The sequence below is a fragment of the Bos indicus genome, chromosome 10 (assembly GCF_029378745.1).
Source record: "Bos indicus isolate NIAB-ARS_2022 breed Sahiwal x Tharparkar chromosome 10, NIAB-ARS_B.indTharparkar_mat_pri_1.0, whole genome shotgun sequence".
Classification (NCBI taxonomy): domain Eukaryota; kingdom Metazoa; phylum Chordata; class Mammalia; order Artiodactyla; family Bovidae; genus Bos; species Bos indicus.
In genome coordinates, this window is record NC_091769.1 from 27,157,065 (window position 1) to 27,229,153 (window position 72,089).

A 72,089-nucleotide genomic window follows, 5' to 3' on the forward strand; every position below is an offset into this window, starting at 1 on the left:
CCTCTAAATGATGGGGAAAGTAGAGTTATTGTTGGAAACTGGTGACCAGCTTGGAGTCAGAGCAATACAAGGACATCAGGTCAGAGGAGGACAATAAGAGAAAACAGAGAGCAAGGCAGAGAGTTAGCAGGCGAAAATGGGAATTCCACAAAAGTTTGTGTTGGTGGATGAGGTGCAAAGTGTGTAATTCCAAGCAAGCTGCTAAGTCTCAAGCACAGTACAACCACCAAAATGCAAAGATCTTGATATTTGGAGTTATGTTGTATCTCAATCAGGAAATTTTTCCTATGACTCAAGAAGGCAGGAATCCCAAGAAGATACAGGACACTAGCCTCTGAGAGTGGACCGCAGTGCTGCAGAAGCACATGGCTGAATGGGGATAAGACTGTAGAGTTGAGAAAGGTGATTTGTTTGTTTTAAATCTAGAGGAGGGAAACGTTCAGTGTTTTCCCAGGTTATTGAAAGGGTTGAAACATTGTTTATAACTGAAGTGGTGAATATGTCAGATATTTGTAGGAAGACAACAACGTGGGTCTAGATGTGAGAAATTATAATAACAATAAACTCTGCTTCGTTATGTACTGCAGGCAGAGAGGATGGAGAATGAGAACAGTACGGAGGTGACAGAATTCATCCTTGGTGGTCTGACTCAATCTCAAAATATTCAGCTCCTGGTGTTTGCCCTAGTCTTAATTTTCTACCTTATCATCCTCCCTGGAAATTTCCTCATCATCCTCACCATCAGGTCAGACCCCAGTCTCACGGCCCCCCTCTACTTCTTCCTGGGCAACCTGGCCTTCCTGGATGCATCCTACTCCTTCATTGTGGCTCCCAGGATGCTGGTGGACTTCCTCTCTGAGAAGAAGGTGATCTCCTATACAGGCTGCATCACTCAGCTCTTCTTCTTGCACTTTCTTGGAGGAGGGGAGGGATTACTTCTTGTCGTGATGGCCTTTGACCGCTACATTGCCATCTGTCGTCCTTTACGCTATTCGACTGTCATGAACCCTAGAGCCTGCTATGCCTTGCTGTTGGCTCTGTGGCTCGGCGGCTTTGTTCATTCCATTATCCAAGTGGCCCTCATCCTCCGCTTGCCCTTCTGTGGTCCAAACCGACTGGACAACTTCTTCTGTGATGTGCCGCAGGTCATCAAGCTGGCCTGCACTGACACCTTTGTGGTGGAGCTGCTGATGGTCTTCAACAGTGGTCTGATGACCCTCCTGTGCTTCCTGGGCCTTCTGGCCTCCTATGCAGTCATCCTCTGCCGTGTACATGGTTCCTCCTCTGAGGGGAAGAGCAAGGCTGTGTCCACATGCACCACCCACATCATCGTTATATTTCTCATGTTCGGGCCTGGCATCTTTATCTACACCCGCCCCTTCAGAGCCTTATCAGCAGACAAGGTGGTTTCTCTCTTCCACACAGTGATCTTTCCCCTGTTAAACCCTGTGATTTATACTCTTCGCAACCAGGAAGTAAAAGCGTCTGTGAAAAGGCTGTTTAGTCAGCACTTAGCCTGATAAAAAGTGGAAAAAATGAATATGAAAATAATGACTGGAGAATTTCATGTGAAATGAAGGTATTCATTTTCAAAACACTGCTTTTATTGATCATCTCCCATTTGTCTAGACTGTACTAGGCCCTGGGAGAAAGAGCTACTACTGAGGCAGGTAAAGTCACTGTCCTCTGAAGTTACAGTCTGGTAGGAATAGACAGCCAATAACATAGAAAATAAACAGTATAGTTTCAAGAAGATATATATCCCTGAGGGTACTAAAAACAAAAGCAAAATATTCAATAGCAAGTGTGAGATGGGGGTAGTGAATTTACTTTTAGTCTTGAAGTAGGTCCTTTAAAGAAGGTGATGTTTTGGTTGATATCTGGATAAACTGAATATGCTAACTGTGCAAACACGGGCAGGGAGAGCCTTCCAGGCAGATGAAACAGGTATGGCAAAAATCTGAAGATAGTAATGAACTTGGTATATTTGATGATCACAGCAAAGGTCAAATTGACTGGGATATAATAAGCGACTGTATAAACGGTTAGCATTCATGTTGGAGATACTGACAATGTCCAGCACATAGATAGGGTCTATGAAGTGAATATAAAGAGCTTCATTTTATAATAATTATAATAAGAATCCATTATAAACAACAGAGTAATTTCTCTCATATGGTTCAAAAGTGATTCAGGGCTGTAAACTCATGATTCTGAAGATATCAAAGAGTTGAAAATATTATTAAAAGGGAAATGTTATGCTTACATCTTCAAAAGGAATTAAACTAAATTTTTCTTCAATAATCACATAGAGGAAGGCAAATAAGCAAGTCATTTTCATATGAAAAAAGTCATGGAAACATTTCACTTTTTTGCCATGACTTCATAATTAGTCCTATCAGATATTTATGACTCCTAACTGTTATTGATTTCATCCATAATTGACTTCACACTGAGTGTGACCCTGATGGTTCTTTGGTGTATCAATCAGGAGTCTTTTGCATTCTAATTACTTAAAAATGATTTAATATAGAGAATTACATGCTTACAAAACAGTTTCAAAGCTTGGAAGAACAGATTATAGGCTGGATATCCAGAGATGACTCCCAGAACAGCACAGGAGACCTGGACTACAAAGAGAGCTGTTCTTGCTACAACCTTTGTCATCTGTTGTCTGAAAATACCACCATGTTAGCCTAGGACCGGGGTCAAGATGATGATCCACAGCCACTGTGAACTTATCAGATCTCCCCTAGAAAACAGAAGCCTCTCTTGGTACTGCCTCTCTGACAATGGCTTAACCAACTGAATGGGTAGCATCCAAAACAAACCTGGAACCAAAATGCATGGGATTAATTTTTATATTTTATTTAAAATAATCAAAATTAAAATGTTTATGATTTAATATAAATATAAATATGATTTAAAATAAATACAAATCACACACGTAGTAAAATATGCACATTATGGAAAAGGGCATTTTCTTTTCTGAAATATCTCCTTCTCAATCCTAGTCTCTATCAGGGCTTCCCTGATAGCTCAGTTGGTAAAGAATCCACCTGCAATGCAGGAGACCCCAGTTCCATTCCTGGGTTGGGAAGATCCCCTGGAGAAGGGATAGGCTACCACTCCAGTATTCTTGGGCTTCTCTTGTGGCTCAGCTGGTAAAGAATCTGCCTGCAATGCGGGAGACCTGGGTTCAATTCCTGGGTTGGGAAGATCCCCTGGAGTAGGGCATGGCAAAGCCCTCCTACAGTATTCTTCCCTGGGGAATCCCCATGGACAGAGGAGCTTGGCGGGCTACAGTCCATGGAGTCACAAAGAATCACACAACACTGAGCGATTAAACACTCGGTGTTAAACACAGCACATTAACACATTAACACAGCGATTAAATACTCAGATTAAACACAGCACAGCTACCTTTATATCTACTCACATACCTGTATCTCTCTTGAGACTGGCTGACTGATGCTTTTCCTACAAAAGTTGATTCCTTCATCTGTGCATCAGATTCCATTCCCTCTTTCCTACAAAGGACCATTACTCCTTTCTCTCTTATGAACCATTAACTTTTTCCTCCCTATTGCATCCCCTTGGCATATGTTTCTTTAATCTTAAATAAAATCTTTTTGTCAGCTTTCTCCTTCCACATCTTATCTCATTTTTTCTTCCCCTTTAGAGCCAAGCTCGAGAGTGGTTTAGAAATATTTATAGACTTTTAAAGAGCAGCTTTATATTTATAGTAAAGTTGAGCAGAAAATACAGAGTTTCTATATATCACCTGCTCCACATCATATATACATACTTTTCCCCATTAATATCTTGCATTACTGTGGTACATCTGCAACAACTGATGAACCAATACTGATACATTATTTAAAAATAAAATCCATTGTTTATATTAGAGTTTGCATTTTCTCTGCAGTTCTATGAATTCTGACAAATACATTTCATCTATTCATCATTTACAGGATCATACAGAGTAGTTTTGCTGCCTTAAAAATCCCGTGTTCCACCTATTCGTCCCTGCCTCTCTTCCTTCTCCCGTCAAGCCCCTGACAACCACCAACCTTTTTACAATCTCCATAGTTTTGCTGAGTACAGAATGCCACTCAGTTGGAACCATAGACTATGTAGTTTTAATCTTCTCAGGCTGGCTTGTTCATATTCTCTGCTTTCAATGTTTTTCCTTTTCAACTCACCCAGTCATGCCAATAAAATAACTTTTGCCATGATCACCAGTGATAGCAATGATTGTTAGTCAGGTCTCATTGTGTTTGACTTCCGAATATCACCTAACACAGTGGATCACTGCCTTCCCAGGCCACCCATTTTTCTTGCCTCCCCCAAACATCACCAGCTGTTCCTTCATTCTTCTTTGAGAGCTTCTTAGGTACCCAGCTTTCCTGGCTTTAAATCCCATCTATCTATCGATAATCTTTGTACTTATCTTTCTCATGAATGCTAGGCTCCTCTCCCCAGAAGCCTATGCCCCTGCCACAGCTCTGCTTTCAAATCCTGTTTCACCTCATGCATGACATCCCAGACTGACTCCTGCTGTTCACCGCACTCCTCTCTCCACCCCACAACCCAATGGAATTCACTGTAATTCCATTTTTCCAGTCTCTGGCCCCAAATCTAAGACTTGTAATATTTTAGAAATATTTTCTCTCATATTCCACATCCAATCCATTAACAAACTTGGATTAGCGCTGTCATCATGAAACTGCCAGATGACATCATGTCTCCCTCAAATCTACCACCTACACTCGAACCACCATCATCTCTTGCCTATATGATAGCTGTAGCCTCTTTGTTGGTCTTCTGTTTTTGTCCCAGTTTATTTTATTGTCAGCAGAGTGTCCAGAATGATCTGGTTAAAATATAGTCACATCATCTCTGTCTTCTCAAAACCCTCGATGACTTCGCTGTTAAAGAGCTAAGTCTTTTCTTGTGATCTATAAATGTCCATAGGACCCTATCCATAAACCCCAACTCCTACTCCTTTTTACTCTCTGACCCCTTATTCTAATGCATCCCATCTGAATCCTTCTGTTCAGTTGTCCTGGCCTCCTGATCCTGAGCTATGTCAGCCCACCCTTCCCAATCCCATCCCAGTAACTTCGACTTGATGTTTCCTCTGTCTGGAAGGTAATTTTCCAAGATACTGCCAAGCCTTACTATATAATTTCCTCATATTTGACTTGTCCTCAAAAGGCCACCTTTTGTGTGACACCTTCCCTGAGCACCCACTCCCAGAACAGTCCCTGCCCATCTTTCCTGCATTGCTTTTGTTCATAGCACGTATTACCTTTTAACAGGACATATGTTGCACTTCCTTATTTTATTGTCTGTCTTTTTCCATTATGGTATGTAACATCCATCAAAGCAAAAATTGGTTTGTTTTGACTACTGACTAGCACAAAGAAGGTGCTTGTAAATATCAAATTAATAAATTAAAGACTAATATGAAAATTCATGTAACTCCATTATGCAGAAACATCTAATATTAAAATTTTGTCAGTTTTACATGTATAAACACATTATTATTTTTATAAAAATTGGGTCATATTACACATATAGTTTATAATTTGTCCTTTTCTCTTAATATTATAGGCATGTTTTAAATAAGTAAATATAGATCACAATACTCAAATGACTGAATTATTCAATTACCATTTGTTATTACTTATTTAAATAATCTTCCACATTTTTATATTTAGAATTTTTATTTTTATATTTATAATTTACTAGGTCACAAGGTATAAATTTGGATATATAGTTAAATTCTTTTGATTTAATTTTCTACCAACAAAATATGGAATTATTTCTTTGCTGTTTTTAAGAGTAGGACTCAGTTTCTTTTACAGATTTACTATTTGGAAAAAACAAAAGTATCATATTTATTATAGCTTTCAATGTGTACTATTGCCATCAATGTCTATTAATTAAATGCATTTTTTCCTTAAAATGTTTTCTAAAAATTGAGGTAAAATATAAAGTCCCTTTTTTCAAGAAAGGTTATAATACTGTAAAGATTATAATGTTATAAATTCTTATATATCTTCAGGTCTCTATTTTTTTATACTCTCAGATCCTTTACATCAATTTGTTGTACTCCATGCTTTTTCTATGTTATTTAAATACCATCATTTTATAGTACTTTGCATATTAGAAATACTATTTATACTTCCTCACTACTTTCACATGATTTACCTCTAGAAAAATTCTGAAAAATATTTTAAGTCAAAGAAACTTAGAGTTTATTGAAATTTATGTACTAAAGAGTATTGAGTTTCTCCTTCCAATAACACAAGCTCTTGCAATAGAGATGAATTTCTGATTAATATTATTCCTATTTACCTTATATATCCTATTGCTCATCTAAATAGACTTTTTTAATGACATACTTTAACAAGTAATTGTTTTATAAGAAAGATATTGGTTTTATTTTGTAACTAGTCACTGTACAGAATTATTTGGTTTTGCTTTTCAAAATTCTACTTTACAAATGATTTAAAATAAAATTGGGTTTTGTTCCTTTTGGTATGCAGTTCTATGAGTTTTAACAGGTATAGATTCATGTAATCACCAAAACAACCAAGATACAGAAAACTTTCATTATGCCCCCAAACTCCAGTGCTCTTTCGGCATGCATGGTAAGACTCTTCAGTCATGTCTGACTCTTTGCGACCCCATGAACTATAGCCTGCCAGGCTTCTCTGTCGATCAGATTCTCCAGGCAAGAATACTGGAGTGGGTTGCCATATCCTTTCTCCAGGGGATCTTCCAGATCCAGGGTTCGGACCCTTATCTCTTACATCTCCTGCACCGGCAGATGGGTTCTTCACCACTAGTGCCATCTGGGAAGCCCTAAACTAACTTTTATTTCTATTATTTTTTTTCTGTTAATCCTCTTATCTTTTCCAGGATAACACCAGTAATAATTATATACACTTTTCTTTTGTTTCAAACCAGGGCAAACATTTGGGATTTACTGAATCTTTGCAACTGTTATGTTGGTTGGCCTTTTTTTTTTTTTTTAAAGTCATTTTCTTTATTTCTTTTTACAAAACAGAAATAGAAAAAAATCTTAAAAATAAAGTTTCTTCTTCTTCTTTTTTTTTTGTATTTCAAAGAATGCAAAGAATGTGGTCAGCTAGGGAAGATTCTCTTGAGCTCTATTGCTTGTCTTATGAGGAATGTAGGCTAGCTATGGTAATTGTGAACAGTTCAAATCACTGAAGAAATTTGGAAAGAAGATTGTGTTTGGAGAGCAAACCACAGATGAATGATTGACCTTCAAGTAAATATAGCCAGACCCTCAGTTATAGTTTAGGGTTGAGATTCCACATCTAGTATCATCCTGAATTCCGTGTCATAAACATTTCAAAAAATTATGTTAATAATTATAATCACCTCTGCTATTCTTACCACATTTTATTCATCATTTTCTCTGTGCCAGGCATTCTGCTGAATGCTTTATGTTTATTTGTTTGTTTGTTTATTTGTTTGTTATGTTTAATTTAACTTTTGCACCATTCTTCTAGGCTATTGCAAGGTACCTGCCTTCACTTCTTCCAGTTACTTTGAGCTTTCCAACTTCTCCTTCCCCAGATTTTATCCACCTGAGTAGCAGCTATCATTATAATATTAGCCTGCACTAATTTTCAATGTCCCATCAGAAACTTTAATGCAGGATTCTTTCTTTATATGATTCTTCAAGTAAGCAAGAGTGTGCAGGTGACAGAGTGCCTTAGTTCAAAAGAGAGATTTTCCAACATTGGGATATTGAACACTGGGGCATAAAGATGAGAATATTTCTGTAATTAAAGGAGCAATGATTTGCTCCTTAAATGATTGCTCAAAGGTCTTCTAAAGACCAGTCCCAGTTGTGCTTTTTCTCTAATGAAAACTGCTTCATCATGAATGTAGGCCCACACTAAATAGCAAAGATACACTTCACAGCTTTTCTTGCAACACTGGGAAAAATCAGCTCAACATATTAATAACTCCCACTGCAAGCAAATTGCAGTGCCTAATCTGTGATCTTCCTAGATGGCTCTGACTTTTAGTGGCTTTTGTAGCAAGACTGGGGAAAATATATATACACACTTCTAGGCTTCTCATGCTTACTAAGGACTATGGTGATCAGTAGGTTTGTGAGTCTTGAAGGATATGATATTTTTGGTTTCTGATGCACAGCTGGTAGATTAAAAGACACACACACACACAAACACATATATATGAAGACATAAAGATGGGTGATTCAATCAATCAGGTATTAGAGAGGCCTCTAGAGTTCCTTCTGAACATGAAAGGAGGAAAAAAACTGACAACTGTTTATTTACTTACAATGTGTATGTGTGTGTGTATTAGTCGCTTCAGTCATGTCCCACTCTTTGCAACCCCATAGACTATAGCCCATCAGGCTCCTCTGTCCGTGGCATTTCCCAGGCAATGAATATATAGCATATTCATTATATATGATATAAATATAAATTAAGTGTAATAATTTTTGTGTTCTTATGACTAATTACATCATTAAATCAGGGAAATAGAAGAAATATTCAAATATCTGAGGGTGAGAAATTTAGTCTTTAATATATCAAGATACCTAGATAATTTTTATAAGAAGTAATTTAACCTCAAAAAGATGAAATGATTTTGGAAGCCAATATCTTTTCTAAATCACTGAATTGATACCAGGATAATATTTTTACTGAAATTATTATTATTACTATTCATGAAATAAAACAAGCTGATTATTTCTGAGCAGTATTAAATTTTGAAGACTAGACAATTATTGAATGTTGCCCAGGACATATGCTTAATGCTTTATAAAGACTATCTAATTGAATTTTCATAGGTAAAGAGGTAAAATCTTAGGCTACCAAGGTATGAGCAAAGTCACACAGCAGGTTAAGAACACTTTAACCCTCTTAACGACTTTCCCATAGTTCAGTTTTCAGATTTGTGCAATATTGTTCTCTGACAAATCTAAAATATTTGTCAACACTGACAGGATAATTTGAATATTTGCAAGTAAATGAGGATGAAGCCAGAGTTTCTTCCAATATGGGAAAACAGAAGGTCACAGGAGATATTTGTAGAATTTGCAATCTGCTGTAAATCAAAAACTCAATTTTGAAAAATGAGTCTAAGTCTTTAAATAATTTTTTTTTCTTTCAGTTGCCTCTGGTGTCACTTTGACATACCATTATCAATGTGGGTTTTTTCCTTTGCTTGCGTTGTTTGGCTTTGAGGATCTTACACGCTGGTACTACAAAAACCTTGATACTCATCTTGTATCCATATATTTCCTGGATTTGGCCTAGAATTTTTCTTCTTCTTTTTCTAGTCTAAAAAATTAGCTTTGTTTGAGTAACATGTGGAGAAATAGAGGAAGGATTTTCTCTTCATTTAAAAAAAATGTTTCTATGAGATCATAAGATAAAAAACTTGAGAATAACTCATATGTTATAGGTATATGTTTTGATCATCTGTAATTTTACATAATTAAGAAATTAATCATTTATATATTCATAGTTAAAATAGTACTTATCAATCCTAGCAAAACAATTTGAAAATGTATGAATGAAATTAGAAAGAAAGTGGAATTTTTTGTAGTTGAGAAAACAGAAGTTTTCTTAAAGGAAAAATCATTTATCATCCTCATAGAATAAGAACTAGGCTTCCTGAAATCACTACATTAAACTGTTATTTAAATCCAGTGTTTTAACAATAGTGGATCAAACATAAATTTCATTTTTTGGTTTAACAGAAAACTTTGAGAGTTTCATCCCCATTAAAATTTTTATTTACCTTACTTGTTAAGTAGAACACAATCACTTACTGTAATCTTCCTCTGTAACTATGGATTATGTAACTCCTTAGCCAGTATTCAGAAAAGAATATTTTTGTATAAGTATGTGATGAGTATAATCCAGCATGTACTTGATGGTGATCAAATCATGAAGTTTTCCATTTGTAGTGACATCTGACACAGATTGTTAAGAGGTTCCAAAAAGAAAAATATTTACTGAGATAGTTGGTAGTTAGATTTTAGGTAATCAATATTCTAGTTAATTATTAACTGATATTGTAATTCCTTCATGTGTAATTGTAGAAATATTGCATTTTCTAACTCTGTCATTGTGTACCATTTTGTCATCATAGACCAGAGCTTGCAGATCAATGGAGGGAGTCAACCATTCCAGAGTGTCTGAATTTGTGTTTCTTGGACTTACTGATTCTCCTCAGCTCCAGATTTTCCTTTTTGTGATGTTTTCTGTTTTCTACTTAATGACCATGTTGGGCAATTGTCTGATTTTGCTCACGGTACTGTCCACCCCACACCTTCACTCCCCCATGTACTTCCTGCTCAGCAACCTGTCTCTCATCGACATGTGTCTGTCTTCCTTTGCCACTCCAAAGATGATCATGGACTTCTTTGCTCAGCACAAGACCATCTCCTTCGAGGGATGCATTTCTCAGATCTTCTTTTTGCACCTCTTCACTGGGACTGAAATTGTGCTGCTCATCTCCATGTCTTTTGACAGGTACATTGCCATATGCAAACCTCTCCATTATTCATCAATTATGAGCCAAAGAGTATGTGTTGGGCTTGTGGCAACTTCTTGGACAGTGGGCTTCTTGCATACAATGAGCCAGTTAGCTTTTACCCTCTATTTACCCTTTTGTGGTCCCAATGTTGTGGACAGTTTCTTCTGTGACCTTCCTTTGGTCATCCAGCTGGCATGTATAGACATATATGTTCTTGGAATCTTCATGATTTCAACCAGTGGTGTGATTGCTCTTGTAAGTTTTCTGTTTTTGCTGACTTCCTACATCACTGTTCTGGTCACTATCAAGGACCACTCCTCCACTGGATCAACTAAGGCTTTTTCTACCTGCACTGCACATTTCATAGTTGTGTTGATGTTCTTTGGGCCCTGCATATTTATCTATGTGTGGCCTTTCACAGACTTCCTGGTGGACAAAGTTATCTCTGTTTTCTACACCATCTTTACCCCTTTTCTGAATCCACTTATCTATACTCTGAGAAACCAGGAAGTGAAAACAGCTGTGAAGAAGAAACTAAGTAACCAATATTTAAATCTTGGGAAAACTACTCCAATATATTCAGTACAATGAGCAGAGATCTCCTATCTGAGATTTAGTATCATCAGTTTTGGTCTCAGAACAATAGAAAATTAAAGTTAGAATCTTTCAAGTCATTTAGTCTAAATTCATGAAAATCAGAAGTTAAAATTGAGAGATGTGAAGGATCATGCCTAAATGTTAGTGCAACGTTTGCAAGTCCTTTGCAATTATGGATCCATTTGAACATCTGTTGAAATGTATAGGTTGGCTTTATGGAAAAATGCACATATTATCAAAATCGTGAACATAAATTCAGGAATTCATAGACTTCTGAATTTTATAAACATAGATCAAGGTTCTTAGAGAAGCCTGAGATAAAATATTGCTATTTTGTCTTTTAACCCAGAACATTCTCACTCAGTTTCAAAGTGTTGTGGTATTCTGATGTCTTCCACTTGCAGAACTTAAATTAAGAATGGTGGGCATAACAGGTCTTTTCATGGCATTGGAATATTTTTTGTGGAAAATTTATATTATGAAGCTGTTTTGAATATTGTTGAATAATCTTGACTCAGTGGATCCAACTTTTTGAGTTCTGAGTCAACTTTGAACAAAAGAGAACAGTTCAGAGGATACAAGATTTAATAATACCTTTTCCTAATAAGTATATAGATCACTATCACACTTGATATAGCAAATAATTAATCAAACATCAGTTGTAAAGTTTAAACCATGGAAAGTAAACTACTTAAATATGACTGGCTTTCAAAACCTGGCTTGCTAAGCATAGATCTGATGAATTTATTAATACCCCAGACTAAATGTTTGAAAAATTATAGACTATTAAATTCATGATAAATTTTTCATTTCCAAGTAAATTATCCCCAGTTATTATTAGTCTCAGCGTGAGTATACAATATAAGATAGCCTGTGGGAAGAAAAGATGGTAATTATTTAAGAAATATATTGCACAGTTCTTCTTAATTTGTTATATTAAATATTATGTTGAATATGGTTTTTTTAATTACAAGACAGTCTTTGAAAATCAGCTGGTCCATCAATTTCCCTCACAGCTGAAGAACCTAAAGTCTAGAGAATCCATAAAGCTACAGGCTGAATCACCATTAAGGGGCAAAGCTCATTGCTCTAAACAATACATGAGACTTAGAATTAGATCCTGGATCTGTCATTTCCTAGTTGCGCTATCCTGGGAGAGTCACTTTACCTCTTTATTCCTTTTTTAATCTCTAACATGAGGATAATAAATGTAATTGCCCGTTGTAACTATTTTGTGGAAAATGGACAGAATGGTTTCTAAAAAATGTCATTTCCTTTTTTCTTCTCACCAAGGTAGATTTCTATCTAAACTGTACTTCAATTTTAATAAGTATGTATTTGAAGAACAATTGTATAGGTCTAACCACTATTTGTCAAACACAAAACCTGATATTCAGTTTTCGGATGTCTGTAATATTGTGGCTTAAGATGTACAGCAGAAAAATAATAAAACACTTCCCAGTTTTCCACTGCTCAAAGGAGGTGGCATGGAAAAACTAGATAAAATTGCCTAATACTTTGAGATTTCCCTGAATAACAATATACCGTTAGGTTGCATCTCCTTGAGTTGACTGAGGTATATGAAAAGAGTTCAGGAAACAATCTGTCATCATGGATTATGACAGTTTGTAAGTTCCAGGAGAAAAACACAAGCCCCTGCCTTGCAAAGAAAGAAGTGGCTTAATAGTTTCTTTCATTTATCTCAGACTTCAATGTTTTGACATGCTTCAACACAAACCAAGCCAAATATTTAATATCTGAAGTTAATTAGTGTGCAGTTTAGGGACAAATGTAGCATTTGGACTAGGTATGAAATCACATTTTTAATTTGAAATACTGTTAATTTTAACCAAATCATAAATTCTTCCTTCTTGCTTCAAAGTCAGTTAGACAAATGAAAAAAGGTTAAGATAGAAATATACTTTTGCCTCATATACATTCTTTAGCAAAAACTATCATCTTTATTTTTAAATATAAACCTCAGGTCTAAAACTTTCATTTCAATTCAATAATCATTTGTTGAGTATCTACTCTGCTTAAGGCCCTTGTTGGGTGCTGGAGATTCATTAAAGTACAAGATCTGTTTCTCTGTCTTTGAGGGACGTATCCTTAGCCATAGATAGGTTCCATCTGTTGTAGGTTGAATTAAGGTCCACCAGTTTATTTCTTGTGCAACTCTGAGCATGTATTTTTGATGTTTCTAAAACTCAATTTCTTCATCATAAAATTTGGACATTTTATGGTATATTTAACAACTTGGGATGTTGTGAAAATCAAAACACATATACATATAACCAGCAGTGCTTAGCACTCAAAAGGGTTTATGAATACTAACTGATTATACTGTTATTGTTGCTGTTGTTTTAAACATGATTAAAATTTCAGGGCTACTGAAATATAAATAGTTGTGCCTACTTGAACTTAAAGCCATGGTTTTAATACTGTAATAGGATGTGTCAATTAACTTAATATTAACTAATGTTAAAATATTGGATTTGTGCCAATTATTAATCTTTGATGTATTTCTGTAAATAAAGTTGTCCCTTTACATCTATGTTTTTCAAAAGAGGTATTATATTTTGGGGCTTTCTTATTTAAGTTGAAATATAGTCCAAGATTGCATGCAAGGGAAAAAATAATAAATACACAATGTTCAATAGGCCAGTGTGCTGTTGTTTTTAAATAGAGTGGATCTGACTTTTTAAATAGAGTGTTTTTAATGTTTTTAAAAATAATATATATGATTAAAAAGCAATACAATGTTATTCATATGTTTATCTCTTGGACTTTTATCCAAAAAATAGTAATGAAATGTTTTATAGTCATATATACCTGGATATATTAAAATATTAACTGGGGAATGAATGGTGACAATCATCTATTCATTTTATATATAGCATGTTATTAAATGTTTCAACAATAGAAAGAGTTTGTCCAGATTTATGAGAGTATAAGGGAATTGTTCATGTAGCAATATGATAGATTTACAAAGACAGAACTGTTTGTGTGAAGATATGGTACTGTTAAGGAAATTGTTAAAATTCAGTTCAGTTCAGTTGCTCAGTCATTTCTGACTCTTTGTAACCCCATGGACTGCAGCACACCAGGTCTCCTTGTCTATCACTAACTCCCAGAGCTTGCTCAAACTCATGTCCATCGAGTTAGTGATGCCATTCAACCATCTCATCCTCTGTTGTCCCCTTCTCCTCCTGCTTTCAATGCTCAGCATCAGGGTCTTTTCCAGTGAATCAGTTCTTTGCATCAGGTGCCAAAGTACTGGAGTTTCAGCTTCAACATCAGTCCTTTCAGTGAATATTCAGGACTGATTTCCTTTAGGATTCACTGGTTTGATCTCCTTGCAGTCCAAGGGAATCTCAAGAGTCTTCTCCAACACCACAGTTCAAAAGCATCAATTCTTGGCCCTCAGCTTTCTTTATAGTCAAACTCTCACATCCATACATGCCTACTGGAAAAAAAAATTGCAAAAATTGGAACCATAAAATTATGGGATAAAGTTAGCCATTTCATATGATTAAGATATCCCTGAAGCTATAGAGTGAATATCTAGCTCTACTTAGGCATTTCTGGGGGTACATCCCATTCCTGTGGAATTGGTTAAACCCCAAACTGTGTCCTCAAAGCATATTTTGATAACTACATTTCAGTATAATTGCACACACACACACACACACACACACGGGTTCTAGGGAACCCCTAGAGTGGGTATTGTGAGTATCATCATTAAAGCCAGATTTTCTAGCCTAAATTCAGCTCTACACCACTTACTAGTCTTCAGGTTTGGGATAATTTAATTAACCTCTCTAACTTAGTTTTCTTGTTGTTCTTTAAGCAGAGTTAGCAGGTTACAAATGTTTGGATTCCCACCATGTTTTGTCTTCCCTCAAAGGTTTATAAAGAAATCAGAATAATTAATCCAATTTGTTGTTGTTGTTTTACAGTTGCTAAGTCATGTCTGACTCTTTGTGACCCCACGAAGTGCAGCACTCCAGGCTTCCATGTTCTTCACTATCTCCCGGAGTTTGTTCAAATTCATGTCCATTGAGTCAATGATGCCATCCAACTATCTCATCTTCTATCACCCCTTCTCTCGCCCTCAATCTTTCCCAGCATCAGGGTTGTTTCCAACAAGTCAGTTCTTTGCATCAGGTGATCAAAATATTGGAGTGTCAATTAGATAGTGAGAAATTTCACAAGAAAATAGAGCTTGCTGCATTGTCTCAAAAATGAGATAAAACAAAGCAAAAAACCAAAATTTTAAGCCATATAGCATTGGACCAGAATTCTAAGCTGTAGCAGAGTTTCCAGATCAGCTGAGTACTAGAGAGCTCATCTCTCTGTTTTATCTTGTACCAAGTCATTCCATTCACGTGTATTACCCCCAGCAGTTTGGGATCTTTAATAAAGATTTTAGAGTGTAATACACCTTTTTCATTTTATGCCTATAAACTTTTTCCGGCTCTAACTCCCACTTTGACATAATCCAATTTTGCCACGAAATTTAATGGCTTACTCTCAGCATAGCATTTATTGAATCACTGAGGAACACTGATATTCCAGCAAAATATTCTTTCATGAAGATTTAAACCAAGTTGGAAGTATCAAAAAATCTTTTATATTTCTTCTTTTAAAAATGCCTTTCTCTTTTACAAGTGGTTGACCAGTTTACCCAGCACCACTTGTTAAAGAGATTGTCTTTAATCCATTGTATACTCTTGCCTCCTTTGTCAAAGATAAGGTGTCCATATGTGCGTGGATTTGTCTCTGGGATTTCTATTTTGTTCCATCGATCTATATTTCTGTCTTTGTGCCAGTACCACACTGTCTTGATGACTGTGGCTTTGTAATAGAGCCTGAAGTCAGGTAGGTTGACTCCTCCAGTTCCATTCTTCTTTCTCAAGATAGCTTTGCTATTTGAGGTTTTTTTTTGTATTTCCATACAAATTGTGAAATTATTTGTTCTAGCTCTGTGAAGAATACTGTTGGTAGCTTGATAGGGATTGCATTGAATCTATAAATTGCTTTGGGTAGTATACTCATTTTCACTATATTGATTCTTTCAATCCATGAACATGGTATATTTCTCCATCTATTAGTGTCCTCAAAGGGAACTCTCTTACACTGTTGGTGGGAATGCAAACTAGTACAGCCACTATGGAGAACAGTGTGGAGATTCCTTAAAAAACTGGAAATAGAACTGCCTTATGATCCAGCAATCCCACTGCTGGGCATACACACTGAGGAAACCAGAAGGGAAAGAGACACGTGCACCCCAATGTTCATCACAGCACTGTTTATAATAGTCAGGACATGGAAGCAACCTAGATGCCCATCAGCAGATGAATGGATAAGAAAGCTGTCGTACATATACACAATGGAGTATTACTCAGCCATTAAAAAGAATACATTTGAATCAGTTCTAATGAGATGGATGAAACTGGAACCTATTATACAGAATGAAGTAAGCCAGAAAGAAAAACACCAATACAGTATACTAATACATATATATGGAACTTAGAAAGATGGTAACAATAATCCTGTGTACGAGACAGCAAAAGAGACACTGATGTATAGATCAGTCTTATGGACTCTGTGGGAGAGGGAGAGGGTGGGGAGATTTGGGAGAATGGCATTGAAACATGTATAATATCATGTATGAAACGAGTTGCCAGTCCAGGTTCGATGCATGATACTGGATGCTTGGGGCTGGTGCCCTGGGACAACCCAGAGGGATGGTATGGGGAGGGAGGAGGGAGGAGGGTTCAGGATGGGGAACACAGGTATACCTGTGGCGGATTCATTTCGATATTTGGCAAAACTAATACAATATTGTAAAGTTTAAAAATAAAATAAAAATAAAATAAAATAAAATAAAAATAGAAAAAAAAAAAAAAGCCTTTCTCTGTGTCCTGATTCTCATTCTTTGACTGCATTTCAGTGGAGGTCTGCTTTTAGCCATTTGCATTTCATTGTACATTGAAGAGCTGTGTTAGTTCTTCCAAGTGTACCTTTGATTGTTGGAAAATAGGATTGGCTCTTGTGGAAGTAGTTCAGCCTTAGTCTCTGGAGAAGAGATGACATTATCATAAGTAAGATTTTCTGCCATTGTCAAACAGGTGATACCCTAATCTTTTCTCTCAGTAAAGATAATCCAAGAAATGTCTTTTGACTCTTGTTTTAATCAGAGTCTAAGTGCTATGCCTTTGGAAACAGAAGCAATAAGACATAATTCCTAACCTTGAAGATGCTGCTGCTGCTGCTGCTAAGTCGCTACAGTCATGTCTGACTCTGTGGGCTGTAGTCCATGGGGTCGCTAGGAGTCGGACACGACTGAGTGACTTCACTTTCACTTTTCACTTTCAGGCATTGGAGAAGGAAATGGCAACCCACTCCAGTGTTCTTGCCTGGAGAATCCCAGGGACGGGGGAGCCTGGTGGGCTTCCGTCTATGGGGTCGCACAGAGTCGAACCCTGAAGAGATTATGCCTAATACAAACACAGGTGATTGCAATGGAATGTCATAATTGCCATGCAGGAGGAGAAGGGGACGACAGAGGATGAGATGGCTGGATGGCATCACTGACTCGATGGACGTGAGTCTGAGTGAACTCCGGGAGTTTGTGATGGACAGGGAAGCCTGGCCTGCTGCGATTCATGGGGTTGCAAAGAGTCGGACACGACTGAGCGACTGAACTGAACTGAACTGAAGTTTGTATACATAATATGGGGACTTTCCAAATGTGCCTGCAGAGTCAGAGAAAGGTTTGCAGAGGTAGTGCTGAATCTGAGATTTCAAGGCCAAGTTGCAGGAAAGTATGTCAGAAGGAAGGAATAGCATAGGCAAAGGCAGAGAAGCATAAATATGCCTCGCGGGGAGACTTCCCTGGTGGTCTAGTAGTTAAAACTCTACATTTTCAATGCAGGGGGTGTGGGTTCAATCCATGGTAAGAGAATTAGGATCCCACATGCCACACAGGATGGCCAAAAAATTTAAAAAAAATTAATTGAAAAAATTGCTAGTGAACTGAGGAGCTAAATGTAGTTTACTATTTCTAGAGAACAAGATGTAACGTTAGTGGTTGTGGAAAGAGATTGTGTTGATAGAAAGTAGCCAGAGCTTCAGTTCAGTTCAGTCACTCAGTCATGTCTGACTCTTTGCGATTCCATGGACTGCAGCACGCCAGGCTTCCCTGTCCATCACCAACTCCTGGAGTTTGCTCAAACTCATGTCCATCGAGTCAGTGATGCCATCCAACCATCCTTGGTGTGAAATAAAATTCACATTCTATAGCAAGGCAAGAAAAATGTAAAAAAACATAAAAAAATTTCTTTGCTCTTTGGTCTCCTTATTCTCCTCTCCTGTGCATTGTGTATCTGCGTCACATGTATAAGTACCGCACGCTAACCGATTGCGCCACTGGAGCTCCTGCGTCACATGTCGACTAAACCTCCCCCATCAGCAGAAATGCCTGCTCAACCATAAACAGCAGCATTCTGCTAGAATCAACAAGACAACTCCATAAAAGATAACATTCCTTCTTGATCTTGTAAGGGGCCATGATGACGGGCTTCCCCATTGGCTCAGTGGTAAAGAATCCACCTACCAATGCAGCAGACGTAGGAGACGCGGGTTCAATCCCTGGGTCAGGAAGATTCCCTGGAGAAGGAAATGGCAACCCACTCCAGTACTCTTGCCTGGGAAATCCTGTGGACAGAGGAGCCTGGTGAACTACAGTCCGTGGGGTCACAAAGAATTGGACACGACTGAGCACACACACACACATGATGACACTTAGATCTGGATTGTGTAAATTGACAATAGTGTATCATTTAATGTACAACCCACTGTCTCAAAAAGCTTATATGATCGTTGTTTGACTTCTAATGGAATAGAGGTCAAGTGGAACAGTTCTCAAAGATTTCTGAGATGCTGTAAGGGTTTATATGGGAGACCCTGGTTTGATTCCAGGGTCGGGAAGATATCCTGGAGAAGGGAATGGCAACCCACTCCAGTATTCTTGCCTGGAGAATTCCATGGACAGAGGAGCCTGGTGAGCTACAGTCCATGGGGTCGCAAAGAGTCGGACATGACTGAGTGACTCACACACACACATAAGCACACACACACATTATGGTTATAATTCTCAGTTTGACTAAAGTAAAATGTTCCATATCTTTCTTAGATCAATTGATTATAATTTTTTTTCAACTCTAGGATGCTAGCTGTATATTGCAGAGACAATGGGGAGCACTGGGTACCTGAGGGAAGGCTGGAAGCAACAGGCCAATTTTTATACAGTTTCTGTTTTGAGAACTTTTTACAGTTTTATCAAGTGATTTGATGGACGTTTACTTATTTTCACTTATTTTGGTACATAAAAGGATGTATAAAATATATAGTCTGTGCTTGAATACTTTGTTGTAGACTCAAAAGAAAAGATATCCTGGTTTTTCTTCTCTCTTTCCAATCTCTCCTGAATCTTTGAATCTTCTTATTTTACATGCATACTGAACCTTATGTTGTGTGGTGAGTTGAGTTACCAATGACTAGTAAGTTGGTCCAGCAATTTCTGGAAAGAAGGCTCCCTTTTCCTTCTTATTCTCTTCTTTTCTCATCACCCTGCACCTTGAAGCTATTTCCCAGAATCTCTTTAGCTCCCATACCCTGAAAAGACCTGCCTTTCTGAATGGCATGTTGGTGCATGTTCATTGAGGGGATGACACAGAAGTTGGTAAAGTCTTTACATTAAGGTCAGATAATACCTGGAGGGGAGCAAGATGGATTACAGAAGAAACCTGGACATTCCTGGTGAAGCATATACCACTTAGCACTTGTCTCCCCAATGGTGATGTTGATTTTGACATTATTATTCCACTGTTTATAAAGATCAAATATATGAATTTATTCTCAAATATTTATTCCCAAAAGCTTATAATATAACAGGCTTCATTAAATGGGTTACAGAAGAAAAACCAATGTGGTTGGGGAATATACAACAATTACAGCATATAGTAGGATATGAATCATCTGGATCCTGATTATGTCTTCAGTTCCATTTTGCATTCCTCTCCCTCCTGAACACTAACTTTTCTTTTTCTCCAGTGTGCCAGACTCTATTTTGTTGAGTTGTTTTCACATGCTATTTTGTCTACTTAAATTCTGACAGTAATACTATAAAGTGTGGTTTTTGAACAGCAGTGGCTTTTCTGCTGGGAGAAAAACACATCTAAAGGGATTTTGAGACCATGAAACTAGTTCTGTGTTGATGGCTCATTGCTTGACATTCATCCAATCTAACACAAATCTCAATTTTGTTTTATGTATACATTTAATTTTTTTGAACAATATTAAGTATTTTGACATTTCAAAATATATTTACTCCTGATTTCATTTATTAGACTGTAATTGGAAATGAACATGTGAAATAGTTTAAGCTCAATAGAAGTAAATAAACAATAGGAAGTCCAATTAATTAAATAAGAGAAACAAAAAGTCACATTTCATGACTCTATAGAACAACACCATAGACAGTTTTAATTAGGCTAATGACTCTTGGAGGTGAAGATAGAATCATACACTATGGTTCAATATTTCTGGAAATCATTTGCTAATCTTTTACAGTGAACTATTGGGACTAAGTGTTAGGCTTCTTCTCTATGGTCATGAGACTGAAAGATTGATGAGCACCGCAGAAAGCTATTTGGTGATAGAAAATATGAGACAAGGAGGGCTAAGGTACCATCAGTGGAGAGCTTAGAATGGGGACTGGGATCATTCTTTACTCTTACTTCCTTAGGTTGGTGCTTATGCCAACTATCTAGATTTTGTCTTTGGGGCTAATATTCCATGTAGCACTCCTAATGCTTGGGACCTTATTCTAGAGCACATGCAAAGTTTCATGTAATGGAACCTTTGACATTTATTTGGCTATAATTCTAGCAGTGTGCATGTTAATATGCTAAACTGGAAAACAAAATTCATAGCCTGGGCATAGAAAAAAAAATAACAGAGCATTCCTTACTCTGGTTAGCCAACCATATGCTATTGATGAGAACAAAATATTAATATTCATCCAACTTGCAGACTTGGTCTAACTAACAGAGTTGAGAATGTGGGAAGACAGATTTATAATGTTCATAGAGAATATTTACAGGGCTTTAAAAATATTTTTTTCACTAACATAATTCATTAGTCCATCTCCCCAGTGACATTAAGCCTATTCATAAATTGTTTCTACTTCATCATAAGAAACATATATAAGAATATATCTTTTGAATTCTAACAGGTCCAATAACTTTTCAAATAATTTTTTAAAAAGTAACATGATTGCAATTTATAGTTGTATACATTCAACATACAGACACAGAAACTTGAGTCAATATATTAAGCTCTAGATTCATTTCTTCATTATTGTAAGTATCCATCTATATCTTGCTACACATCTACCCACCCATACACACATATCCATCTATTTGCCCATCTGTTCACCTAATAATTTATTTACCTTTATATTCAACTCTTTACAATCTATTTATCTATCAATCAATATATACATCTGTCCTTATCTAAACCCAAGTTATATAATATCACATACAATATTAGGCAAATTTTGACAATGCAAGCCAACTGGATAATTGGAAAACAAAATATAAATGGTTGCAAGTATTTACTTTTAAGCATTAAAATTTTTCCTATGTATAACTCTCAGAATGACAATAGCCAAATTGCTCTTAAAGGTAATTTAGCTGTTGTCCAATTGATAGAGGAGAAGAGAGACATAAAGAGAAGAGGCACTTTCTTGGTAGGACTCTATTATCTTAAAGGTATAAAAACTTGGGAAAATTATTTCCTGATTCTCAGTTTGCTAAGTCACTTCAGTCGTGTCCGACTCTGTGCAACCCCATAGACAGCAGCTCACCAGGCTCCCCCGTCCCTGGGATTCTCCAGGCAAGAACATTGGGGTGGGTTGCCATTTCCTTCTCCAATGCATGAAAGTGAAAAGTGAAAGTGAAGTCACTCAGTCATGTCCGACCCTTAGCAACCCCATGGACTGCAGCCTACCAGGCTCCTCCATCCATGGGATTTTCCAGGCAAGAGTACTAGAGTGGGTTGCCATTGCCCTCTCCTGATTCTCAGTTTAATCATCAGTAAAATGAATAGATATTACTAGGTTATTTCTATGTTCTGATGTCTCTAGTTATTAGCTATATCATCTAAGTTGAAGGAGCATTGTTTCATAGATTTCTTAAGTCAAATACTGTGTTTAAGCATAAGGAAAATGGCTCAGATCTTTTAGGACCTTAATGTTTACATTATGGCATTTGATTACAAAATGATACAGTAAATATAACAGCACCAAAATAGCTTACTGTTTAGGAAACAAATGATTTGTAGGTGAATGATCTAAAGAAAGAAAATGAAAGTGTTAGTGGGTCAGTTGTGTCTGACTTCTCACGACCCTACGGACTGTAGCCTGCCAGGTTCCTCCATCATGGGTTTTCCCCAGCATGAATACTGGAATGAGTTGCCATTTCCTTCTCCAGGGGATCTTCCTGACCCAGTGATAAAACCCAGGTCTCTTGCAGTGCAGGCAGATTGTTCACCTACTGAACCACCAGGGAAACCTGAGTGATCTAAATTCTGCCTTAAAAAACATGACCTTGAAAAGTTATCATGTCCTTGGATCTTAGTTTCATCTTCTGTAGATCAGGAATGTGGATGGGATTTGGTACATATGACTCCAGAATGTTTCTATGTGAATATGACTATAAGAATTTTCTTAGTGTTTACTGTACTGTTTTAAAATTGTTTAATCCACACTAGAGGACTTAGGGACTGAAATAAAGAACATTCTTATTCTTATTGAAGATAGGTTATAAAATATTAAATAGCAAACATCTTCACTTACCAAGAAACTGCAGTATTTTTTCTGACCTTTGAACTAAAATGTATTATTCATCAACAATAAAGAATTCCACTGTTGCTTCAGTGTACAAGTGTTGATACCTTCACATTTGCTCCTTTTCTTAATCATAAGAGTCTGGAAGGAAATCCACTCTTTCCTAAAACAAGTGAATGTCTTAATACTCAAATAAATGCCTACATCTGACAAAAGTTGAATATTATAAAAAGTGAGTCCTTGTACAGTAAAATTTTGGATATTGGTTTGGTATTGTTTCATTGTAAATATTATGCTGTATGAGGAACTCTTAATATGATCAAACTCAGTAACTGCTGAGACTGATGATGAAAATAGTTCTGCCATGAGCTATATGATTTCTTGCACTAGCATGACATTGTTAACCAACAAAGAGAGGGGGATAAATGCTCATTTTTGTATGAGCAAAAGCAAATCAAGGGCTATGATCAGTCTTGCTAGACTTCAAGACACGGCTGCTAAATTTTCTCATGGAATCCTTGACATCCTTATTTCTAAGAGTATAGATTACTGGATTTAAGAGGGGAGTGAAAATGGTATAAAATACTGAGAGAACTTTGTCTATTGGGAAATTTGTGAAAGGCCACACGTAAATGAAAATGCATGGACCAAAGAAAAGGGTCACAACAGTGAAGTGGGCACTGCAGGTGGAGAGAGCTTTGGAGGACCCACCAGAAGAACGTTGCCTAACAGTGACCAAGATGACAGAGTAGGAAATCACCAAGAGAATGAAGCACACTAGGGCAATCATGCCACTGGTTGAGATCATGAACACTCCGAGAATGTATGTGTCTACGCAGGCAAGTTTGATCACTAAGGGAAGATCACAAAAGAAACTGTCCACTTCATTGGGCCCACAGAAGGGCAGATTCACAGTAAACGCTAGCTGACTCATAGCATGGAAGATGCCGACAATCCAGGAAAGCGTCACAAGCCCAAGGCACACTCTCCGGTTCATGATGGTTAAATAGCGTAAAGGCTTACAAATAGCCACATACCTATCAAAAGACATGGATATCAGCAGCACAATCTCAACACCCCCTAAGAGATGCAGGAAGAATATCTGAGTGATGCAGCCATCAAAAGAGATGACTTTGGGCTCCCTGAAGAAATCTGCAATCATTTTGGGAGTGGCAAATGAGGCCAGAGACATGTCAATGAAGGAGAGGTTGCCCAGCAGAAAGTACATGGGGGAGTGCAGGCGTCGCTCTGATACAATGGTGAGCACAATGAGGAGGTTCCCCAGCACAGTGGCTGCATAGACTACAGAGAAAAACAGGAAATAGACCATCTGGAGTTCCCAAGAACTGGAAAGACCCTGTAGGATGAATTCAGTTATGACTGACTGATTATTCCAGGCCATTTAGTTTGATTTCAGGAAGGACTCTGGCACTTCCAAATGGAGGAGAATGAGGCAAAATACAGTGATTAAACACAAAGTGAGATTTTTCTGCATGAAACAATATAGGGGTTTCCCACCACTAGATAATAGTTTTCTGTTGTATCATTCTTCTGTTCACATTGCTCAAATATTTCCCCATGACCTTTCTAGACGTTTTAACTAACTAATTAAAATATCAGTTCAGGTTAATTCTTATGATTTTGCAATTTGCTTAAAGTATGATGCCAATCTTTATAAAAGAAATAAAAATTCAGTTATTTGAATATTACTCCTGAGTTTGTGAAACACTTAAAATATCTCACAGGGAGATACCAAGTTTTGAATGGGAAAGGAATGGCAACCTTCTGCAAAACATCATGATGCCAGAGAAAGACTGGAGTGAACAACATTTGAGAATTATGATTGATTATTAGTGGGAACACAATGATGCAAAGGACGGTAGGTACCGGTTTCCTGCAATGAGTGGGGTAAGGGAATACAACCTGAAAAAAATGGATACAGAGAAACAGTCTGTTTAAATTTTCTATTAGCCATGGTTCAGAATAAAAATGAAATAGACTCTTATTCTTAGTTTTCGATTTCAGTTATGCAGGCATGTATGATCCTGTTCTATGCCACCAATGCCATATACCTCAAAGGCTCATGAATATGATATGGTTAAAGCCTGAAGCCTTTATATATTTCCAAGTATATGTTAAATATAAAATCTCTGTTAAACACTCTGCTGCCTGAAGGCAGATATTTTTTAACTGCTGGATTTTATAGATTTTCACCAAAGTGGTTTGCAGCAGGAAACTTCCTATTTCTAGAGTTCACTTAGAAAAAATAGAAAACAGATTCATGTAGAGACAGAGAAAGATAATGGAGAACCTGCTGCTAAGTCGCTTCAGTCGTGTCTGACTCTATGCGACCCCATAGACGGCAGCCCACTAGGCTCCCCTGTCCCTGGGATTCTCCAGGCAAGAACACTAGAGTGGGTTGCCATTTCCTTCTCCAATGCAGGAAAGTGAAAAGTGAAAGTGAAGTTGCTCAGTTGTGCCCGACTCTTAGAAGTTATGTAAAACCACATGCTGTAAACATTAAAACTAAACTGCCTAGGGAAATCCTCACTGAGATCTAAGAAGACTTTACACTGAAAGTCAATTGAAATGATGTATACCTAGAATTCTCATCAAAGCCCTTTCATCTTGTCATCAAACCAAGTTTTTCTCTTCTCTTCTTTCTCAAAACTCTGCTGTAAGTATGTATTCTAAATAAATTGCTCCAAGACTAAGCCAATCTACACATGCAAGTACTCATACTCTTGACTTTCCGTTTTGATGTTAGGTGCCCTTTCTCTAATTCCACATTCTTCTGACTTAACTTTTTCAGAAACTAGGTTTGGTTCTGCACCCACATACCTGATATTGAAAAGGATGCTCCAGCACAGCTTACACTTAAATTGGTATAGCAGAAAGAGTAGTGAACTGGGACTGAGAAAATGTGGATTCAAATCTTGTCCTAGATATGTAAGATTAGATAATTCACTGCATTAACAGGTACTTCTGATTCTTCATATGATAATGATGAAGTGGGTTGATCTAGATGGTTTTAGGATCTTTTCCACAGACATATTAACCTTCCGGTACTCAACTAGTTCCTGAAAGCAGTGATGACCACTCCAGAGTGACCTCAGATCAATTCTCTGCCTAATTTCTGGATAAAAGAGGCTCAACAATCTTTGAGACATGTGTATTTATAACATCTGTATTGATATGAATGGATTCAATATCATGGCATGAAAAGAACCAGCTACTCCCTGGGGGAACAAACACAAGTTCAAGTTCCAATGGGAATTATTAGAACATTCAACATGTTTTGTCCAGAGTTAAAGATGGATCATAAAGTGTCATTATTATTCTTAAGTGCTCTACGTACATGGAGTGAAAATGATGGGAAAGATGTAAGGGACGATCTTTATCTTGGGCCACAACAAAGATAAGACAAATAGGGTCTGTTATTTGGCTTGGGGGCTACAAATGTTATCTCTCAGTTCATTGAAAAATAAATGAGAATGTGTTTCCCTGTTTGAGATCAGAAAAATTCATACTCTTAAAGGAAGTGTTCAGAACCTATGTGAGGAAAAGTTTAAAGCCGTCCTACAAGACCCGAATATAGACTTGGACAAATGGAAACATATACCATGATCTTGAATTAGAATATATATCATAAAGATGTCAGTTCATCTCAAATGAATTTATAGAGTTAATGCATTTTTTTTTTTACTTTACAATATTGTATTGGTTTTGCCATACATCAACATGAATCCAAGTTAATGCAATTTAAATATAAATCACACTGGCCTCTTTGATCTACATAAACTGACTACAAAATTCTTTTGGAAAAATAAAATGCAAACATGCAAGAGGAGCCAGGGAAACATTTTAAAAAGTAGAGCAATGGGAGAGGATGAGTTCTAGAGTGTATGAAATCATGCTATAAAGATGCCATAAATAAAACAATTTGATATTGATGAATTAATATAAAAACAATTAGAAAAACAAAATTAAAAACCAAGGAATAGACTTAATTACACATGGAAATAAAGTATATAAAAAGTGAAGTTTCTAAAATGAGTAGGGGGTAATTAGTGCTTTTTAACAAGGAATTTTGAGATACCTGGATAGCCACCTGGAAAAGAACTACATTAATTCCTTATACTTTACCTACCACTATTCAAAATTGGACACATATTTATTTGCAAAACCTGATTTTCTTTTTATATCTAGGGGAGGAAATCATTCCCAACTATAACTCAAAACTCATTAATAATTAGGGAAAATTGAATATTTTGATTATATATGTTTTCACCGCAGAAACGCAAAAGCATAGCTGACACAAATGAATACTTAGAAAAAAATCTAAGAAAAAAATCTAACCTTTAAGGACGAAGCAATGATAAATTAATACATAAAGAGCTAATGAGCGAGTAAAAAGACCAGCAACCATGCAGAGAAATGGAAAAAGACGTGCAAATATGTTGTTGTTGTTCAGTTGCTAAGTTGTGGCCGACTCTTTGCGACCCTTTGGACTGCAGTGTGCCAGGCTTCTCTGTGTTTCACTGTCTCCCAGAGTTTGTTCAGAGTCATGCCCATTGAGTCAGTAATGCCATCCAACCATCTCATCTTCTGTTGCCCCCTGCTCCTCCTGCCTTCAATCTTTCCCAGCATCAGGGTTTTTCCAATGAGTTGGCTCTTTGCATCAGGTGGTTAAAGTATTGGAGCTTCAGCATCAGTACTTCCAATGAATATTCAGGGTTGATTTCCTTTAGGATTGACTGTTTTGATCTCCTTGCTGTCTAAGGGACTCTCAAGAGTCTTCTCTAACACCACAGTTCGAAAGCATCAATTCTTCGGCTCTCAGCCTTCTTTATGGTCCAACACTCAAATCTGTACATTACTACTGGAAAAACCATAACTTTGACTATATGGACCTTTGTCAGCAAAGTGATGTCTCTGTTTTTTAAAAGACTGCTGAGGTTTGTCATAGCTTTTCTTCCAAGGAGCAAGTGTCTTTTAATTTCATGGCTGCAGTCACCGTCTGCACTGATTTTGGAGCCAAAGAAAATAAAGTCTGTCACTGTTTCCATTGTTTCCCCAACTATTTGCCATTAAGTGATGGGACTGGATGCCATGATGCTAGTTTTTTGAATGCTGAGTTTTAAGCCAGCTTTTTACTCTCCTCTTTCACCTTCGTCAAGAGGCTTTTTAGTTTCTCTTCACTCTCTGCTGTAAGGGTGGTGTCATCTGCATATCTGAGGTTACTATATTTCTCCCAGAAATCTTGATTCCAGCTTGGCATTTTGCATGATGCAAATAGGTACAAGCTCTATAAAAGATGTTCAAACTTTAATAAGAAAATGTATTAGGGAATTCCCTGGTGGGTCAGCGGTTAGGACTTGGTGCTTTCACTGTAGTGGGCCCAGAGTTTGATCCCTGGTTGGGGAACTAAGTTCACATAAGCTACATGGTACAGCCAAAAAAAAGAAAACGCTGTTAAATTACACTGAGATACTGTTTATCAGCTATCATATGCAAAATAATTTATATCAGATAAAAATCTAACAGCTTGGAAACCTACTATAGTTTGAACTTCTTTACACAGGAACTGTATCCCAGTACAGTGGAATGAAAACTGGAACCGTGCTAACTCACACAGGTCTCTGGAGCTCACACAACCCTGTAACCAAATTTTATTGCGCAAAGCAATTTTCATGGCCAGCCAAGATCCATGGGGTTGGGAAAATGTCCAGTTTTTATTTGAAGAAGATGTAATATATTCTCATGATTTCCAATCTATCTCTGTTCACTCTTTGGTTACAATTAGTTACAGACTTCCTGCATGGAAAATATGCCCACTAAATTTCAAGACTCCCAAATTCTCTACCATTTGTCTAGAAGTCCAGGGTCTTTTCTTCTGCACCAGCTCCATATATATATGTGTATGTGTGTGTGGGTGGTTCCGTGGGTGAGATCTTCTTCATATGAATCAAAAGACATCATCTATTTTACTCTCCACACACCCAATGTACAATGATGAGACTCTGATCAGTTAATTGTAACAGACACACCAATTAAAAAACAAGAGAAACAAAATACACATAGTGGGACTTGGCCCATGGCTATTCTAAAATACTTCTGGGGCGGTTTCCCTGGAGCAGGGAATGCTCTTTGACTATGATTAGGTTCATTATCATTTCAGATGCTTCTTCTGTTCCATTCTTTCTTCTGAAATTCTTGCTACACATATGTTATACATTTTGTAGCAGTCTCACAGACTTTGGACACTCTCTCTCTTTTCTTTTTTCAGAATTTTCTCTTTACTTTTCAATTTTGAAGGTTTCTATTAATATTTGAGGTATCCTCAAGCTCACATGTTTTTTCTTCAGCCACATCCAGGGTACCAATGAGCCCATCAGAGGCATTCTGCATTTGTTTCAGTGTTTTGGATCTACTGCATTATCCTTTTGGTGCTTTCTTAGGATTTCCATCTCTTTGCTTACATTGTTCATCTGTTCTTGCATGTTGTCTACTTTATTCATTATCATGTTCATAACATTTGTTTTAAATTCCCATTCTGGTAATTCCAATATTCCCAATGTACGGAATTCTGATCCCATACATTCTGATGGTTCTGATGCTTACTCTGCCTTTTCAAACTGTGGGTTTTTATTTTTTTTCTTTTTGATTTTGGTATGCTTTGTAATTTTTTTTTTTTTTTTGATGGTCAAACCTGGGTAAAAGGAGCTACCATAAACAGGCCTTAAATAATGTGGTAGTGAAATGCAGGGGTGAGGGGAAGCTTTCTATAGACCCATGATTAGGTCTCAGAGTTTCAGTAAGCCTGTACTTCTGAGGGAACTTCATAAGTGTTTCTCTTTCTTTTTTTTTCCTACTTGCTTGGGTGGGATAGAATGTCTAGAGTGAGCTAGAGTTGGGATTTTCCTTTCTCCCATTTGGAAGGCCAAAGCTGACTGGAGATGGGGTACTCCCCATCCTCTAGGTCAGCTGGGCTCTGATAATATCCTATTAGGTTAGGCTCTGGTTAAATAGTTTTCCCTAGGGCAGGCATTGTTAATGTGTGTGTGTGTGTGCTCTGACATATTTCAAAATGATTCTTTTCTCTCTCCCCCTCTGCTGGAAGCTGGAGGGGATTTTTCTCTGATATATTGTGAGAATCTAGTCTAACTCTTGGAGATAAAGAATATAAAATTTTGCTCATATGACTAGGTCCTCTAGTTTTTACCACTCAAAGTTGTCCATACTGAGCCTCCACAATTAGTCAATTACAGTTCAAATTTTCCCACTGTACTGGTTCCCTGGGCATTTCTATCTAAAGAGTCTTTGCTCTTATAACTGGTGACTCCTATATTGCCTGCATTTCTCTGCAATATTGGAGGCAGAGATTTGCCTGTGTCCCACTTCTCTTAAATATTCTAGAAGAGATGTTTTTTTTCAGTCTGTTCATCTCCAATATACATTACTTTATACACACACACACACTCACATAGTTACATAGTTGAACCTTGAACAACACAGATTTGAACTGTCCAAGTCCATTTATATGTGGATTTTTTTCAGTAGTAAATATGAGAACACTACACGATTAGAGGTTAGTTGAATCCATGGATGTGGAATGGTGGACCCAGAGGGCTTACTATCAAGTTACAGACAAATTTTTGGCTTCTTACTCCTAACCCCCATGTTGTTCAAGGGTCAACTGTAGTTTCAAGAGTAAGACATGTAACTTCTTTCAATGTTTCCAAGGTTCATTCAGGTTGTACATGGATCACTGTTTTATTCCTCATTCCATTTAATGGCCAAATAATATTCCATTGTATGGCTATCCTACATTTTGTTTATTCATTTATCAGTTTATAGATGTTTCCACATTTTGGCTATCACGAATAGTGCTACTACAAACATTTATGTACAGGATTTTGACACAAAAGGCTGCATATTATATTATTCCATTTGTATGAAATGTCAGGAATAGACAAACACATACAGAAAACAGATTACTGATTGTAAGGGCTTGGGGAAAGGAGATTTGGGAGTGTTTGCTCAATAAATACAGGCTTTCCTTTTGGATAAAATGTTCTGGAACATGTAAGGGGATAGTGCCAGTCATTGCCAAAAAAATGTTCTGGAATTAGATGGTGGTGGTAGTTGCAATACTCTGAATATACTAAATATCACTAAAGATAAATTTTATATTATATGTATTTTACTGCAAACAAAATTAGTAAGAAGTGAAAAATATCTAAATACATATAAAGAAGGAAATGCTTCAATTACTTCTTTATTCTCAATCCCTGATGTAGTCAGTGTTAGTCTACTCTGTTATTGTTTGATTTTTACAAAATTAAGATCATATAATACACATGACCAACCAGTTTGCTTTTCATTTGATGGTTTTTGTAGACATTGTGGTGTATTCAAATTCAAGTATTTCTTTTCATGACAGCTGTATTTTTTAATGTAAGGGTATTCTGTAATTTATATAATTCCTTTACTAATAGGTAATTAGATTTTTTCCCCTTATTTTTCCCACTGCTTACTCTGCTAAAATAAATATTTTTGTCATAGTTTAAAGGATCACTGCTTTTATTTCCATGAATTGATTCTCCAAAGAAAGATTTATGAGTCAAATAACATTGAAGAAAAGTATATTTTAATTTTAGCAATTATTGCCAATATATTGGGTTTGTTTGTTTTTAACACTGCAGTTTATACATTCATCAATGATATGCATGTGTGCTAAGTCACTTCAGTCATATCTGGCTCTTTGTGATCCTATGGACTATAGTCTGCCAGGATCTTCTGCCCATGGGGAGAATCTTCTGCCCAGGCAAGAATACTGAAGTGGGTTGCCGTGCCCTCCTTCAGGGGATCTTCCCCACCCAGAGATCAAATCCCCATCTCTTATGTCACCTGTATTGGCAGGTAGGTTCTTTACCACCAGCACCGCCTGGGTAGCCCCACCCATGATACAAAATATCCTTAAATATTCTTCTAAATTTTGATCAATTTGATGAGCAAAAATGGCATTGATTTTTATTTTAATATGCAGTTCCCTGGCTATTAATGAGGTTAAATATTTCTCACAGGTTTACTTGTTATTAGGTGTAATTTATTCTAGGAATTACCTATTTAGTGTTTTTTTCTAGCCAATTTTTCCCCTATTGAAATTTTTTCTTATTAATTTTCAAAATAGTTTTTACATAAGGTTACAGACTAGGATTGAAGTTATTTACTTATTTTCCATATAGATGTGCATGTGTGCTTAATTTCTTCAGTCGTGTCCGACTCTTTGCAACCCTATAGACTATAACCCACCAGGCTCCTCTGTCCATGGGATTCTTTAGGCAAGAATGCTGGAGTAGGTTGGTATGCCCTCCTCCAGGGGATCTTCCCGACCCAGGCATCCAACCCGCATCTCCTGTGTCTCTTGCATTGCAGGCAGGTCCTTTATCATTGAGACATTGGGAAGCCCCTTTCCATACAGATATCCAATGAAAAAGAACAATTTTTAAATAATCCTTTGTTAAAAGGGCTCTTCTTTCCTATTGAATGATTTTGGCACTTGTTTTGAAAATCAGTTATCACATATGTGAAATTCTTCTGGACTTTCCATTCTGTTCCATGCATCTATTTTTTAGACAAACACAATACTCTGATGATTACTATAGCTTTATAATAAGTGCTGAAAACAGATTTTGTGAGCCTAACAAATTTGTTCTGTTCACATTGTTTCGGTGACCTTAGGTTCTTTGAAATTTCATATTAATTTTATAATCAATTTAAGCCTGCTGGGATAATGATTGCTGCTGCTGCTGCTGCTAAGTCACTTCAGTCGTGTCCGACTCTGTGCAACCCCAGAGACGACAGTCCATCAGGCTCCCCCATCCCTGGGATTCTCCAGGCAAGAACACTGGAGTGGGTTGCCATTTCCTTCTCCAACCCATGAAAGTGAGAAGTGAAAGTGAAGCCGCTCAGTTGTGTCCGACTCTTAGCGACCCCATCTACTGCAGCCCACCAGGCTCCTCCATCCATGGGATTTTCCAGGCAAGAGTACTGGAGTGGGGTGCCATTGCATGATATTAAATGTATACAACAATTAGGAGATAACGAACTTGTTCACAGTATTGTGTCTTTTTATGAGCACAGTCTGGTCCCCATCATCTCTTCATCTTTGGACCCAAGAAGATGGATAAAGAGCAATAGGGGAATTATGCATTGAATCTTAAAGCTTCTGCTCAAATGTGGCACATATGGCACAAAACTTCTGCCCATATTACGTTGAATGAATAAATCATGTTTCCAAGGCTTTGGTTAAAAAAAAAAAGTGGTAATTATACTCTTCTTACAGCAATGGAGGGTCTCTGAAGAGATGAACTAAGTAGAATAAGATAGCTAGTTGTTCAATTAATAAATAACTCCTAATGATAAGTTACTTGGAATTCTTATTTTATTTATCCAAATAACATACACATTGCTAATACTTTAATCAAAGGGATCTCTCTATACCTATTTAACTTAATAATTTCCTGCCTTCAAATTCTCTCTTCTCAAATAATCTGTATAAATCCTTACAAAATATTGATTTCAAGTAACCATAACTCTGTCTATAGTCTTACAATGAGCCTTTGTCTTCTTTTATATCAAGTCCTATTTTAGAGTGGCATTCTTATTCTTCTAAACTGCCAACTGAATATCTTGTTCCTGCAAATAAGCTCCACTATTTTATTTCCCACATACTTTTTTCTTTTACCAAACAAAATTTGAGTTTTCATTATAGGTCAACTTCATGACATTTCTTCTGTAAGAACATTTTCTTGATTGATTAAGCACACCACAGTTTTTCACTTATCTAAAATCCAATTCACTCTTTAAGAATTGGTTGAAAATTTGATATACTTGACTTCATTGTTTCACAGATTTTTTTATTTATGAGTGTTCAGTAACTCCAAAAAATTATACATTACTTAAAGCAGAAATAAGAATGCTGGAGTGGGTTGCCATGTTCCTGGATTTTATTCTCCCATGGCCTCTAGAACAAGGTTAGATAATCAAGAGTGCTAATTAAAATTTGTTGACGTCTCCTTCTACCTTCTAAATATTGGCTTTCCCAACTTCCATCCCCTGACTCTCTCAGGTCCAGGTAAAAACAATCATTGTAAACTCCCATGAGAAAATTAATGTATCTTCCTGTTGTGAACTAAATCATACCACTTTTGTTGTTCAAAAGATCCCATTGAAATATGATTTCTTGGTCAATTCCCAAGTCCCTACAACATCCATTTTATCTACAGCTGCTACACAGCTAATGATTCACCTAGGTCATTTATTTATATTTAAAACTAACTCCTGTACATTTTCTGTCAGAGCCTGCTCGACACTTGTGTATACCATAAAGCCCTGATTCTGCTATAGATCTGGTAGGCAAAAGTGCTCTTTTCTTTTTTATTTTTTTCCCTGTGTCTTTCTTACTTCCACCTTCTAATTCTGGAGGGTTAGATCATTAAAACAGTTTGCATATGTTGGCATATATGAAGGGAGAATTCAAACAGAAGTAGGACTAAGCCTAAATGCTTATTCCCATAGAAGTGATGTGACATATCCTTTAGAAGACAAGGTAAAATTTTAAGTCATATAATCATGTAATCACAAATATTTGTAGGAGGAACATACTCCTATTTAAGGAAAAAAAGAAATAGAGAAGCAGTTAAATGCCTTTCTTTGGGGTAATGGCTATATTGCAATATACTTGATACTCAGTCTTCTTCAGTTCAGTTCAGTCGCTCTTTGTGACCCCATAGACTGCAGCATGTCAGGCTTCCCTGTTCGTCACCACCAGGAGCTTGCTCAAACTCATGTACATCGAGTTGGTGATGCCATCTCACCCTCTGTTGTCCCTTTCTCCTCCTGATTTCAATGTTTCTCAGCATCAGAGTCTTTTCAAATGAGTCAGTTAGTCGAATAAGGTGGCCAAAGTATTGGAGTTTCAGCTGCATCAGTCCTTCCAATGAATATTCAGGCCTGATTTCCTTTAAGATGGACTCGTTGGATCTCCTTGAAGTCCAAGGGACTCTCAGGAGTCTTCTCCAACACCACAGTTCAAAAGCATCAGTTCTTTGGTGCTCAGCTTTCTTTATAGTCCAACTCTCATACACATACATGACTACTGGAAAAACCATAGCTTTGACTAGATGGACCTTTGTTGGCAAAGTAATGTCTATGCTTTTTGAAATATTGTCTAGGTTGGTCATAACTTTTCTTCCAAGAAGTAAGCATCTTTTAATTTTATGGCTGCAGTCATTGTCTGCAGTGATTTTGGAGCCCCCCAAAATAAAGGCTGTCATTGTTTCCCCTGTTTCCCCATCTATTTCCCATGAAGTGATGGGACCAGATGCCATGATCTTAGTTTTCTGACTATTGAGTTTTAAGCCAACTTTTCACTCTCCTCTTTCACTTTCATCAAGAGGCTCTTTAGTTCTTCCTCGCTCTCTGCCATAAGGGTGGGGTTCTCTGCATATCTGAGATTATTGATGTTTCTTCCAGTAATCTTGATTCCAGCTTGTGCTTCATCCAGTCCAGCATTTCTCATGATGTACTCTGCATATAAGTTAAATTAGCAGGGTGACAGTATACAGCCTTGATGTACTTCTTTCCCTATTTGGAACCAGTCTGTTGTTCCATGTCCAGTTCTAACTGTTGCTTCCTGATCTGCATATAGGTTTCTCAAGAGGCAGGTCAGGTGGTCTGGTATTCCCATCTCTTTCAGAATTCTCCACAGTTTGCTGTGATCCACACAGTCAAAGGCTTTGGCATAGTCAATAAAACAAAAGTGATGTTTTTCTGGAACTCTCTTGCTTTTTGCATGACCCAGCGAATATTGGTTATTTGACCTCTGGTTCCTCTGCCTTTTGCAAATCCAGCTTGAACATTTGGAAGTTCATGGTTCATGCACTATTGAATCCTGGCTTGGAGAATTCTGAGCATTACTTTACTAGTGTGTGAGATGAGTGCAATTGTGTGGTAGTTTGAACATTCTTTGGCATTGCCTTTCTTTGGGACTGGAATGAAAACTGACTTTTCCAGTCTTGTGGCCACTGCTGAGTTTTCCAAATTTGCTGGCATATTGAGTGCAGCACTTTCACAGCATCATCTTTCAGGATTTGAAAAGCTCAACTGGAATTCCATCACCTCCACTAGCTTTGTTCGTAGAATGCTTCTTAAGGCTCACTTGACTTTACATTCCAGGATGTCTGGCTCTAGGTGAGTGATCATACCATCATGATTATCTGGGTCATGAAGATCTTTTTTTGTTTTGTTCTTCTGTGTATTCTTGCCACATCTTCTTAATAACTTCTACTTCTGTTAGGTCCATACGATTTCTGTTCTTTATTGTGCCTGTCTTTGCATGAAATTTTCCCTCGGTATCTCTAATTTTCTTGAAGAGATCTCTAGTCTTTCCCATTCTGTTGTTTTCCTCTATTTCTTTGCATTGATCACTGAGAAAGGCTTTCTTATCTCTCTTTGCTATTCTTTGGAACTCTGCATTCAAATGGGTATATCTTTCCTTTTTTTCTTTGCCTTTTGCTTCTCTTCTTTTCACAGCTATTTATAAGGCCTCCTCACACAACTATTTTGCCTTTTGCATTTCTTTTTCTTGGGGATGGTCTTGATCACTGCCTCCTATACAATGTCATGAACCTCCGTCCATAGTTCTTCAAGCACTCTGTCTATCAGATCTAATCCTTTGAATCTATTTCTTGCTTCCACTGTATAATCATAAGGGATTTGATTTAGGTCATACCTGAATGGTCTAGTGGTTTTCCCTACTTTCTTCAGGTTAAGTCTGAATTTGCCAATAAGTGGTTCATGATCTGAGCTGACAGTCAGCTCCCAGTCTTGTTTTTTCTGACTTTATAAAGCTCCTTAGTTTGGGTAAATATCAACAAAACTAATTTTCTTAGTGTTTCTGGTAGGTCTCAATCAGATGAATTTTATCCATAAATGTGTTAATGATTCTCTGTAAATTTTTAAGTTTTGCAACTGTTAACTTAAGTCTGTCCATAACGTTGCTTAAAAGCCCATGTCACTTATATACGAGATAATTTTTAATGTTCTTTCACTATGGATAACCTTATATAAATCCGTACTTTCAGTATGGATGCGTTTCTAAATGACTAAACCTGTGTGTGTGTGTGTGTGTGTGCATTTAACACACAGTCAGCCCAGAGTAAGTGCTTCCTTAATGTGAGTTCTTATCTTTAAAATTACACAGGCTAATCTCATTTGGACTGTCCATCAGAACTAGGAAGGAAAGTGCTATTTTCAACATCTATGACTTAAGTGGTATTTCACCACGATCCCTAATATCTTACCTTTCAAATTAATATAGCCGATGAAGGTGGAAAGAATACTAAAGATAAGTTTTCCTAGAGGAAACAAAGTCTGTGAAAATGAATCTGGGAAATAGAGCCTTTGCTTCAATAGAATCATATTTTCTCTTGAATTTTTTTCCTTTTCCTTTGATGCAGGTTTCCAACTATCAGTCAGGATGATGGATTTGGTGAACAAGTCTACAGTTTCTGATTTTGTTTTGCTAGGACTCTCTAAATCCTGGAAACTACAGACATTTTTCCTCGTGGTGTTTTCGCTCTTTTATGTGACAACAATGGTGGGTAATAGCCTCATAGTCATCACAGTGATATCAGACTCTCATCTGCACTTCCCCATGTACTTCCTGCTTACCAACCTTTCCATCATTGATATGTTTCTTGCTTCCTTTGCAACCCCTAAGATGATTACAGACTACCTCAGTGGACACAAAACCATCTCCTTTGATGGTTGCATCACCCAGATATTTTTTCTACACCTTTTTACTGGCACTGAGATTATTTTGCTAATGGCCATGTCTTTTGATAGGTATATTGCAATATGCAAGCCTCTCCACTATGCTTCAATCATAAGTCCCCAGATGTGTGTTGCCCTTGTGGTGGTTTCCTGGGTTGTAGGAGTCATGCATTCAATGAGCCAGGTCATATTTGCTCTCACATTGCCCTTCTGTGGTCCCAATGAGGTAGATAGCTTTTTCTGTGACCTTCCTGTGGTGTTCCAACTAGCATGTGTAAATACTTATGTCCTGGGCCTCTTTATGATCTCAACAAGTGGCATCATTGCCTTGTCCTGCTTTATTCTTCTATTCAGTTCTTATGTTATTGTCTTGGTTACTATCAGAAATCATTCTTCAAAAGGAACATCTAAGGTTCTTTCTACCTGCACAGCTCATTTCATTGTGGTTTTCATGTTCTTTGGGCCCTGCATCTTCATCTATATGTGGCCACTAAGCAGTTTTCTGATAGACAAGATTCTATCTGTGTTTTATACCATCTTTACTCCCATTCTGAACCCAGTAATCTATACTTTGAGAAATCAGGAAGTGAAAACAGCCATGAGGAAACTGAAGAATAAGCTTCTAAATTCTAACAAGGCAACTCCATTGCATTATTTTTAGTTTTAACATCTAGTTTTATTCCTGGGTATTAATTGCCACATTTTTTGTGCACACAGCACATGTTAGGCTTTTATTTCTCAAGTTATTATCAACTTGAAATTGCCAAAATTTGTGAAATCACAAGTTCATGTTAAAACTATCCTCATACATATATTCTATATACATTTTAAATTTCAGAAAAGCAAACTGACAGAAGTAAATTTTTCCAGAAGCAAAGAATATCTATAAAAATGTCAAGAGTGATTGTTTCAGTTAGGAAATTCAATATTAGCATTCTATTCATTGGAAAAGAGGAATAGAAAATGAGAAGTATTGATCAAAGGATAACTAGAAGATAATGATATTTATATACAACTAACAACTAAGTTACTCAGAGAACTCTAAAGTATGACAAATTAGTAAATTTCTGTAAGCCTTACAAATTCAATACTGCTATAGGAGTAACCTCTGATCAATAAGAAATTATTATCTATGCACATTCCTGACATTACTACTTAACATTTAAAGAAATCTGTGAGTTCTATTAAAGAAAGTCTGAGTATATTTTATTATAAATGTTGATGAAGTCCAAAGTGAGCGCTGTAAGTAGACACTCACTGTTAGCTAATAAGAAACACATTCATGATAACTCCTTCTGATAGTATAGACTGAAAAAAGAGGCTATAAAATTCTGCCAGTAGAAGACATTATGAAATGAGATTCAAAACAGTACACTTTGCTTCATACAGACCCTAATGTCAGTTTAATGCCTGGAAAGTTGAAACTATAATGAAATGAAAGATACAGTATATGATAGTGAATTAATGGAAAGTTTATGCCTTTCTTTAAAGTATTATATTGTTTTACACTTTTGTTAAATTACTTCTTCCTCTTAATATTTGGATGCAAATATAAGAAATCTGTGATTAGTAATACACTGTCAATATAATAAGTGTATTTCTGTCAGGAAAGTTTGTTTTTGTTTATTTTTTTCTAATATGTTTTTTTCATTTTATTTTATTTTTCTTTAAATTTTACTTTATTTTTAAACTTTACAATATTGTATTGGTTTTGCCAAATATCAAAATGAATCTGCCACAGGTATATATGTGTTCCCCATCCTGAACCCTTCTCCCTCCTCCCTCCTCATACCATCCCTCTGGGTCGTCCCAGTGCACCAGCCCCAAGCATCCAGTATCGTGCATCGAACCTGGCCTGGCGACTCGTTCCATATATGATATTATATGTATTTCAATGCCATTCTCCCAAATCATCCCACCCTCTCCCTCTCCCACAGAGTCCAAAAGACTGTTCTATACATCAGTGTCTCTTTTGCTGTCTATACAGGGTTATTGTTACCATCTTTCTAAATTCCATATATATATGTTAGTATACTGTATTGGTGTTTTTCTTTCTGGCTTACTTCACTCTGTATAATAGGCTCCAGTTTCATCCACCTCATTAGAACTGATTCAAATGTATTCTTTTTAATGGTTTTGATTTGCATTTCTCTGATAATGAGTCATGTTGAGCATCTTTTCATGTGTTTGTTAGCCATCTGTATGTCTTCTTTGGAGAACTGTCTATTTAGTTCTTTGGCCCATTTTTTGATTGGGTCATTTATTTTTCTGGAATTGAGCTGTATGAGTTGCTTGTATATTTTTGAGATTAGTTGTCAGTTGCTTCATTTGCTATTATTTTCTCCCATTCTAAAGGCTGTCTTTTCACCTTGCTTAAGTTTCCTTTGTTGTACAGAAGCTTTTAAGTTTAATTAGGTCCCATTTGTTTATTTTTTCTTTTATTTCCAATATTCTGGGAGGTGGGTTCTAATATTTTTATGTAAGTGCTAGGTTCAAAATTAGACTGAAGGTACACAAGATATCACAACCACCTGCTGGTAAATACTGGAAATGCAGGCACTGAACGTCATGATATCTCCTGGATGCTTTACTTTGCAAATCATTGGCTTCAGTTCAGTTCAGCTCAGTCGCTCAGTCGTGTCCGACTCTTTGCAACCCCATGAACTGCAGCACCCCAGGCCTCCCTGTCCATCACCAACTCCTGGAGTTCACTCAAACTCACGTCCATCGAGTCAGTGATGCCATCCAGCCATCTCATCCTCTGTCATCCCCTTCTCCTCCTGACCCCAATCCCTCCCAGCATCCCAGAGTCTTTTCCAATGAGTCAACTCTTCACATGAGGTGGCCAAAGTACTGGAGTTTCAGCTTTAGCATCAGTCCTTCCAAAGAAATCCCAGGGCTGATCTTCAGAATGGACTGATTGGATCTCCTTGTAGTCTAAGGTACTCTCAAGAGTCTTCTCCAACACCACAGTTCAAAAGCATCAATTCTTCAGCACTCAGCTTTCTTTACAATCCAACTCTCACATCCATACATGACCACTGGAAAAACCATAGCCTTGACCAGACGTACCTGTGTTGGCAAAGTAATGTCTCTGCTTTTCAATATGCTATCTAGGTTGGTCATAACTTTTCTTCCAAGGAGTAAGCGTCTTTTAATTTCATGGCTACAGTCAACATCTGCAGTGATTTTAGAGCCCCAAAAAATAAAGTCTGACACTGTTTCCACTGTTTCCCCATCTACTTCCCATGAAGTGATGAGACCAGATGCCATGATCTTCGTTTTCTGAATGTTGAGCTTTAAGCCAACTTTTTCACTCTCCTCTTTCACTTTCATCAAGAGGCTTTTTAGTTCCTCTTCATTTTCTGCCATAAGGATGGTGTCATCTACATATCTGAGGTTATTGATATTTCTCCCAGCAATCTTGATTCCAGCTTGTGCTTCTTTCAGCCCAGTGTTTCTCATGATGTACTCTGTATATAAGTTAAATAAGCAGGTTGACAATATACAGCTTGCTGCTGCTGCTACTGCTGCTAAGTCGCTTCAGTCGTGTCCGACTCTGTGCGACCCCATAGACGGCAGCCCACCAGGCTCCCCCGTCCCTGGGATTCTCCAGGCGAGAACACTGGAGTGGGTTGCCATTTCCTTCTCCAATGCATGAAAGTGAAAAGTGAAAGTGAAGTCGCTCAGTCGTATCCGACTCTTAGCGACCCCATGGACTGCAGCCTAACAGGCTCCTCCGTCCATGCGATTTTCCAGGCAAGAGTACTGGAGTGGGGTGCCACTGCCTTCTCCGAATATATAGCTTAGTTGATGACAAATCTTAAAGAATTAACTGTTATTTGGAATTTACTAAATTATACTTATAAAATATGGTGCCCAATATATTATCCAATTTGTATTTACAAGAGGAAAGATCAGTTGCCACCACAGTGTTTGATAAATATCAAGTTGTTGTTCTTTTCTGGCATTATTGAACAAACAGAGAAAACCAAGAATTATATATGAATTAAATACTACTAACAAGAGAGAATTTAAGAAAATGAAAGTCTTAACTTTTCATTTTAAGCCAAATGATGAGAACTGTTTTTCTTTCTTGGTATGTGTTTTTAATTTTATTAATTAAAGTATTAAACAAAGGGATGCTTACAGTTTAAAAATGTGATATTGTGTTCAAACTAGACATTTTTGAAATTGTTGAATAAAATCGTCTGCAGTATTATCACAAGAATAAAATGTGTCTTATAGTTGCAAAATAATAGCTTAATTCTATTTGAAATAGGGATACAGATGGACAAATTTTGGTTGTATGCATAAATTTTCTCTGTTTTGGTTACATGTGCAAATATTTCAAGATTAAGGAACTCATTTATATAGAATTTTTCTATCTGTTGTTTTAGAAATGCTCCAAGTCATGCTTTCAAATAATATCTTTATTTGAACAGGAATTATGTTTTTAAATTAATGGCTTTTTGCAAGATAAAACTGGAGTCTTTTTAAAAAGATGTCATCAATCTTCAGTGCTTATGTGGATAATTCTAAAACCCAAGAGCATCTGCCAAACTCTCAACAGTATAACTCATCAGCAGATAACTCTGTAAGGCAAATCAATAATGAGATTGAGTAGTTGGATTGATAGTTTGTCTAGCTGAGAATGAAAAAGACCATCAATAGCCTTGGACAACTTCCATATATAAAGAGAACTACCACTTTCTCTGATGGCTCAGCACGAGGAGTCATCATACAGGGTACTTCTACATATTACATAAACACTAAAATCTTAATTAGGAGCCACAAGTGGGTTATTTTGTTGCCATGACTCCTCAACGTGCTGCTGACACTCTTTAACCAAAGGTGAATACAATCTAATGGCCACAGACTCCTAAAACAGGAAAGATGGTACCATTTGCCACTAGGGCATCTAAAGGCAGAAATAATGTTTTATAAAGCATGCTAGATGAACAGAAACCAGCTAGTATAAACATACCAGGTTGAGGATAGCTTTAAATTATCTGAATTTCCAATAACACATTTGAGGGAACATCAGGAGATGGAGAATTTACAAGAAGAGTATGTTGACAAACAACTTCATATTCCCTTAGGTGTTTGGGAAGCTTGGCAATACCAAACCTATGAGTTCTCAAAAATTGTAAGAAGCTGTTTAGTACAATTAAGCAATATTATAAAATGCAGGTGAAAAAAAACTGTAAAAGTAAGGTCTAGATGAAATGACAAAATGTAAATTGTAACACACGAAGGAATTTGGAGAAGGCAATGGCACCCCACTCCAGTACTCTTGCCTGGAAAATCCCATGGATGGAGGAGCCTGGTGGGCTGCAGTCTATGGGGTCACTAAGAGTCGGACACGACTGAGCGACTTCACTTTCACTTTTCACTTTCATGCATTGGAGAAGGAAATGGCAACTCACTCTAGTGTTCTTGCCTGGAGAATCCTAGGGATGGGGGAGCCTGGTGGGCTGCCATCTATGGGGTCACACAGAGTCGGACACAGCTAAAGCGATGCAGCAGCAGCAGCAGCAGCAATGACAATAAAATCCATAAATGACATATATTTTATATACTTTCAAAAATATTTGAGGAACATTTCAAAATATTATACAGTGTGATGATGGTGGATTTACATTGAGGGCTAAGGTTTAGACCCCTCTTCTGCGTGTGTTTGTTCAAAAGCCCTGGAATGGATCCCAGCAACAACTTGTTCATAATTTTGACTCTTTTTTTCTTATGGAAGTCACCTTGTATTACCTAAACTTTAGGCTCTGCAGAACCTGGATCTACCCTGAGTATAGAAGTTAGACTTCTACAAAAATGTTAGACTCGGGCATGTTTCTACCAGGGTTAAACGCCTGGTGCTGTAAACTTGGGCAAGATACCTAATGTACCTTTGCCTCAATTTCTGCATCTGTAAAAGGACATGGTAATGGTACCTACATCACAGAGTTTTTTAAGGAATAAAGGAAGTTATTCATATAAAGCACATAATAAGCATTCAATAAATGTTATTAAAGGATAATTCTAAACAACTCTGGGTATTTTTAAGGAACTTGGTACTCTCCTGAACTAATAATTGACATATTTAATTTGACAAGTAAATTTTTATTTTATAAATTTAAAATATTTGTGTCTGTATGGTTATTGTTGCTGTTCAGTTGATAAGTTGTGTCTGACTCTTTGTCACCCCATGGACTGTGGCCTGACAGGCTCCTCTGTCCATGGGATTTCCCAGGCAAGAATACTGGAGTGGGTTGCCATTTCCTCCTCCAGTGAATCTTCCCAACCCAGGGATTGAACCCACATCTCCTGTATTGACAAGCGGATTCTTTACCACTGAGCTACCAGGGAAGCTCCTTATGTCTGTATATATGTGCATAAAATTAGTGTGTATTAATTAACTAGGAAAATTAAAAGTAACTTCCACTAGAAAACTACACTGGTTCTTATATTAATTCAAACCTCTAGAAACTTGTTTTTCTCACTGCTAATAATTTTTGTGAATCAAGAGAACTTCTAAATTGTTTACTATGTGCTTGCTTCTATACAATGCATAATTATTAAATAGTTGATTTTAGACTGGATTTTCACCACAATTATGGCCGGAATAAGAAAGGTGATGTTTGATCCTCTGTATTATTAAGGTGAAGACATAGATAAATGCACAGATTAGTGAATACTAACTTAGATAAGTATAACTTGTATACGAACTTGTGTTTATGTGAAGAATTTTTCTACATTGATAAAGGCATGGGATAATGTGATTACTGGACTCTGGTGCCAAGTGGAATAAGTTCTTGGTAGATGCTATCATTTCAACATGTTTATACTCTTTGTAGATGTGTTTCCAAACTTAGACAATGACCAACAACAACTAAAAGCAAAATAACCCTGCTTTTCAAATGAGCTTTTAAAAAAACTCTTAAAGCGAAATTGACGAGAAAGCTGAACTAACCCTACTCTCTTCCCATGTTTTCCTTATTACTATTTTACTTGGTTATTTTTGGATGCATGTATCCAGATGGGAAACAAGGAGGAAAAAGCAGTCATGTAAATCTAATTCATGTGAAGTTCTTGCATTTTTATATTTTACTCTGGTAATTTGCTCTCAGATGACAATAAAATCCACTGAGTAATTTGACAGTCTTTCTTAAGTGCTCCAGTAAAGATGATTAATTTATAAAGATCAGTGTACTTCTTATTATGAATTATAATCAATGCTATTAGTTATACCGTGAGGTAAATATGCACAACTTATGATGGAATCAGAAGAACCAGCATCCAAATAAGTTTGGAACTGTGACATGGATCATGGGTTGATGCACTCTGTATGGTTGCTGGTATAATTTAGTTGACATTTTATCTGCTTCTTTCTGATTTTTGTTAAATACAAACATATATACATACACACATACACGAATCCCAACATCTATTAATAGCTATTAATAGCATGTACTAAAGTATCATGTTTGTGTTTTACATTTTACTCTGGTAAGTTACATTGCCAGTGTAGGGAGATTTACATTTACTATCTCTTTAAAATTTACTTTGTTATTAAAGAAAATATTTAGGCCTAGAGGTTCCAGGTGCTTTCCTAACTCTAGTACCCTTTTTTATGGCTACTAATATCTAGCCTATCACCAATTTGCCTGACACTGTTTTTTGCCTTAGAATTGTGCTAAGACTCTGAAGCCATCAATAAAAGTTTAATTTTCTCCTTTTCATCATCCACCACCCACCAAAGGAAACTGAAAGGAGAAAGTGTATCTTAGAGGAAAATACTAGTGCTTGAAAGCACACTTACAGATTTGTTTTAATCCAATTAAATATCTATTAACTTTTTCATCTTGTCCGGTATAATTATATTGCTTAGCCTTCAGTGAAGGAAACAGAAACGACTGCTCCCCATTGCTTCCTATAGCTTGCATTACCACCTGAACTACCCCCGACTCCCCAGCCAGGTCTGTGGAAAAACTGGCTTCCATGAAATCAGTCCTTGGTGCCCAGAAGGTTGTGGATCACTGCATTCAGTTCAGTTCAGTCACCCAGTCGTGTACGACTCTTTGCGACCCCATGTACTGTGGCATGCCAGGCTTCCCTGTTCATCACAAACTCCCGGAGCTTGCTCACACTCATGTACATCAAGTCGGTGACGCCAACCAACCATCTCATCTTCTGTCGTCCCTTTCTCCTCCTGACTTCAATCTTGCCCAGCATCAGGGTCTTTTCCAATGAGTCAGTTCTTCGCATCAGTTCAGTTCAGTTCACTTCAGTCACTCAGTCATGTCCGACTCTGAGATTCCATGGACTGCAGCTCGCCAGGCCTCCCTGTCCATCACCAACTCTTGGAGTTTACTCAGACTCATGTCCATTGAGTCGGTGATGCCATCCAACCATCTCATCTTCTGTCGTCCCCTTCTCCTGCCTTCAATCTTTCCCAGCATCAGGGTCTTTTCAAATGAGTCAGCTCTTCGCATGAGGTGCCCAAAGTATTGGAGTTTCAGCTTCAGCATCCGTCCTTCCAATGAATATTCAGGACTGATTTCCTTTAGGATGGACTGGTTGGCTCTCTCCCTGCAGCCCAAGGGACTCTCAAGAGTCTTCTCCAACACCACAGTTCAAAAGCATCAATTCTTTGGTGCTCAGCTTTCTTTATAGTCCATCTCTCACATCCATACATGACTACTGGAAAAACCATAGCTTTGATTAGATGGACTTTTGTTGGTAAAGTAATGTCTCTGCTTTTTAATACGCTGTCTAGTTTGGTCATAGCTTTTCTTCCAAAAAGCAAGTGTCTTTTAATTTCATGGCTGTAGTCACCGTCTGCAGTGATTTTGGAGCCCCCCCGAAAATAAAGTCTCTCACTGTTTCCATTGTTCTGCATCTATTTGCCATGAAATGATGGGACTGGGTGCCAAGATCTTAGTTTTTTGAATGTTGAATTTTAAGCCAACTTTTTCATTCCTCTTTCACTTTCATCAAGAGGCTCTTCAGTTCCTCTTTGCTTTCTGCCTTAAAAGTGGTGTCATCTGCATATCTGAGGTTATTGGTATTTCCCCCAGCAATCTTGATTCCAGCTTGTACTTCATCCAGCCCGGCATATCACTGCATTAGATATTTACCAAACCACTGGAACAACTAGAGCAGTAGGACTTGGGGGTTACTAGTAGTGTTGTTGGGTTCCAGAATAGACCCCAGTAGTGAGATTTAAAGGTCAAAAGCTTCGATCCTTGATGCTACTGCCACTGCCTCACTATCCTCAACACCCATGAAGCTAGTGTAAAGTCACTAGAATACAGGTCAGGCTACCACAATTACTTCTGCCTTGTATCTCATCATCTTACTCACCAGCAGTGATTACATCGGTGCTGCCATCTGCCTCAAACCAGCCTTCTTAAGCTCATGTTGGTGCATCTAATTGGTGGAACCTAATTTGCACAGAAAACCTTCCCTAAAAACAGCAGTTTATAGATTTCAAGTTTTTTATGCAACAGAAAACATCCTGGAGGAGGATGGATTGGAGGCTGAGTCAATCAATAATGTCTGTCATACTAATATTCATTTTTCATCACCATAACCTTTTTGCTGTACAGTAAAACCAAGGTAAAAAAATACAACAAATGCATAGCCTAATGAAATATAAGGCACTCACCATTACAACTACTTCTCAGATCAAAAACAGAACTTCACCCCAGAAGCCCTTGAGAACTTATCCTCATCAATAGAGGTCCTATTTGGATCCTGGAATCCTTTTGGATCTGCTGTCCCTATCTCTCATTTCACACAGGCTTTCACAAATGGAGAAAAATAAGTCTGCACTGAAGCAATTAAAATAATTTTTCTGCAAAGAGACTACATGGCTTTTCTTTGCTTTAAAAGAAAACAAAGGAAATAGGTGAATATTTTGTGAATTACCTCAAGCAAGCAGACATTGACCTTTCTCTGTGCCGGTTTTACCTAAATCTCACTAGTAAAGCACACACACCTGAAAAGAAAGGGGAGAAAAACATTTATACAGACTGAGGGCTTTCCCTGAACCAGATCACTACTCCTTTATCTGTGGTCTAGGGAAGGTCAAACTCTGGGATAATGCCTGATGATCTGAGGTGGAGCTGATGTAACTACAATAGAAATAAGTGAGTGAGTGAGTGAAAGTTGCTCAGTCGTGTCCAAATCTTTGTGACCCCATGGACTGTAGCCTGCCAGGCTCCTCTGTCCATGGAATTTTCCAGGCAAGAATACTGGGGTGGGTTGCCATTCCCTTCTCCAGGGTATCTTCCCAACCCAGGGATTGAATACAGGTCTCCCTCATTGCAGGCAAATTCTTTACCATCTGAGCCACCAGGGAAGACCAAGAATACTGGAGTGGGTTGCCTTTCCATTCTCCAGGACAGTAAAAATAAAGTACACAATAAATGTAATACATTTGAATCATCCTGAAACCATCCCCAACCCCTGTTTGTGGAAAAATTGTCTTTCATGAGATCAGTTCCTGGTGCCAAAAAGACTGGAGACCATTGGTCTAGGGGATAGCTATTTCTGGCTAATTCTATAAGGCAATCTGTCCACAGTACAGTTTTGGCCTCTTGGACAAGGTTCATTTCCTTGTTCATTTGTTGTAAAAATGTTTCATAATGAAATAAACTTTCAAACATTGATTCACATTAATGTTCTAACCTGACTACACTCTAAAAATGTCTGCTTTAAGAGGAAAAAGGTTACCTTCTGCCACTGAATGTCAGCACTTCCAATTCAAAATTACCTGCCAACCAAAGCAAAACAAGAATGGTATAAAAGCATTAAAAAATGCTTACTTTTCAGCTTTTTCTTAATTTCCAAAGACTATGCAGATTCTGTTAATCCAAGATGCTGTTTAAAAATACTTTCTCAATAACTTACAAATCAACTGGTCCTCCAACAACTGTTGTGGGAAAAAAATCTGCAAAGATTCACCTACAGAACACTAAAACCTGAAAACTAAAGAATGTGTGCTCTTTCCAGGAATTCATGTACCATTTACAAAAATGTAATTAACATGTAGGCCTTAGAGTCTCAATAAATACCAGAAATTCTATTATTATACAATGCATTATATAATTACAATTCAATAACAAATAAAATGATAAATAGTTTTCCCTTCTCCAACCTCCTTCCCCTTCAAAAAAAGAAAAAAAGAGAGAGAGAGAAAACAAACAAACAAACCCTGTGCCTTTGGAAATAAGAAAAAGAATTTTGTAGGTAAGTCATGAGTTTTAAAAAACCATAATGGCAATGAAAAAAAAAAAAAAAAACATTTAGAGCTTAGTAATACAAATAGGGTACTATGCTTAGTCACTCAGTCTTGTCCGACTCTTTGCCACCCCATGGACTGTAGCCCGCCAGGCTCCTCTATCCATGGAATTCTCCAGGCAAGAATACTGGAGTGGTTTGTTTCCCTTCTCCAGGGGATCTTCCCAACCCAGGGATCGAACCCAAGTCTCCCACATTGCAGGTGGATTATGTACCATCTGAGCCACCAGGGAAGCCCAAGAATATCTCTTCTCCAGGGGAACTTCCTGAACCAGGAATTGAACCAGGGTCTCCTTCATTGCAGGCGGATTCTTTACCAGCTACCAAAGTTCCAGGGAACATTTTTAGTCATAAATAACCTCATGTGAAGAGTTGACTCATTGGAAAAGACTCTGATGCTGGGAGGGATTGGGGGCAGGAGGAGAAGGGGATGACAGAGGATGAGATGGCTGGATGGCATCACCAACTCGATGGACGTGAGCTTGAGTCAACTCCGGGAGTTGGTGATGGACAGGGAGGCCTGGCGTGCTGCGATTCATGGGATGGCAAAGAGTCGGACACGACTGAGTGACTGAACTGAACTGAACTGAACTGAACCATGTTAAAATATAGATAAAATTGTAAGCTTAGTGTTCTATCTAAGAAATTAGCAGTGGGGGTTGGGGGGCTTCCCTGGTGGCTCAGTGGTAGAGAACCCACCTGTCAATGTAGGAGACACAGGTTCTATCCCTGATTTGGGAAGATCCCACATGCCATGGAGCAACTAAGCCATGGGCCGCAACTATTGAGCCTATAGCCCCGGAACCCACAGCAACTGAGCCCACACATTGCGGCTACTGAAACCCATGTACCCTAAAGCCCGAGCTCATCAAGAGAAGCCACTGCAAGAGAACCCCGCATACTGCAACTAGAGAGTAGCCCCTGCTGGCAGCAACTAGAGAAAAGCCCAAGCAGCAATGAAAACCCAGGACAGCCATAAATAAATAAAGAAAATTATTAAAAAAAAAAAAAAAAAAAGAAATTAGGGAGAAAAAAATAAAGAAGAATGAAAGAGTAAAAGGATAAAAATTATAAAGAAGTAATGGATAAAAGTTATAAAGAGCAGAAAATAATGAAAATTTCTATGGCTCTTTCTGTGAATCTAGCTTAAAACCAATGAGGATACTAGAAGAAGAGGGCTTCTGGAAAATTTTGTTTTTGAACACAGCATATGTGTCAGTTTGGATTTTATGAGGATAGCTGAACTACTAAGAGTGACATGAAATAAGGAATTCATTATAAAGATCAGACTTTACACAATAAGGCAGTGGAAAATACTAAGTACAGAAGGTAGGTTGTTGCTTCTGAAGCTGAAGTTGAATGTATGTCAGCAAGATTGATGACTGAGTAGGTGTGGCATCTAAAGTGGGTTGACAGCATACAATTGACAGCATAAAATTGGGTCTTCTGTTTTTCTACTATGATTGAGTATCCAATTCATTTACATCTAACTCAATGATTGATATGGTGCAGCTAAAAGTTGGTGATTTGATTTCTATATGTCCCATGTCTGTCTTCGGAGAAGGCAATGGCACCCCACTCCAGTACTCTCACCTGGAGAATCCCATGGACTGAGGAGCCTGGTGGGCTGCAGTCCATGGGGTAGCTAAGAGTTGAACACGAATGAGTGACTTCACTTTCACTTTCCACTTTCATGACTGGAGAAGGAAATGGCAACCCACTCCAGTGTTCTTGCCTGGAGAATCCCAGGGACAGAGGAGCCTGTTGGGCTGCAGTCTATGGGGTCACACAAAGTCAGACACGACTGATGCAACTTAGCAGCAGCAGCAGCGTCTGTCTGATGCTACTCCCTTTAATAATTCAGTGCTTTCCTCTCAATGGCTTTTTAATTTTCTTAGGAGAAAATTTAATACTATGTAATATTTCTTATATAGGTAAATCCCATACACTCTAGATTTAAGCCATATTACATTTTGTTTAATTCTTTAATTTTACATCTTCACCAAATTTTGTCTCTTTACATATAGACACTGGCTTTTTTTCTGATTAAAAATGTTCCCAATCTATCCACTAACCTGGCTAAATCTGGCCATTATTTATATATCAGTTGAAATATTCCATAAATTTCTTATAAAGATCATAACCTTCTATTATGTACTCATACCACTCTCTACTTCTTTCATGGTAAAACAAGTACAATTTTACTTTAGTTCCTTGTTAAGATAACTGCTTTCTGCCTTAGAATATATATATATCCTGTGAAATCAGAAACTGTATTATCATGTACCCCAATGTATTCCTAACTTCCAGTTTAGTAACTGAAAAATAATTAATATTCAATGACCATTTGATGAAGAGATGCAGTAATAGATTGTTATGAAATGAGTTCAAATTGACTTGGACTTTAACTCAAGAAGCTTTGAATACAGGACAACAAAAGAATCTATATAACACAAATAAGGTGTAATATAAATATAGTTAAAAGCAGAAGTCACTTTTTAACTTCTTAATAATTGAACATTGAGGAAATATACAAGACACAAGAAAATGTCTACTTGTTCCTCTATATGTATTCACTGCTGCTGCTAAGTCGCTTCAGTCGTGTCCGACTTTGTGTGATCCCATAGACTGCAGCCCACCAGGCTCCCCTGTCCCTGGGATTCTCCAGGCAAGAACACTGGAGTGGGTTGCCATTGCCTTCTCCAATGCATGAAAGTGAAAAGTGAAAGTGAAGTCACTCAGTTATGTCCGACTCCCAGTGACCCCATGGACTGCAGCCTACCAGGCTCCTCTGTCCATGGGATTTTCCAGGCAAGAGTACTGGAGTGGGGTGCCATTGCCTTCTCCAATGTATTCACTACCCAGTTTCAATTCTTATTAACATATGTCTCATTGTGGTATTTTCCCTATGCTTCAAAGTAAAACTGCTGAGTGCAAGGGTAAATGGTGTATGTGATTTTATAGATACTGCTAACTGCACTTCTAGAATAAGTTTCAGCATTTTGCATCCCAGTTGGTGTATATGAGAGTGTCTCTAGTCTGGTCAAGACAGTATGATGTGAAATTTTGAATGTTTGCCAGTATGTGAGAGATGATATTTCAGTATAGTTCTACTTTTAAAAAAAATTTATTAGTATTATTATTTTTTTTTACTTTACAATATTGTATTGGTTTTGCCATACATCAACATGCATCTGCCATGGATGTACATGTGTTCCCCATCCTGAACCCCCCTCCCGTCTCCCTCCCCATACCATCCCTCTGGGTCCTCCCAGTGCACCAGCTCCAAGCTTCATGTATCCTGTTTCGAACCTGGACTGGTAAGCCAGAAAGAAAAACACCAATACAGTATACTAAGGCATATATATGGAATTTAGAAAGATGGTAACGACAACCCTGTATGTGAGACAGCAAAAGAGACACAGATGTATAGAACAGTCTTTTGGACTCTGTGGGAGAGGGATGGGGGGGGTCGGGGGGATGATAGTTTTACTTTTAAAACAGAAGTTCTTCAAATAAAGACAAATGACTTAGTGTATTTATCAGTGAAATATATATATTGAGTTGGTCAAAAAAGTTCATTTGGGTTTTTCCATAGCATGTTATGGAAAACTCCAAAGTAACTTTTTGGCCAACCCAATAGTTCTTGGACAGGCCAAAAAAAGGAAAGAAAGGACCAAGACTGAATAGAATAAAAAGAACCTATGCTATACATGTAATCACTGGAGATTAGAAAATTGGTCATCAATTCACATGCTGAGGAGATTAAACAATTAAAGAATGTTATATAAAAGCAGAAGATGACAGATTTACCCAGATGAATTTGTCAATTTCCTAAAAAAAGCATAAGTTACCACATTTTCTTAAGGGGAAGAAGAAAACTGAAGACATCAATAGCTATGGAACACATTGAAAAAGAGGTTAAAGATACTACCCTATAAATCACAGGACACATTCCATTTTAAGTACAAAGTCTTCCAAAACTTCAAAGAACAGATAATGCTAGGGAATAAAAACTCTTTTCTGAATATTTTTACTTATTTTATGAGTCTATCATTGTCTCAGCACCAAAACTGGGTGTAGATAGCACAACTTCAAAACACTACAGGTCAGTTTCACTTGTAAATCTATGTGTAAAACTCCTATATTAAAAAATTAGTACATCAAACCCAGGTTATGATAGTCTCATGTAATATGTTATAAACAGGATTTATGCTAAGTATGCAAATATATTCACATTGGATGCCCTATTAATGGTTTTTAATAGTTGAGATTAAAAGAGGACTTTATTATATATTCTTATTGTGGGGGATTAGATGTTCTCTGCTGAGTTTTTCCATAGTCTCATTAAGGTGGAAAATATCACTAAAGATTCAATTCTTCATAAAATGTTTCATAAGTTCTTGTGTCAGATTTCCCTAAATCAATTTGAAACACAGTGTCTGTAATCAGTGGAGGTAAGATGCAGGGTCAGAGCTCTGGGAGCTGAGGGAAAACGGAAAATGATTTGGCTCTCTGAACGGAAACCGTTTTCCCTATTCAACAAACCAGCAAACGTCTAATGACAAAGAATCACCATGGGACACGTTAGACCTCCCACAGTCCCAGTCCATTCCCTAGTCCTGAACCAAATAGGGAAATAATAAATTGAGAAAAAGGTGAAATAAAATGTTGTAAAGAAGAGGTGGTTTGTCTAACTCAGTATTTTTTTTTATATATATATAGTTTTACATCTGATGCAGCTTTCTTATAGGAGCATTTGATTTGAAAGAAACCAAAACTTGTTTCAACTTTCTGGAGATCTGCAGAGAAGTAAACTTGGTAGGTTTTCTTCATTTAGTGTCAAGCACTTGCTTGATCCACTTGCTTGGGATTTCTTTCTTTAAAAAGGATTGGGACCTTTAACTAGAGAAAGAAACTTGGAGCAATGGCTTGTCATGCTTGGATTTACAATTTAGTTGAAATTCTTTTTCCTCAACCACATAATATTTACATCCATGTTAGTCTGGCACATAAAATTTTACTTTGGTTATGATAGAAAATGGTTTAAGGATCTGTATCTGTAATATTTAAGCTAAATTTTAAATTTGATTTTAAGGTCTTCTGAGCAGAGGAGGTTTTCTAGAGGCATATCCATGTGATGCTAAGTTGCGTTAGTTGTGTCCGACTCTGTGTAACCCCATAGACAGTAGCCTGCCAGGTTTCTCTGTCCATAGGATTCTCCAGGCAAGAATACTGGAGTGGGTTGCCATTTCCTTCTCCATAACATTTTATATTTATAGCAGTTTATCCCGGCCCAGTCCAACACATAGACAAAAATGGCACTCAGTAGGCTACAGTGTTACTCTCCCTGAGGATTTCCGGCATTTTTCTTCTCCTCCTTCCACACTTATTAATTTCTCATTCACTTTCACTAATAGAAAGTTGTCGTTTGATAGGAGACTGACAAAATTAAAAGATATGATCAAGAATGCTTGCTTAGACCCATAATTACTCCTTTTGGATACAAATTCCCTTCCGTACAAGAGAATGCAATAGAGGATGCTCGTTCCACTCCAGGTGATAGTTAGTGACCTAGATGTCCTTTGGAATGTTTAGGTTATTTCATGACAGCATTTATTGTTCATTCTCTTGATTATTTTTTTACATTCAAAATTTTGGGAGAATCTTTGCAAAGCGTCAGATAGCAATAACTCATCTAGAAAATATTATCAGAGAATAAAATTTTCCAGGCTAATATATTTTAAACTTATCTCTTTAAGCAAAATGCATTAACCAAATATATATGACCTTGTATCTTTTTAACTAGAAAAGGCCCTTATTATCAAATTCATTTATGGTACATTAAGTAATATTAAATACGATTTTACATCAACTGTCTAAACTCAGCTCCTCTCATCTTTCAATCTGGATAATTCCATTTGTCACAAACTCCTAAACCATATTTTTTAGATTCTATTAGAGACTTTATTATCAAGGGTTGTGGAAAGGGTTTTAAAGCCCTGGGATGAGGTTCTGGATGTGTTGCTGACTAGTAATATAATATTGAGCATATTAGTTAACTTTTCTAATACTCTATTTCCACATATGAAAAATGTGGACAATAATCTCCTCCTCATCAGATTAAGTACTTTAATGCACACAAATGTGAAAACACTTCCAAACTAAACAGTTTTGCCCACTGACATTATGCTTTTTACACTATTTTTTTACAGAGACTGACCCTTATCACTTCTAATTATAACATAAAAAATGAAAAGTGAGACCAGGTTCTTGTGCTTCTAAACATATTTTTTTAAGGAATTCTCAAACTCTTATCTTCTTAAAAGCTCTCTCTGTTTTCTTCCAGAGAAGCTGCAGAGAGAACATAGGCAGAAAGGATTATTTTATAATCTATTGGCAAAGTATTTATTTGCTCATTTGTGTATTATCTTGTAATTCGTGTTTTCACTTATTGCTTATCTCAGCTTTTGCCTAATTAGAAGTCATCGTGTTGCTGGATATTTTTAAAAGGAGATATCTTATTTCACTAGGTCCAAGAAATTCTAGACAAAACCTATAAATTCTGTATACTGAATATAATTCATCTTTTGGAAGGTTTTTGAATTGATAAGTGACATGCTACACTTTGCCTTCAAATGATCTATGTTAACTAAATCAGATCTTTATATTTCATGGCTGTCACCTTATCTATTGATGTTCTGTACTATATTCTGGTCATCTCAGTTTACTTCTTTTCATATGATACAATGTTAGCTTCAAAGGACTGTACTTCAAACCAAAACAGCTATAATAACTTCAGAGACAACATAGATTAATTGGTTTTAATGATGTGGTAGTGGAAATTAAATAATAGAGAAAGGACAGAGGCAAGAGGAGAGAGACCCTAATAGCAAAAGTTGCAGGTCTTTTCCTTGTAAGTGTGGCCTCCGAGACTTCTCTAAGAATTGAAGCTGCTTGTGGATAATCCCAAATGGATAATGAAAATCAGCCAGGCAATAAGGCAATATAGGATTCTGGATACCTTAGCTCCTCCTATTACTTGTTGTATTTGCAATGTAGATTTATTGTTTTGTTTAGCCTCATATTTGACCCACAAGTGTATAAAATAAAATGTTGATTTACTGCATCTGCACCTCTTAGCTATCCTTCATCAGTAAGGATAATTGAGAGAAGAATCTCTTTGTTAAAATTATAGATAAAACATTTTCTATTAGAAACAACTCTAGAGCATTTTATTTTATTTATTTATTTTAAATTTTATTTTATTTTTAAACTTTACAAAATTGTATTAGTTTTGCCAAATATCGAAATGAATCTGCCACAGGTATGCTGTGTTCCCCATCCTGAACCCTCCTCCCTCCTCCCTCCCCATATCATCCCTCTGGGTCATCCCAGTGCACCAGCCCCAAGCATCCAGTATCATGCATCAAACCTGGACTGGCGACTCATTTCATACATGATATTATACATGTTTCAATGCCATTCTCCCAAATCTTCCCACCCTCTCCCTCTCCAACAGAGTCCATAAGACTGTTCTATACATCAGCGTCTCTTTTGCTGTCTCATACACAGGGTTATTGTTACCATCTTTCTAAATTCCATATATATGCATTAGTATACTGTATTGGTGTTTTTCTTTCTGGCTTACTTCACTCTGTATAATAGGCTCCAGTTTCATCCACCTCATTAGAACTGATTCAAATGTATTCTTTTTAATGGCTGAGTAATACACCATTGTGTATATGTACCACAGCTTTCTATCCATTCATCTGCTGATGGACATCTAGGTTGCTTCCATGTCCTGGCTATTATAAACAGTGCTGCGATGAACATTGGGGTACATGTGTCTCTTTCCCTTCTGGTTTCCTCAGTGTGTATGCCCAGCAGTGGGATTGCTGGATCATAAGGCAGTTCTCTTTCCAGTTTTTTAAGGAATCTCCACACTGTTCTCCAGAGTGGCTGTACTTGTTTGCATTCCCACCAACAGTGTAAGAGGGTTCCCTTTTCTCCACACCCTCTCCAGCATTTATTGCTTGTAGACTTTTGAATCGCAGCCATTCTGACTGGTGCATTTTAAATTAATGTTGAGAAGAACCATTAGGATCAGGGTCTACTTTTCTTGCTCCTGATAAAAATGAATGTTTTTCTTTGTAGGTACTTCATGAACCAAGAAAATAAATCTAGGGTGGCTGAGTTTGTGTTGCTGGGGCTCTCCAGTTCTTGGGAGCTCCAGTATTTCTTCTTCATGTTGTTTAATTTCTTGTATATCATCATTGTGCTGGGCAACCTCCTCATTGTACTCACAGTGATCTCTGAACCTGCCCTGCATACACCTATGTACATAATGCTCAGTAATCTTTCCATTCTTGATGTCTTTCTGGCCACTTATGCAACCCCCAAGATGATTCATGATTTCCTTCATGAACCCAAGACCATCTCCTTCGAGGGCTGCATGGCCCAGATATTCTTACTCCATGTCTTTGCTGGTGGTGAGATGGTGCTCCTTGTAGCTATGGCATATGACAGATATGTAGCCATATGCAAACCTCTCCATTATGCAACCATCATGAACTTGTGCAAATGTACAGGTCTGGTAGTAGGCTCTTGGGTGATTGGGGTCATGCACTCGTTGAGCCAATTAGCTTTCACTGTAAACCTCCCCTTCTGTGGTCCAAATGTTGTGAACAGTTATTACTGTGACCTTACTTTGGTCATCAAACTTGCCTGTACGGATACGTATGTCCCTGAAGTGTTGATGCTTTTGGATAGTGGTCTCATGGGAGTGGCTTCATTCTTGCTGTTGCTGGTCTCCTACACAGTCATCCTGGTCACTGTGCAATGTCGTTCCTCAACGGACATGACCAAGGCCCGCAGCACTCTGACTGCCCACATCATTGTGGTTACCCTCTTTTTTGGGCCCTGTATCTTCATCTATGCCTGGCCTTTCAGCAACTTCCCAGTGGATAAAGTCCTTTCTGTGTTCTCTACAGTTTTCACACCTATATTGAACCCCATAATCTACACATTGAGAAACAAAGAGGTGAAACTGGCAATGCATAAACTGAAGACCCGCTATGTATGTTCTAGGCTCCCTTCTCAACTCTCTCTCCTAAGACTAGATGTGTTGAGTTGAGTAGACAGAAATACACTTGAGGAAACATGGATTGTCTCTTTTCCTGGTGACAGTAAAGTAAAGTAAAATAAATACTTTATTTGCTCAAAGTGATAAAGATAATGTATGTTCTTTGTTAAATATCTATTGTAAAGAAGCTTCCATACAATTATGCGTTCTCTAACCACAATTATTTTTGATATAGTTTTATAGTTTATAGTTAATTTGCTTATATTTGCTACCTAATGTCAGTGAAAAGATATTTCACAAACTATTGTATAATTTAAATTGTATGAATATGTTACCTGCACAAACACAGACATGTAGATCAATGGAACAGAACAGAGAGCCTAGAAATAAAAACATCTGATTATAGTCAATTATTGTTTAGTCGCTAAGTCATGTGCAACTCTGTGACCCCATGGGCTGCAGCATGCCAGACTTCCCTGTCCTTCACTTTCTCTTGGAGTTTGCTCAAATTCATGTCCATTGAGTCAGTGATGTTATCTCATCTCTCATCCTCTGCTGCCCTCTTCTTTTGCCTTCAGTCTTTCCCAGTATCAGTCTTTTTCAATGAGCTGGCTCTTCTTATTAGCTGGCCAAAGTATTGGAGCTTCAGTTTCAGCATCAGTCCTTCCAATGAATATTCAGGGTTGATTTCCTTTATGATTGACTGGTTCAATCTCCTTGCATTCCAAGGGACTCTCAAGAGTCTTCTTCAGTACGACAATTCGAAAGTAGTCACTCTTCTGCGCTCAGCAATTCTGTGCTCACAACCACACATGAGTATTGGTAAAAACATATCTTTGCCTATACAGACCTTCATTGGCAAAGTGATTTCTTTGCTTTTTAATATGCTGTCTAGGTTTGTCAGAGCTTTCCTTCCAAGGAGCAAGGATCTTTTAATTTCATAGCTGCATTCACTGTCTGCAGTGATTTATGGTCAATTAGTCTACAACAAAGGAAGCAAGAATATACCATAGAGAAAAGACAGTCTCGTCTATTCAAGGCACAGCCATTTACTTTTCTGTACTTTGTTAGCAGATGAAGAATTATTCAAATAAATGCTATTTTAACTTCGGGAACATTTTTGTCTGTTTCTTTCTTCTCATTTTATAGTAATTAATCTGTTATCCTGCTATTAATATTTCCCTCTTCCAGTATTAATTAGTAATTCTAATGATAGTGTATTATCCTTTTAAGTAGTCTTTTCCCAGTTATTTGTAAGGGATATTTGATCAATACATACATTTTATGTATCAGAATATGTGGTAGAAAACACGATTATAACAACTAGTAGAATATTCACCATGTGAAAAGTATTGCTCTAAACACACTTCATTTTGTTAAAAAAAAATAAAGGCATTCTCTTCAATGAGTGGTGCTGGAAAAACTGGACAGCTACATGTAAAAGAATAAAATTAGAACATTCCTACACCACATGCAAAAATAAACTCAGAATATATTAAAGACCTAAATATAAGACTAGATCCATAAAACTCCTAGAAGAAAACATAAGCAGAACACACTTTGACATAAATCATAGCAATATTTTTTGGATCTATCTCCTAAAGCAAAGGAAAAAATAAGCAAATGGGACCTAATTAAACTTAAAAGCTTTCTCACACCAAAGGAACTCATCAACAAAACAAAAACACAACCTACTGAATGGGATAAAATATTTGCAAATATGACTGATAAGGGGTTAACAGCCAAAATATGTAAGAAGCGTCATACAATTCAGCATCAAATAAAGCAATGTCCTGATTTAAAAATGGACAGAAGAACTGAATAGACATTTCTCCAAAGAGGAAATGCAGAAGGCTAATAGGTATGTAAATAACAAGTGGGGAGGATCTGGAGAAAAGGGAACCCTTGTGCACTGTTGATGTGAATGTACATTGGTATAGTCACTGTGGGAAAAAGTATGGAGGTTTCTCAAGAAACTAAAGAATAGAACTACCATATGACCCAACGATTTCACTTCTGAATATATATTCAAAGAAAACCTCCTTCCCCAAACACTACTTCAAAATGATACATGAACCCCAGTGTTTGTGGCCTCATTATTTACTATTGCCAAGATATGGAAGCAACCTAAGTGTCCATCAACAGGTGAACAGATAAAGAACATGCAGTATATCTATATACATTGGAATACAGCTCAGCCATTTGCACCAACATGGATGAAGTTTGGGGGTGTTATGCTAAGTGAAATAAGTCAGACAGAGAAAGAAGCACTGTATGATATCACCTATATGCAGACCCATAAAAGATTTATACAACACAGATATGAACTTTAGACACTTGGCAATAAGACAAGGACAGCAAAGGATGAGATGGTTGGGTGGCATCACTGACTCAATGGACATGAGTTTGAACAAACTCTGGGAAATAGTGAAGGACAGGGAAACTTGGCGCGCTGGAGTCCATGGGGTCACAAAGAGTTGGAAATGACTAGGTGACTGAACAACAATAACAATAAAATTAGAACAAAACCTCCATCGTATATGTTATTAATCAGGTAATTACTGAGTCCTAAAGTGGATGTTCAAGCTGGTTTTAAAAAAGGCAGAGGAACCAGAGAGCAACTTGCCAATATCTGCTCAGTTCAGTTCAGTTCAGTCGTTTAGTCATGTCCAACTCTTTGCGACCCCATGAATCGCAGCACGCCAGGGCTCCCTGTCCATCACCAACTCCCGGAGTTCATTCAGACTCATGTCCATCACCAACTCCCGGAGTTCATTCAGACTCATGTCCATCGAGTCCGTGATGCCATCCAGCCATCTCATCCTCTATCATCCCCTTCTCCTCCTGCCTCCAATCCCTCCCAGCAGCAGAGTCTTTTCCAAAGAGTCAACTCTTTGCATGAGGTGGCCAAAGTACTGGAGTTTCAGCTTTAGCATCATTCCTTCCAAAGAAATCCCAGGGCTGATCTCCTTCAGAATGGACTGGTTGGATCTCCTTGCAGTCCAAGGGACTCTCAAGAGTCTTCTCCAACACCACAGTTCAAAAGCATCAATTCTTTGGTGTTCAGCTTTCTTTATAGTCCAACTCTCACATCCATACATGACTACTTGAAAAACCATAGCCTTGACTATACAGACCTTTGTTGGAAAAGTAATGTCTCTGCTTTTTAACATGCTATCTAGGTTGGTCATAACTTTTCTTCCAAGGAGTAAGCGTTTTTTAATTTCATGGCTGCAATCACAGTCTGCACTGATTTCGGAGCCCAAAAAATTAAAGTCTGTCACTGTTTTCACTATTTCTCCATCTATTTGCCATGAAGTGATAGGACTGGATGCTATGATCTTTGTTTTCTGAATGTTGAGTTTTAAGCCAACTTTTTCACTCTCCTCTTTCACCCACATAAAGAGGCTCTTTAGTTCTTCTTTGTTTTCTGCCATAAAGGTGGTGTCATCTGCATATCTGAGGTTGTTGATATTTCTCCCAGAAATCTTGAATCCAACTTGTGCTTCCTCCAGCCCAGCATTTCTCATGATGTACTCTGCATATAAGTTAAATAAGCAGGGTGACAATATACAGCCTTGACATACTCCTTTTCCTATTTGGAACCAGTCTGTTGTTCCATGTCCAGTTCTAACTGTTGCTTCCTGATCTGCATGCAGGTTTCTCAAGAGACAGGTCAGGTGGTCTGATATTCCCATCTCTTTCAGAATTTTCCAGTTTATTGTGATCCACACAGTCAAAGGCTTTGGTATAGTCAATAAAGCAGAAATGTTTTTCTGGAACTCTCTTACTTTTTTGATGATCCTGTGGATGTTGGCAACTTGATTTCTGGGTCCTCTGCCCCTCTAAAACCAGCTTGAACATCTGGAAATTCACAGTTCACATATTGCTAAAGCCTGGGTTGGAGAATTTTGAGCATTACTTTACTAGCGTGTGAGATGAGTGCAATTGTGTGGTAGTTTGAGTATTCTTTGGCATTGTCTTTCTTTGGGATTGGAATAAAAACTGACCTTTCCCAGTCCTGTGGCCACTGCTGAGTTTTCCAAATTTGCTGGCATGTTGAGTGCAGCACTTTCACAGCATTATCTTTTAGGATGTGAAATAGCTCAGTGAAATAAGCCATGCCATGTAGGGCCACCCAAGATGGATGGGTCATCATGGAGAATTCTGACAAAACGTGGTCCACTGGAGAAGGCAAAGGCAAACCACTTCAGCAGTCTTGCCTTGAGAACCCCATGAACAGTATGAAAAGGCAAAAAGATAGTACACCAAAAGATGAACTCCTCAGGTCAGTAGGTGCTCAATATGCTACTGGAGATCAGTGGAGAAGTAACTCCAGAAAGAATGAAGAGACGGAGCCACAGCAAAAACAACACCCAGTTGTGGATGTGACTGGTGATGGAAGCAAGGTCCGATGCTGTAAAGAGCAATATTGCATAGGAACCTGGAATGTTAGGTCCATGAATCAAGACAAATTGGAAGTGGTCAAACAGGACATGGCAAGAGTGAATGCTGACATTCTAGGAATCAGTGAACTAAAATGGACTGGAATGGGTGAATTTAACTCAGATGACCATTATATCTACTACTGTGGGCAGGAATCCCTTAGAAGAATGAAGTAGCCATCATGGTCAACAAGAGTCCAAAATACAGTACTTGGATGCAATCTCAAAAATGACAGAATGATCTCTGTTCGTTTCCAAGGCAAACCATTCAATATCACGGTAATCCAAGTCTATGCTCTGACCAGTAACACTGAAGAAGCTGAAGTTGAACAGTTCTATGAAGACCTACAAGACCTTTTAGAACTAACATCCCCAAAAGATGTCCTTTTCATTATAGGGAACTGGAATGAAAAAGTAGGTCCACCTTAGGTAATAAAAAAAATGTATCTTAGACTATCTTCTGATCAATGGAAGCTCTGGTATTTTTATCTTTCTCTGGAAAGTCCTTATAGTGAGGCTTGCTTATTTTAAGGAGTTAAAATGAGGGATAAGATATCTCCTATTACAAGGAACATGCAAAAGAGATTAGCTTATTTATAAGGTGTCCTTAGTCTGGTATTCAGAGAAGGCAATGGCAACCCACTCCAGTACTTTTGCCTGGAAAATCCCATGGACTGAGGAACCTGGTAGGCTGCAGTCCTTGGGGTCGCTAGGAGTCACACACGACTTAGCGACTTCACTTTCACTTTTCACTTTCACACATTGGAGAAGGAAATGGCAACCCACTCCAGTGTTCTTGCCTGGAGAATCCCAGGGATGGGAAAGCCTGGTGGGCTGCCGTCTACAGGGTTGCACAGAGTCGGACACGACTGAAGCAACTTAGCAGCAGCAGCAGTAGTTGGGTATTAGACTAACTAGATGAAATAGAAATTTCATAGAGTTATCTCAGAGGTTTGCTGAAAAATCTCATTCCTGACCTTCCCTCACCCTTTCAGTGATATTTAAAAGGTATTTGTAAAAAAGACATGCATTAATATGTGTCTTCATAAATACATATTAAAAAGATGAAGAGCCCATTAGAAAATGGGCAAAAGACATGGAAAAGCAATTGTGGAGTGAAAAAAATACAAATGGACAATTCAGGGATTAGTGGTTAACTCCGCTAATAATCATTAAATACATTCATATATCAGTGAGATGCGTTTTCTTTTCTTTGGGGAGCTGTGTTGTGTGGCTTGTAGCATCTTAGTTTCCTGACCAGGGATTGAACCCAGGCCCACAGCACTGAAAGCATGGAGTCCTAACCACCGGACTGCCAGGGAATTCCCAAGATGCATTTTTCATGTAGCAAATTAGCAAAATTAAAAAACCAAACTATAATACACTGTCTTGTCAAGAGAATGGGAGGTGAAGAATGGGCATTCTGATATATCATTTTAGTGAGATAAATTTTGGTATAGTTAATTTAAAAACTCTGACGTGCATAATTATAATGATGTATCCTAAATAAATAATGTATATAATCATAAAATTATGTTGCAGAAACCAGTCCTTGAGAAACCAAACACCACACTTGGAGAGTTGGAGAACTCAGGTTTATTACGCTGGTGGGCCCAGAGGAGTTAACACGCTAAGCTCTGAGCCCTGAACAAAGGGGTTACAGAGCTTTTATACATGGACAGGCATGATTAAGTGGGTTTGCCGGTTCGCAGGGGCTGGGCGATTGCAAAGAACAGGACAAGGGTAAGTGAGATAAGCTCCAGTTCCTAGTTTTGTGAGTCCCCACTTTCTGAGACCTATGTGATCCAGACTTTGCAAGGAGCAAGCTGAGTTAAAGGCAGAAGAAGCAGGAGGTTATGTAAAATTTTAATGTTTTCTCTTCAGTTATAGCTAAATAAAAGCAAGATACAGGGAGGGAGGAGGGAGGAGGGTTCAGGATGGGGAACACGTGTATACCTGTGGCAGATTCATGTTGATATATGGCAAAACCAATACAATATTGTAAAGTTAAAAAAGAAAAGAAAAGAAAAGAAAAAAAGCAAGGTTATTATACATTAATAATATAGAAAATTAAAAATGTCTCTATAATAAAATACAACAAATATATTTTAAAAGTTGTATAAAATTATTATATTGACCTGGGAGATATTTATTATATAATGTTAAGTGGTAGGTTTAAAATAATATGTACTGTGTATATAATGGTATACCCTTTATATATACAGTTATCTCTGTGTTCTCATTACAGATAATTTTTATTCTTATTCCTTATTTGACTTTTCTAAATTAAAAAATAGAATCGTTAATTAAAAAGTGGTTTACTTTTTTTTTCTGATTGGAAAGATAATATATACTCATTGCAGAGCAACAAGAACAACAACAAAAACTTCAGGAAACATAGAAATGTATAAGGGATAAATTTATTGCATTCTTTCACTCAGAGATAACACTTTAGGGTAGACCTTTATAAGCTTTTCTGTGTATATAACACTAGCAAGAGTTTTGTATACAGATGATTTTAGTACATGGGTCTCAGACTGCTCTAAAAAGTTTCCTTAATTTCAGATCAAGAAACAGAGGTTTGGACAGTGAAGAGTACTACTTTATCTGACTGTAGGTTTTACTAGCTATCTGTGTAAAGGATGACCTTGAATTCTTAAGTTGGAGCAGTCAAAAGGGGAAAGATCCACTGAGTTGGTGGACAAAGGAAAGTAGAGAGAGGAACTAAGTGAAGGGTAGTGATAGTCATTCAGTTGTGTCTGACTCTTAGTGACTACAGGGACTGTAGCCCACCAGGCTCCTCTGTCCCTGGAGTTCTCCAAAGATAGACTTTATTTACTATTTTGATTATTTTGCCTAAGGTGAAAAATAGGCTCTGTGTAAAGAGGTGCCACTAAAGTGCATGGAATAACCATTCTCTTAAGTGGGATGATATCAAATATCACACTTTGATACTTAAGTACTACATTAATTAACACATGCAAATATTTTATCATAGATGGAACAAAGGCATTGTACCTAACAACTACTGAATATCTTTTATGGGCCAAGTATTGTTATAAGTTTAACAAAGGTGGACCTTATGAGGCCTTCCCCAACAGGCCTTCCCCCACAGCCTCTGCTTTAGCTACTTCTGAAGTACCTAGATAATAGTATTTGATGCACATTTCCTGAGTTGTTTTATCCAGTGGAAGATGTTAAGTACTTGATGCCCAGGAGCACGTAGCCCCAGGCCTCCTGGAGCCTAAAGATTGATGCTGTTAACCCTTATGACACTGCCCTGTTACCTTGCCGTCAGCCAACCAGAGGACCGTGCATGAGATGGATGATCACAAACCTTGCAGCCCTTGTCCCTCATCTGGCTTTTAAAAATGCCTGTATTTTTGGGCTTGAGTCACCAGTCTCCTTTCATGGCCCTTCTATAAAGCTTTCTCTGCTACAAACTCTGATATTTTGGTTTGTTTGACCTCTCTGTGTGTCAGGTGCATGAACTTGGGCTGACAGTAAGTGTTTTATCTATTAATATTATATTATAGATATTCCCTACAATCCAGAAATAGGGCATATCAGTGAAACATTTGCAAGCAAAAATGGCATAAAGTGAAGCGGTAATTACCGGAAGACATAACTTGCTAATGGATGAACAAATGACCTGAGATAAAACACAGATGCTCAGATACAGTTCACAGGTATGATGGCCAGATGCTAAGAACCTAAGTGCAGTCCTGGGAAGAAGCTTGGCAGTGCCACTTCTTGCTATTCAAGGATCCTGAAGCTTCTATAACAATTCACTGTAAAACAAATGCCAAACACTATTTTTGCTTTTCTCCTTTTTTTATAAAAGCAAAAGTCTTCTTCAAATTTAAGTTAGCAAAACAGGCAATAATATAAGTCTTTTTATGTAAGGCAAACTTTCAATAAGCAGGGACACTTGTAATTCTTTTAATCTTTACAAAAATCCTAGGAGTCATATATTATAATTTTCTCCAGTTTACAGTTGAAAGCCCAGAGTTTAATTAATATACCCAAGGTCATATTGCTAGAAATTACAGGATAATTTTTTGAAAGCTGTCAGTATGAGTCTAGAGTTTCTTTCCTGTTTCAGAAATTGTGATGATTGGTAAACTTCTATTTTTAGAATAAAACTATCATGCTCTGATGCAGAGATAAAAGCTGAGTTATCCAGTCATTAAAAAATAAATGATTGCATACAACATGTATTTTATGTGCTAATAAGGAAGTAAGTATGTTGAGAGGGATTTGACACCAAGCTTGGCCTTGCTCATTTTCTCTCCCAATCCTATGATGTATTTCTATTTCATTTTACAGGAACATTTCCTATTCAATTTCAGAAATTTGAAACTATGGACCAAGAAAATAATTCAGGAGTGACTGAATTTGTATTGCACAGTCTTCCAGGTTCTCGAGAGCTACAACTTTTCTGTTTTGCATTTTTTACACTCTTCTATTTATCTATTGTGCTGGGGAACCTCCTCATAGTGCTCACAGTCTTCTCTGAACCTTCCCTACACACACCCATGTACTTTCTACTCAGTAACCTCTCCTTCATTGATGTGTGTCTGTCCACCTTTACTACCCCCAAAATGATTGTTGACTTCCTTGTGGAGCACAAGACCATCTCCTTTGAAGGCTGCATGGGCCAGATATTCTTCCTGCACATCTTTGCCAGTGGTGAGATGATGCTTCTTGTGGCCATGGCATATGATAGATACGTGGCCATATGTCGCCCCCTGCATTATGCCACCATCATGAATGTGGGCAAGTGCATAAGCCTTGTGGTGGGCTCCTGGCTCACTGGGTTCTGCACTCAGTAAGTCAGTTGGTCTTCACAGTAAACCTCCCATTCTGTGGCCCCAACAGAGTGGACAGTTTTTTCTGTGACCTTCCCCTGGTTATCAAACTTGCCTGCACAGACACCTTCACTCTTGAGGTTCTGATGCTTTCAGATAGCAGTCTAATGGCCATGTGCTCCTTTGTGCTCTTACTGGTCTCCTACACGGTCATCCTGGTCAGTGTGCGGCGGCGTTCCTCAGCGGGCATGGCCAAGGCACGGGCCACCCTGACTGCCCACATAGCCGTAGTAACCCTCTTCTTTGGGCCCTGCATCTTCATTTATGCCTGGCCTTTTAGCAGTCTCCCAGTGGATAAGTTTCTCTCAATATTTTATACAGTTTTTACTCCTCTTTTAAACCCCTTGATCTATACCTTGAGAAATAAGGAGGTAATATCAGCAATGCAAAAACTAAGGCACCGACAGGTGAGTTCCTAATGGTCTTCCAGTTCTCCTTTGTGGCAAACAGCAGCCCATAATAATAGCCAGGTTAGTGTACCTTCTTCTGTGAATTAGTTATGTCTCAAATACCATAGGACACATTTTCTTCCTTTTCATATCTTTTGCTTACAGAACAGCAAACTAGCCATCTTAGATAATAGAAGAATAGGACACCCTGTCTTTTGCTTGTGAAATAATTTTTTTAATTTCATGGCAAAATTATTTATAGTGTTGGGAAAGGCTGTATTTTCCCTTTTATCCCCTTTGAGGTCTTGTGGATAAACTAGTAATAAAAGTGACACAAAGCAAATTAACAGGAGAAAAAGAAACACATTTTAATTCATCCACATGAAACTCTCATAGAAATGAAACCTAATAAGAGGCCAAAGCAGGCAGATTTCATACATTTTAGACAAAAAACAAACAAACAAAAAACAATAAATTTGTGAGGAATTGACAGGACAAAGAAACTTAGGATTTGGGTGCCCAATTAATGAAGAATCTAAACAGAGTTTGCACTTGGGGTAGTAAATTAAAGAAGTAACAAGGTTTGTTTCTGTAGGCTTCTTGATTCACTTCCGTCTTTGGTGATAAGGGTGTCCTTCTACCTCCAGATACAGAGGGTGCAACCCCTCATATAAGAGATTTTCTACTTTCAGCAGACAGAAATGCGGGTCAGTCAGGGTGTCCTTCTTGCACTGGTCATTTCTTAAGTAACTTTAAGAATCAATATAGTAACTTTAATAATCAGTATGCCACTGAGGCACATTTCGAGGCAACTTACTATGGACACCAACAATAATATTAAAAGTCCTCTTTTTCTAAGTCTTTTTTTTCTTGTAGATTATTGGTGGAAACGTAAATTGGTGCAGTAAAAAACAGTGTTAAGAAAACTAAAAATAGAACTGCTATATGATTTAGCAATTCCACATCTAAGTGTATATATATATATATCACACACACACACACACACACATCTGGAAAAAATGAAAGCACTAATTCAAAAAGATATACACACCTTGATATTCATAGTAGCCCTGTTTACAATAGCCATTATCAGAAGTAACACAAGTGTTCATCATCAGATAAATGGATTAAAAAGTGTATATATATATATATAACAATGGAATATTACTCAACCATATAAAGGAATGAAATTCTGCCGTTTGCAGCAATGTGGATGGACCTAGAGAATATTACATTTAGTAAAATAAGTTAGAGAAAAACAAATACACTATGATATCACTTATGTGCATTATTTAAAAAATAATACAAATGAAGGCATACAGTAAAACAGAAACACACTCACAGATATAGAAAGCAAACTAGTGATTACCAGTGGGGAGAAGAAATGGGAGAGGGGCCTGTTAGGGGTCTGGAATTGAGAGACACAAATGACTATGTGAAATTGAAAGTGAAGTTGCTCAGTTGTGTCCAACTCTTTGTGACCCCATGGACTGTAGCCTACCAGGCTCCTCCATCCATGAAATTTTCCAGAAAAGAGTACTGGAGTGGGTTTCCATTTCCTTCTCCAGGGTATCTTCCCAACCCAGGGATTGAATCCAGGTCTCTGGCATTGCAGGCAGACATTTTACTGTCTGAGCCACCAGGGAAGCCAAAAATACACAAATGACTGTGTATAAAATAGATATGCAACAGGGATACATTGTATAGCACAGAGTATTATAGCCATTTTCTTGTAATAACTTCTAATGGAATGTAAACTGTAAAAATACTGAATCAATATGCTGTACTCCTGAAACTAATATAATATTGTGAATCAACTATATGTCAATAAAAGTCATATTTTCCTTAAAAAAAGGTGATCAAATTAATGCTTCTTCTAATCTACTTGGTAAATATGGAGGTGTACAAAATACTAAAATTATGTATAATATGTAAATCATATTTTCAAGTTTTAGGATAGTAATTAATTTACAATTATGTTCCAGCCATCATCTTATCTGGTATCATTATTGTCATAAATTTTACAGATGAGGAAAACTTGGCACAGTTCTCATCATTTTAGTTGACAGAATAAGTCCTTCTGATTGTAGACCTCATTCCCTGTCTCTTCTTTCTTCATATATGTATATAAACACAAACAACTGTATTCCTTGCTATTCAAGCTATTTTTATCTGAAGTCAGGAACTACACTGAGATAATTTTTTGTATATTGGCAGATTATTTCTTGCAATCTAAAGTCTCATTGCAAACTAACCAACTTTAGAGAACAAAGAGCACATAGGTTATGTTGCAGAACTCATCTGAACTCAGAAACCAAATACATTTGCATACTTAAACAATGTTACAAATACTAAAACATGACTTCTCAAGCAATGTTTACATATTTCAGTGTACTAAATCAAAGTTCAGAAATGAGACTTAAATTTGGCTATTCAAAGAGTACATACAAAAATAGACATCTCTCCATATAAAAGGAGAGGATTGTTTCTAATAGTGTTAAATGTGTGACTTTGCTCTATGTATTCTCCTTCCTATCTCCATGCCATGCCCTCCAATTTATGTTGACCAAAGAACATAGTATTTTAAGGCTCTTTCAAAGTATAAAATCATTATTTTGAATTTTCAAAAATTTTAACTTTTTAAAACTTAAATTTAATGTTCAATTCTTATTCATAGTGTAACCTTCTTTCACCAATTAGAAAACTGAGAGTGTCATACAAATTAATTTAGTTGAACACACTCATAATTGGCAAGAAGAAGAAATGAGTCAAGTAACTTTAACTTCTGACTTCTAGTCTTTGAAAGAAAGTCCATGCCCAAAGGCAAGTTATGCTTTTGATATAGCATATATAGAAGAAATAGTTTTATGGAATAGGATTTAATGCCAATTATATGTTAAACAGTTTGAGACTCATTTTTTTCTCCATAACTTTACCATTCTGTATGGTTCTGTTGATTCTTCTGTGAAACATAGACTTAAAAGATAATAACCTAATATAGGACTGAGTCATACAATAATGGAAATGATAAAGCAAAACACATATTCAATGATCACATAAAGTTTATAAGTTGTGTTTTTTATATCATCTCATTCCATCCTTGCAAAATATCTATGGATTAGAAAACCAAGCTTATACCTCTATTGGCAACACTATTGAAACTTAAAAAAATAATAAAAATACTTATGAGTTTTTGGTATTATTTAACAGAAATGAAGGACATCATGATATCTGAAATAGTGGAAGTTTGAGGAGGGGAAAGTTGATGGAAAGTGACTGTAGGTCATGAAAATGATGGGCAGTGCTTGGCTATCAGGGGTAAATTTTGTTTGTGCAGGACTGTTTGGGTCTGGGAACTTCATGAAAGTATGGACTAGCAGAGAAAACTAAGTAGCACAAGGAAAAGACCAAAATATCTGTCTTCACTCCGAACTTATGGATATAAAAATGCTTCCTGTTGGAAATTACAATAGTGGGATTACCCACATATAAGTTTAGAGTTTGAATTTATATGCTGTGTATATTTTTAACACAATTACCTGATAAAATCACATATGATATTGAGAACTCAGGGGCTTCCATGGTGGGCAGTGGTGAAGAATCTGCCTGCCAATGCAGGACATGCAGGAGACATGAGTTCAATCCCTGGGTCAGGAAGATCCCCTGGAGGAGGAAGTGGCAACCTCCTCCAGTATTCTTCCTGAAGAATCCCATGGACAGAGGAGCCTGGAGGGCTACTGTTCATGGGGTGGCAAAAAGTCGGACACAACTGAGCACAGCACAGTACTTAGTATTGAGAACTCAAAGGGACAATGAATTTTGGGTGGCCTTTGGAAAAGCAAAAACAAAAACGTCTCTGAAGGATCACATGGATTTAGACACATGAAGTCCTGCTGAGCACAGAAGAATTGATGCTTTTGAACTGTGGTGTCGGAGAAGACTCTTGAGAGTCCCTTGGACTGCAAGGAGATCCAACCTGTCCATCCTTAGGGAGATCAGTCCTAGGTGTTCATTGGAAGGACCGATATTGAAGCTGAAACTCCAATACTTTGGCCACCTCATGAAAAGAGC

At 37.4% G+C, this 72,089-nt stretch overlaps 5 protein-coding genes and 1 pseudogene across 5 annotated transcripts; 5 read left to right on the forward strand and 1 right to left on the reverse strand.

Moving 5' to 3' along the window:
• Window positions 1–596: 596 nt before the first annotated feature.
• Window positions 597–1,520, forward strand: LOC109564502 (olfactory receptor 4N2). The gene has a single exon (XM_019967933.2). The coding sequence runs from the start codon at window positions 597–599 to the stop codon at window positions 1,518–1,520; it is 924 nt and encodes a 307-aa protein (XP_019823492.2).
• An 8,680-nt stretch (window positions 1,521–10,200) lies between these two features.
• On the forward strand, window positions 10,201–11,160 carry LOC109564292 (olfactory receptor 4K2-like). The gene has a single exon (XM_019967783.2). The coding sequence runs from the start codon at window positions 10,201–10,203 to the stop codon at window positions 11,158–11,160; it is 960 nt and encodes a 319-aa protein (XP_019823342.2).
• A 12,377-nt stretch (window positions 11,161–23,537) lies between these two features.
• LOC109564503 (olfactory receptor 4K3) lies at window positions 23,538–24,485 on the reverse strand. Its single transcript, XM_019967934.2, has one exon. It carries the CDS (start codon window positions 24,483–24,485, stop codon window positions 23,538–23,540), a length of 948 nt encoding a protein of 315 aa, XP_019823493.2.
• A 13,146-nt stretch (window positions 24,486–37,631) lies between these two features.
• LOC109564294 (olfactory receptor 4K2) lies at window positions 37,632–38,588 on the forward strand. The gene has a single exon (XM_019967784.2). The coding sequence runs from the start codon at window positions 37,632–37,634 to the stop codon at window positions 38,586–38,588; it is 957 nt and encodes a 318-aa protein (XP_019823343.2).
• Window positions 38,589–57,392: 18,804 nt separating this feature from the next.
• LOC109564295 (olfactory receptor 4K15-like) lies at window positions 57,393–58,364 on the forward strand. The gene has a single exon (XM_019967785.2). The coding sequence runs from the start codon at window positions 57,393–57,395 to the stop codon at window positions 58,362–58,364; it is 972 nt and encodes a 323-aa protein (XP_019823344.2).
• An 8,758-nt stretch (window positions 58,365–67,122) lies between these two features.
• On the forward strand, window positions 67,123–68,048 carry LOC109564504 (olfactory receptor 4K15-like; annotated as a pseudogene).
• Window positions 68,049–72,089: the final 4,041 nt, after the last annotated feature.

What these genes read in the sequence shown, in the direction of transcription:
- LOC109564294 (XM_019967784.2), top strand. Translation starts at nt 37,632, where the DNA reads ATGATGGATTTGGTGAACAAGTCTACAGTTTCTGATTTTGTTTTGCTA.
- LOC109564502 (XM_019967933.2), top strand. Translation starts at nt 597, where the DNA reads ATGGAGAATGAGAACAGTACGGAGGTGACAGAATTCATCCTTGGTGGT.
- LOC109564292 (XM_019967783.2), top strand. Translation starts at nt 10,201, where the DNA reads ATGGAGGGAGTCAACCATTCCAGAGTGTCTGAATTTGTGTTTCTTGGA.
- LOC109564503 (XM_019967934.2), bottom strand. Translation starts at nt 24,485, where the DNA reads ATGGCCTGGAATAATCAGTCAGTCATAACTGAATTCATCCTACAGGGT.
- LOC109564295 (XM_019967785.2), top strand. Translation starts at nt 57,393, where the DNA reads ATGAACCAAGAAAATAAATCTAGGGTGGCTGAGTTTGTGTTGCTGGGG.